The sequence below is a fragment of the Bipolaris zeicola genome, assembly GCF_000523435.1.
Source record: "Bipolaris zeicola 26-R-13 unplaced genomic scaffold scaffold_173, whole genome shotgun sequence".
In the NCBI taxonomy this organism is placed as follows: Eukaryota; Fungi; Ascomycota; class Dothideomycetes; order Pleosporales; family Pleosporaceae; genus Bipolaris; species Bipolaris zeicola.
The window spans coordinates 1-56280 of record NW_006912222.1 but is presented as its reverse complement, the minus strand read 5'-3'; the positions used below and the strand labels follow the sequence as shown (position 1 = coordinate 56280).

Sequence of the window (56280 nt, the reverse complement as noted above, 5' to 3'; positions counted from 1 at the left end):
AATTGGACACAACTCTCGCACTTGTCAAGTAGAATTACAAAGATGAGGTATAAGGATTTCGTGGGGCGCACACTGGGGTGGGGCGCACACTGGTGAAACACGTTAACTAACTATAATACTTCTTTTTTTCTTACAAATAGGTAATGCCCTGAGGTTCAAGGAGGCACCAAGTATCATAGTTGAGTTGAAATGTTATAGTAAAGAAGAGTAGGGTATATTCGGATTTTCGTCTATGAACAAAAAGGCGTGGCCAGCAAAAAAAAGCAACTCATTATCTACCGTTCAGGCATTTCATCTCATTCTCCCATCATTTTTTTCTCTTTCATACTCATTCGCCGCCTACACATGCACCGCTCGTACTTTCTCCACCATCAAAACGTATCATTACTGTTGCGTTGTGACGTAGAAAAAGGAGCTGCTGTGAGCGAGTCATTACCACATATCAAGGGCCAGAAAAACAATCAAAAAAAGACACAAACTCAGCAGTCTGAGAGTGGACCTCCTCCCACGCACAAGACACACACAGCTAGCCGCTTGGCTAGGGTTGCCAGTGCAGCAAAAGGGTATAATGCAAACCAACCAACCAACCTAATACTATCCCGAATTCATTCCATCATTTGATTCCGTCGCGTTTCATTCTGATTAAAGGGTATCAAGACATCTATTTCTTGCCCTTCTTCTTGTTCTTCTTCTTCTTAGAGCCGCCGGGTGTCTGTTCGCCAGTCGCCTCACCATCGTCGTCCTTGTCATCTGGGTTAGGTGTCGAGGGAGTTTCAGGCTCCTTGGGGGAACCGGGTTCTGAGGGTGCTTCAACTTCAGTCTCCTTGATGTCATCGGTAGCAGGGACATCGGCGGCAGCGGGTGCCTCCTCCTTGACGGGCTCAGCTTCCTTGGCCTCAGCCTTCTCGACAACCTCAGCACTGGCCGTCTTGAGCTCCTCCTGAGCAGCCTTTGCCTTCTCGAGTTGCTCCTTGACAGATGCTAGCTCAGCCTTGACTTCGTCACGCTCCTTCTTCAGGGTTTCCGAGTCGGATTGCAGGGCAGTGGTCTTTTCCTCGCTCTCCTTCAGGGTGGCCTGAACAGACTCGAGGGACTTCTTGGCATCAGCAGCTTCAGCCTGAGCGGCTTCGAGGTCCTTGGTAGCAGTCTCAGAGGCCTTGGTGGAATCGTCGAGCTTAGCCTGGAGGGCAGTGAGTTCAGACTCCTTGGCCTTGGCAGCCTCGACGGCAGATTCGAGTTCAGCAATCTTGGAGTCGTTGGCCTTGATCTTCTCTTCCAGCTCGTTCTTCTCGGTAGTCGACTTCTCGGCAGATGCCTTGAGGTCGGCGATCTCCGTCTCAAGAGCCTCTGCCTTGGAAGAACCCTCGGAAGCCTTTGCAGCGCTCTCCTTGGCCTCGGCCTCAGCCTGCTTGGATACCTTGAGCTCCTCCTCCACAGCCTCCTTTGCCTTCTCTGCTGCAGCAAGATCCTTCTCGAGAGAAGTGACCTTTTCGTTGCCAGATGACTGAGCAGCCTCGAGAGCCTCAGAGTGCTCCGACTCCTTAGCAGCAAGCTTAGCCTCGAGGTCAGCAACCTTGCTGGCTTCAGCCCTGGCCTCAGCGAGTTCCTTCTCAAGTGCGGCAATCTTGTCGTTGCTGGAGGATTCGGCGGCCTTGACGGATTCCGAGTGCTCAGCCTCCTTAGCCTCAAGCTGGCTAATCTTCTCCTTTAGGGATGCCTCTAGCTCGCTAATGGTAGTGCGAAGGCTCTCAGTCTCCTGCTTGGATGATTCGGTAGCCTTGGTGGCCTCGTCCTTTGCAGCCACGGCAGCCTCGAGGTCAGCCTTGGCTGAAGCAAGTTCCTCATCCTTCTTGGTGGCAGCAGTCTCGAGATCAGCTTTTGCGATGGTAGCAGCCTCAAGTTCAGCCTTTGCGGAAGTGATAGCCTCCTCCTTTGCGGCAGTGGCCGCTTCGAGGTCGGCCTTTACGGAAGCGATCTCCTTGTCCTTTGCAGCGGTGGCAGCCTCAATGTCAGCCTTTGCGGAAGTGATCGACTCTTCCTTTGCGGCGGTAGCAGCTTCGAGGTCAGCCTTCGCGGAAGCAAGCTCCTTCTCCAACCCAGCAACCTTGCCAGCATCAGCGGACTTGGAGTCCAACTCGGCTTTTTGAGCGGTGAGGCTCTCTTGGGCCTCCTTCAGGCTGGCCTCCAACTCAGCAATCTTTGCGCTCGAAGACTCGGTAGCCTTGGTAGTCTCGCCCTTGGCGGCTTCGAGTTCAGATTCCTTAGCAGCCAAGCTATCCTTGGCCTCCTTGAGCGAGGCCTCGAGGTCAGAGATGGTCTTTTGAAGACCTTCAGCATCGCCCTTGGATGACTCAACGGCTTTGCTTGCCTCTTCCTTCGCTGCGGTCAGCTCAGACTCCTTGGCGGCAAGGCTGTCCTGGGCTTCCTTCAACGAACCCTCAAGCTCGGTGACCTTGGTGGCAGAAGCCTCGGAAGCCTTGCTAGTCTCTTCCTTTGCGGCCTTCAACTCAGCCTCGAGCTTCTCAACCTTCTCGCGAAGCTCCTCAGCTTCCTTCTTGGCGGCAGCCGTCTGCTCATCGGAAGAACCCTTGGCGCTCTCGATCTCAGCCTCGAGCTTGCTGACGGTGCTCTGAAGTCCAGCAACCTCCTCCTTGGCAGAGCCGATGGCCTTGGATGCATCGCCCTTGGCGGTCTCAAGCTCAGAGTCCTTTGCGGAAAGGCTTTCCTGAGCTTCCTTGAGAGAAGCCTCGAGTTCGGCAATCTTAGAAGTGAGGGAATCGACGTTGCTCTTGGCCTCCTCGGCGGCCTTGACGGCAGCCTCCTTCTCGGAAGCAAGAGAAGATGATGATGCCTCAAGTTCGGATGTCTTAGCGGCCAGGCTATCTTGTGCTTCCTTCAACGACTTCTCGAGAGCAGAAACCTTCTCAGCAAGCTCCTCAGAGTCACCCTTGGACAAGTCGGCGGACTTGAGCTTCTCCTGCAAATCACTAATCTCAGTCTTCAAGCTGTCGACTTCGGTCTTGGAAGACTCAGTAAGAGATGCAACCTGCTCGGTGGCAGCAGCATGCTCCTTGGTCTTAGCCTCGAGATCGGAGGCCTTTTGGTCAAGAGTGTCCTTGGCTTCCTTGAGAGAAGCCTGTAGCTCGGCAATGGTGCTGCGAAGACCTTCAGCCTCGGCCTTGGAAGCCTTCTCTGCATCAGCGTCCTGGGTACCACGGGTAGCAAGCTCGTCGGAGAGCTTGCTGTGTGCGGCTTCGAGTTCAGCGTGCTTCGACTTGAGCTCTTCCAGTCCAGAGAGCTCTGACCTCAAGACGGCGACCTCGGCGGCAAGCTCCTCGACCTTTGTCTTCTGAGCGTCACGGTCGGAAGCAAGAGCATCAAGCTCAGACTTGGCGACAGTGTCGGCATTCTTGCTCTTGAGCTCCTCAATGGTGGCGAGAGCCTCAGCAAGTTCCTTCTCAGAGCTGCTCTTTGCGGCGGTCGCCTCCTCCAACTGTGCCTTGACAGTAGCAAGCTCAGCCTCCTTGGCCTCAAGCTCTGCTGAGTTGTCGACAGGCTCGGCAGCGGCGGCGGCTGGCTGTTGGCTATCAATCTGGGCCTTGAGCTTCTCAATCTCTGCTTTGTATGACTCAATGGATTTTTCAAGGTCGGAAACGGTGGCGCGGAGGGTCTCAACCTCCTGGTTCACGTCGGCAATCTTAGCCTGAAACTCAGTCTCGCATTCCTCGCGAACAGTGTTCCTTTCCTTGGCCTTGGCTTCGCGTACTTGCTGTACAACGACACTGACCATGTGCTCCTCGAGTTCCTTCTTGTCTTGTTGCAATGTCTGCTCACGCGACTCAAACTCCTTTTCGCGCTCCTTGTGATCCTCCTCTAGGCTTCGCACATGCTCGTCTTGTGTGGCGGCAACGCGCTGTGCCTCGTCGAGGTCACTTTCGGCGCGGGCAAGCTTCTTCTTCAGCTTCGAGATTTGCGTCTCAAGGCTGTCAGAATCATCTGGTGAAGGAGGTGATGGAGAGTCTGCTGATGGGGGAGAGCCGTAGGTCAGTATGTTGATCGGAGGTAGTGTGTTTAGTGGAGATCCTCTTGCATGGAGGGAGATTGGATAGCGGGGAATCGCTGGAGAATGTGTTATTGGGCAGGTGGGGTGGGGGAGGGGGAACATGTGCAAATTACGTACCGGCCTCGTCTTCACTTAGCCGCCTGGGCGCCTCGCGGGGTGTCTCAGGCGGGGTATCTACGCCATTGTCGTAGGCCCTTACGTCTTCTTTGCTTGGTGGTGTAGCCTCAGTGGTGGTGACTGGGGGAGCAACAGGAGCGGGCACTGGAGCGCCCGCGCCAAAGAAGTAATTGTATGCCCTTTTCATACTGCTGGTTCGCTTGGGGATGCCGGGTCGGGTTGAGCTTATCGACTTGCGTCCGCGGCGGTCCTCTTGCTGGCTTCCTTCGGCAGTGACCGTGACGGGTACCAGAGGCTCAGCGTTCCTGTCCCTCCTAGTGCTCAATGTTCGGGCTGGGAGGAGCCGTCTGCTAAACTTCTGAGAGCCGGATTGGATATCGGCGAGGATCTGCTTCTGCTCTTTCGAAGAGACCCTGTGAGGTAGTGTTAGTGTGTTGGTCTGGTATAAGAGAGGTAGGCAACAAGTAACAGGCCAGTTGACATGTGACAGTGGTGCAGGTCAACAATGGGAGTGGGGGTGGGGCAGGTGTTGAAGGGAGCCGAAAAAAAAATAGGTGACAGGTTGAGGGTGCAACAAAGAGGATCTCAAAGGGTGTGGATAGAGCTTCTTACCGAAAGCGGCTCAGATAGAGGAAAAGGAAAACAAGTAGTTGATGGTGCAGCCCACTGACTTGGGGGGGCAGGTGGGTGGTGGTGAGGGGAAGGAGGGGTGTGTGAGAGGGATGGAGGGGAGGAGGAGGAAGAGGGAAGGGCGTTGACGGGGCAGCGACTCACTCATAGCTTTCTTTCCTGCCCCAGCTCGGCATGATTCACGCGCTTCTTGTGCTATCAGTCGGTCGGGTTTGGTCGGGGTGGGCTTTTGATGAAGCGCCACTAGGACGGCAGATTTAGGGCAATCCAATCAAGAGAACGTCCGTCGACAAGAAAATTTTGTTGCCCTTTCTGAATGTGGGCGGGCCGTCAAGTCTCCTCACCGCACGGTACGAAATGGAGCTTTACTTATGTACAAGCACAGCAACACGTTGGATCCTGCATGCAAGCCCTGGTGGGCAGTCGGGCGCTAACAGTCGGCTACGAGGATGATGCAGAGCAGGAGGGAGGGGAGAGCCAGTCATATACGATGCTATCCCTCTTAGCAGCTGTGACACGGCCTTGCCCTTCACACGCTTTAATGCGCGCCCAAAGCCGCCAGACACACAAAAGCCCATGGCATGGCATGACGGGCGGTCACAGTCCGCGCCCACCCACGCGGCTCCACACCCCTGCCCTTTCTTACCGCCTCGACTAACAACCCTGCCACCACCACCACTACCGCCATCACTGCTGCCGCCGCCCCATCTTCAACAACGCCCCATCGACCACTGACCATTGGCCATGACGATGAGGTTGTCGACGGATGCTGCCGTCATCTCTTTTTTTCTTTTGGTTTTGTTTCCTTGATGGTCACCCAAGGAGTCTGCCTGGAGATCAAGACACAACCAGGACATGACTGGCCTTTTGTACTGTATTCGCCCCCCCGCCTCTCTTCCTCACCAGCACACCACGTCTCCACCACTGCTCGCGGGTACCCCCCATACGCCAATCACAGCTCTGCACGTCAGTACCACCACGTCGCGTCCAAGAACGACGTGCTTTTGCACACCTTCGGACCACCATCGACCTTTTCTCTCGCACGCGCGGTAGCCTGCACGACACACCTCACTCGACTCGCTCTCTCTCCCACTTTGCCCCTCCAACCCCTCCAATTGCCCCCCCCCCTCCCTCCCCTCCCCAAACTGTTGACCGAGCGCTCGCATCGCCCGCACAAGGCCCCAGCACGGACACGACGCGTGAAAATGTGACTCGGCATGATGCGAACGCCAATGGCCTGCAGGAACACACGGCCTTTTTTTGTCGTGATTTTTTTTCTGCTGAATCCTGAGAACGAAGCACAGTTTCACTTCTGTTTGCCCGTTATCCTGCAAAGCATGTGAATATGTACTTTCCTCTTTTCTTTTTTTGTCTTCTCTACGTACCTCTGAGGTCCGCGGCAACTAAACAACAAAGCGTGACAGCTGCACCCTGTATCATGCGCACGCGCATCTGCCAGCCAGCCAACTAAACATACAAAAAAACAGGGCTACGGGGCTTACTTCCCTCTTTTTTCCCTCTTCCCTCGTTCAAATGACAGGAAGAGAAAAACTAAGCGGTCGATGCGTTGATGCGTTGTTCGGGCGATCCGCACCATCAGCATCATTTTTCCACTCGCCCAAAGCGCCCTAGCCTCGTCCTGTTGCACGCCTCGCCTCGCCCCCATGTCACTATCACGCTCGTGATCGCCTTAGTAGTCAAGGACGACCTTTACCTCGCCCAAGTGCTCCAAAGCCCTAAAGCTTAATTCCCTCCAACTAACCAACCACCCTCATGCATAAAGAAAAGTGAATAAAACACTCCAACCCAAATAGAAACTACACAATCAACAAAAAAATCCCAACATCAAGACATGCAAAGAAAAAAATCTTTCATTCGTATCCCTCACCGCATCAAACGCGTATCACCACACCATCTCAAACCCCCCTTCCAAACACCCACGCCAGTCGGCCTTTTTTTCCCCTTTCCTCGTCCCTTTCTTTCCCTTTCGAAAAGTATACCCTGCATATCCGCACCCGCCGCCTCGCCCGTTGAGCAAGCACAAGCGCCGCCCATCCCCCTCCCCCGCGCCAACCAAACATTCAACCCCAGCCACTCACTTCACACTATCTTTCCCCCCCCCCTTCCTCCACCGCCTCTTCCCAATCACAAAAGATCATCACACTGCACTACTCTAAATTAAAACCATTTCCCGCCCGCCTCATCCGAATAAAAAAAAACGGATAAAACCCGCAAGAGCAAGAAACAGAAATTGAAACCCCCCCCCCCGCCGTTGAAGTCCAACTTACCTAGTCCAAATCGACGTACATACATAGAATAGTGTAAGCTATGCTCCTTCGACGCACCGCTGAGTTTGCAAAAAAAAAAAGACCGAGCAGAGAGGTGGGTGGGGATAAGCCGCGGAAAAAAAATAGCAATAATATAGTGGTGATAGTACCCGGCAAGTTTGTTTTTTAGTATGCACCAACTAGGAGAGCTTGCTGCGAATATGGGGGTTATTCAGTCAATTTACGTGGGGGGAGAAGAGGGCGGGGGAAGCTTGAAAGGTAAAAAAAAGGTAAGCCCCCCTCGTTATTTGTGTGCCGTGGTGTGGGTAAGCACCTACCCTGTTCAACGTTCATTCCGTTCTGTGTAAGTTGGTGTACGTATGAAAAAAAAACGTACATATTATGAACCACCCACAATCAAGCAAAACAATTTACAATAGTTCACTAGTGAAAAAGTGATGGAAACTCAATTTAAGCTTCAAAACGCCCTAGACTATGCTTACTACCTAAACCTTGCTTGGCCATCCGTCGAGGAGGGAGGAATGGAAAGGGAGGGGGAAATAAACACACATACACTCATGTAAACCAAGGAAACCCGCTAAAACACATCTTCACACGCCGGGGGGAAAGAGGAATCAAGGCAAACAAAGAAACGCCAAATAGCACCCATCAAGAAAGGCCCACCCGCTAAACCACTGTAATGGACGGCCAATGCACACCCCCTCGACTCATGTCGACCGTTGACGCCTTGTGCGAGCTGATGCTGATGCTGCTGCAAGACCCGATCGCCAGCTCCGCCTGACCGCCCTCGACTCAGCACCAGGCTGCGCACCGTCGTCTTCAGACGAGCAAACAGGCGGTGGAGCACCTCCACTTGCACACGTGGGAGCGCCACTGGGCGATCGCCCCGTCTGCACTTGTGCCCCCTCCGACTGCGAACGGCGGTGCAAGACGTGCAGCAAAGCCATTTGCTGGCCATGTCCAGGGTGGGCGATAGCCCTGGTCCTCGACATGATTTCTCGACTGAGTTGACTCTCGCCCCATGCATATCCGCCAGTATCGCTCCGCCGGTTTCTTCTCGCCTCACGGAAAACTTCTCTGCTCCTCCTCAAATGATTCCGTCCTGTGCATGAAACAAAAAAGAGTGTCAGCTAATATTGACAAAACACAAACTGCTCATTCGAACTAATGTGGAGATCCAAACAGACCCCTTCGTATCCGGTCGCTGATGCCACCATTGCCTGAGCCTGCATCTACGTTATTAGACGAGTTGCCCTCGGTGGAGGATTGTGGACCTGGGGATGCTGCAGGCTCATCGTGGGGGTCAGTCGACGTGCCTGAACCCGCAGTAAACGCACCAGGCATCTGGGATGTGGGATCATCGTGACCGCCCGATGGGGCAGGGTTGCCAGACTGGTCCTGACCACCCTTGGTGATGCCCTTTCGGCAATGCGGGCAGGTATCGTGCTCTAGCAGCCATGCGGATATGCACGGGTGATGGAACCAATGCTTGCACGGCAGCATTGTCACCTGTTCACCGATATTGACCTCGTCCATGCATATGCTGCATTCAGCCTTGTGCTCTTCGCCTAGCATCTCCTCGGTAACTTCTTTCCGGGGTAGGGCGTCGATATCAGCCTGAGTGGCGGGGCCGGGTGCATTGCTGGTCGCCGTCTGTTCCATGAGCTGAGAGACGATGCGGTCGAGGCCTTCTTGTGAATATACAAAGTCTCCCATGTTGCCAGCCCCAGGAACCATCATGCCCATTGCAGAGAACAAGTTGAGAATGGGGTTGCCCATGACCCGTTCTCCAGGGCCATGAGTGTGCTCTCCACTAAAAGAGCCCTGGGCTCCGCCTTGAGGAAAGGCATGGGCGTGAACGTGGCCAGGAGGTGCACCGAAAGCGGCAAAGAGCCCCGTCATAACGCTATCCACCTTATTAGCAATTGCATCGTCATGGATCAGTATGCTTTGCTTACTTTGTTAGCTCGTCCACAGGCTCGGCCCGCCCAGCGCCGTTTCCGCCGGGAGGAAAGAGACGAACTCCACCGTGGTATGTGAATCTTCCTCCCCGGATCTGAGGGCCTCCTTCTGTACCTTCGTTCTGTGATTCGTGGAAAGCAGAATGATTCTGATTGGTCCCTGGGCCAGAAAAGAGACCTTCACCCTGGCCTTGCCCCGGAGTCTGTTGCTGGCCCTGCGGCCGTAGGCCAGCGCCAGTCAAGCCGTTCAGCATGGCCATAAAGCCGCCTATGGATCCTGGTGGCATGCCTCCGTGGGGGGACACGGACCTGGTGACAGTAGCTTGTAGGTTGTAGCGTCCGGGGGCGGTCTGTACGAATCGAATATTGCTAATGTCGTCCTCCTCTGGATCGTCATTATGCGACGAATTATGGTGCGGATTGCGAGGTTGGCCTTGTCCAAAACCAGGTATGGAGTCAGAGTCGTCGCCGTCATGTCCAAACATGTTACTGTCTCGGGGGTCATTGTTCTCTTCAATCTGGTCCGGATTAGCAAAAGTCGACTCATGTCCGCTTCATCTCGTGTGGTGAGCTGGAAGCTGGGTCTGACGGCCTCAACTCACGATCTCTGTGAAGTCTGAGCCGCATTCTGGGCAGGATAGACCATGTTCGTCCCGGTACCATTCATCGGCGCATTCGTGACAAAACATCATGTCGCGGTGGCCGGGCCGCTGGGTTTGTGATTGCGCATTCTCACCACTTGACCGGTCCATGATAGCGTACGTATCGCGTAGGATAATATGTAGGGTGATAGGGCGTAGTCGAGAGTTTGGTGCAAGTGATCCAGTCAGGAAGCAACGCTCTAGTAGTGGAGAGGCACAAACGTCGATCGGAAGCTACCGCCCAAGTCAATCAATTCGGAGCCCTGTCATGCGCCGTCGGCAGTTACGCTGTCCAAGTGGGGACGCCCTGCAGATGCAGACAGGTACAGAGTATGACTGTGAAGTCCAGAAGCGCTGAATAGATCGTGGATTGGCAGAGAAGAAATGTCAAGAAGAAGCGTGCGGCGAGATTTGGCGATTTGGTGCGGACGATGTCAGATGGAAATGACGTTGCTATCGGGGCAGGGATCCAACGAATGTCCCGCCGCGGGCGTCTTAGACGATCGGAACTCGTCTAACGGGCGCTTGAGGAAAACCGGATTTGAATGGGCGTAGTCGAGAAGTAAGAGGATGCTCGGGTCGGCTGGCGTGATTTTGTTCACGATGCGATTGATTGTCCGGTCGTGACTCTGCGGCACGTTTGTTCCATTGACTGTCCCTCGGTTTCTTTCATGTTCCATTGGCTTCCAGCTTTGTCCACCCGTTGAAGCAGTCACATTCAGACGACGCAGCAGACGCAGACATCTGCTGGTATTCGTCCGTGGTCACAAATGCGAATTACAGGGTTTTGTATTTACAAAGTATTCAAATGTCGTCTTGTTTGACCATCTTGGCCAGAGGTATAGAGCCCACCAACGCCTTTCCAAGTGTTTGTATCATCAACGCGCACGAATGCCCAACTTTTTACCGTTCCTCCGTCTTGATCTTGACTGAGAAACGCCGTTGGTCATACTTCACGATCTGCGCGGGCCACCCCTTAGTAGCAAGCTCCCCACCACGCCCGCAGCAACAACAATTCCTCCCACAATCGCGGCGCCTACAAGCCCTTCCTTTGCAACCTTCTCGTCGATGAGACTCTTCAAGCTCCCAGCCTGCAAGTTTGCAGGCTCCAGCTCCAGCAAGAGCTCGTTGTATCGTCGGGCCTCAGCGTAATTGCCGAGCTTGTAGTTGCCCAGAGCGAGGTAGTAGAGGCATTCGCGCCGACGCTCGCGCGAGTTGCGAAAGATCTCAGAGAGCAAGCGCACGCCCTCTTGTTGGTCGGGACGAGAGGTTGACTTGATCAAGCCCTAAAGTATCATGAGCCTGGTTGTCGCATATGGCGTTGCGCACATGTGGAGGTACAGCCGTTAGAGCGGGGAAGTCGTACCCATGCGTAGTTGAACTTTGTCTGCAACCCAACATATTCGCCCTCTTTCTCGTACTGTGCGCGAAGGACTTGCAGCTCTTCAGGCTTAAGAGGCGACTCTACATCGGCAGCATCTAAGGGGAATGAGCGTTCGTCGGCCCAGAAGTCGTTATCCCACTCACACGGTAATGACGGCGGCATGGCGACGGCTGGTGTTGTGGGAAAACCAAGTCAAAATGCGTCTTCCAAAAGGCCTTTGTAGGTGGGTATCGTAGGGTTACTTGGTAGAGGTTTTCGGCGTCAGGAGCGGGCGGTCTCGTGAAAGCTTCAGGTGCCTAAGCCGAGCAGGCGATCTTTTACCGTGACGTACGCCTCGGATCTTGCAAACGCCACAAATGCGCCACACCTGCGTCTCACGCCACAATCACAGACTCCGTTGCCATGCACGCGCTGCTAGCACGGGCCATCCAAACAAGAACATCAACACCACGCCTCCCTCGCCATACACATGATCACCAGTCTGCCACACCACACCCAAGCACACGTTGTATCAAACTCAGATACCCACACATTCGTCACGCGATCCAAGTAAACTATTCACAATGCTTCTTGACGAAGATCCCGCTGCCGTAAGGAACATCCTGTCCATGCGATTGGCGCACAACGACTAACACACCAGCAGCTCATTGCGCAATGCACCTCGCACTTCAAAATTGGTAATGACAAAACTTCGCTTCACCGCATCAACGAATCTCTCAGTACCCTGAGCGAATTCCGCACACAGCACTTGCGCTCCATCCAGTCCTCTCTAAGCGCGCTGAACCGCACTCACCAAACACTCTCCGCAAACCACAACCACACACTATCACAGCACAACCCTACCAACCACGCGGCTGAGATTTTACGACTCGACACCGAGAAGTTCAAGATTGCGAAACAAGCCAGCGATTTGGAAATCGAGGGCGAGAGACTGCAAAGTGACCTGGCAAGACTAGGAAATGTAGCCAGCGAGCTAGAAGAGGAGGGTGTCGAAGGGGGTGTCGATCCCAAGGCAGGCGAAGATGCTACTGTGTAAGTTGAAACCCCCGTGAGTAACAAGTGAAAGGCTAACAGGTATTGCAGATTGAAACTCAAACTCTACCGTACCCTCGGCATCGACGTCGAGGCTGACCCGACCACCGGCGAGTACAACAAGGCTGTCATTCGCAATGCTGCAAAGGGAGACGTACATGTTGTCAATATTGACCCCAAGTTTTCGCGACACTTTTACACAAATTACTTCTGGCGGACACTTTGAGTTGGCACGGGAGTATTCGTATTCGCACTGGGCGCCAATCGTGGTTTAGATGATGGCGTCGGGGTCTAGGGCATGGCGTTTATTCACGACTTGATTATGAGATACCTATTTGTTTATGGCGTTGGACTTCTCTTGGATCAATAGTACAATTGACATGTTGTGTCTCATAAACGGATACAGTGCCGGAGTAAATAATCTTGTGGTACACAATTCTACATTATACAAGATAGCAGCACGATTGATAGGGTTGAGCACAAGTATTATCTACAGCGAGCACTTGTGAGGTAATAATCATTTTGGCGAATATAGAAGCCTACTCAAGAAATCAAATTGTGGTAACGATACCAAACTGAAAAAGAAACACCCTTAATCATTCCTATTTCCATGCTACAATTTCTGGGGTAATATGGTACTTGTCCAGGCCCAACAGTCGCAAACGCCATCTTCGAAGTGACACCTTTAAGCCTGTTTTCGCAAAACATGTCAAGGCTAAGAACTTGTGCTTGTCCTGTTACTATCCGGCTCCAACTGATCGTAATCACCGGTAGTACTTGATTGCTCTGCGTCCCCCTTTCCCCCTTACATCCCTTCGTAAAAAGAAAATCTAGTGTTGAAAATAAATCCATCTACCCGTCTTCGTTCCATCCCTTTGCGTCCCATATCCACTCTATACTTTGAAGCTTCTCATTCTTGTTGTTGTTGTCGTCTACGGGATATAGGTCGAACTCAGTTGTTTTGGCGTTTGACCTTGGTGATGTCGGGAGGACCATCCCAGGAGCCCGTCACTGAAATTAAGCTCGAAAGCGCTTCCCTTTACATTCGCCCGAAGGACATGGATGGACATTGGTCGACCTGCGCTGGGCTAGGGCAGCTACGCCGTTCATGTTTATTGGTGCAGCCAAAGCGATACTGGCTACTGCCGCAACTGCAATCGCAGCTTTTGTGAAAAGCATTTTGAGGATATGTTGATTTTTTGATTGAGAAAGAATAGTTGTAAAGGTTTTTGAAGTCGGATACTTGGATGTGGAAGTTGCAGTGATGATTCTAAAATGATCGATTCTATTCATCCTTTATATATTGCAGCCGTAAGGGTTGATAATGAGGAAGTCGGATATGATTGATCTGCGTGGATTTGTTGTCTACCGCTACTTCGGTTGTTCTAAGCACTAAAACTTCACAGATACAAACGACAGCGTCAATATACAAGGATTATTTACGAACTAAGAAAAGTTACAGATAGCTCTCCGAGGTTCAGTCATCTACACGTGCAAGGCTTAAAGGGCTAAATCTCTGCGTTAGGTCTTTACAGATAGAGCGTAACGGCTTGCGAAGTAGCTCCGAAACTCTATTCTACCATCATCAACTATCTTTTCGAGACGAAAACCGATTACAAAACAAAACAAGGCATGGATAAAACCTAGAAGTTTCAACAGCCAAGAACGTTCAATTCCATGCAACGCGGAAAAAAGCTAGGATGCGCATCCAATGATACGTTTGGGCCTGTTCGGTTCAAAGGTTTCCATATCAGTTCTGTTGCCCTTGTAGTTTGGGGCGCTTCGATAAGGAAGTGGCAACCTATTCTCGTAGCCAAGAACTTTCCGGAATCTGAATGTAGAATACAGAGAGGAAGTTATTTTGGTTCAGAACTCTATTTCATCATGATGACTTGATAAGCTAGCGCCCACTATCAATCACACAGGATCTAGTCGAATTGCACGTTCACAAACCGCCAGTTGTAAGGAGCGTTTTTCTCCAATGGGTAACCCAGTAGGTATCGTTAGTTCCGTAGTCCAAAACTCAAAAGAACGCAAAAACCGAACAGAGGCTCCCCCCTTTCGGAACGTAATAACCTTATTTCTACGTCCATTTCTTTTGTCTTACACGGAAATGTAGATTAGGTATAGCATACGGGAAAAAACGGATTCCAAATCGAAAACAGGGTACCTTTAGCGGAGAACTTTATTTTAACCCACCCGAGCAACACGCCAAAAAGAAATACCTTCCAGAACGAGATTTCTCTCCCCGGTTGGAATGACAGCAGCTGACGTCAGATTCAATCGGGAGAAACTTTACTTGAGAGAGCGGAGGAGTTTCAATAGGATCAATTCAAAACTTTCCTCTTTAGTATGAACCGCGATACTTTCTAAAATTTTCGTAGTTTAAACTTTTGCAATGCGAGGAAGGAAGAGAAGGTGTTATTTGCAGCGGGCCGAAAGGGAAAAGACATTGCATTTGCTTCCGACAAAAGGACCGGATCCGTTGCCCGGAATTCCTCTGCCCCTCGCTTTTGCTCGCTCTCAATCTTTTAATACTAGACACACTTTCTCATCATCGCTTTTGGGAATATATATCATTTTCTTTGCTGAAGGCAAAACCCCGATTGAATCAACATCTGCACGAGGGAAGTGTTAAATAAATCGAATAGCTTTTCCATTTTCTGCTTCTATACATAACTTTCATTCTTCTGGTGAAGACAATTACTGTCAAAACCAAAAAAAGAAGATCGACTAAAACCAATTCTACATTTACAAACGCCAAACCTATGCTACCGTTTCCCAAACTCAACCCGTAGTAACGCCTTGCTCAACGCACAAAAAAAATATGATGTATACACACCTCTCCTTCTTTCATGCTCCCTCCTCCTTCCCACATCAATCCATCTCAAAAGGAACATCTAACTACTCCCCAAAATCCTCTCATACGCCTCCTCAACCTCCCTCGCCACCTCAAGCAACGTCACAATAACAATCTGATGCGTGACATTCGGCAAACGATCCCTGTGCAACCCGATCCACTCCAGCGGAGGCGTCGCCTCACCCATATCTCTCAACTGCGGTGTTTCGATCAATGGCGGCTCAAGAGGCGTGTACTCGTATTTCGACTGCGGGACATTAACGACCGCCGTGATCTTTTCTTGATTGTCAGAGGATGTGGAGGGGGCGCGCGGACGGCCCGAGGGCATGGCTGTTTTATCCGTCGTCGAGGCGCTGGAGTCGGGGTTATCGGAAGCATCCTGAAGGGTTTGTGATGTGCTGATTTTAATGTTTGATTCTGGGAGGGGCTTGCCGAGGCGCGAGGCGAGGGTTCGAGAATGGTTAGACCACATGGTGCGGATGTAGGAGATGCGCGAGTAGTTCCAGCCGACGTCGACTTTGCCCTCGAGGGAGCTGCGGAAGAGGTAGTCGATGTGCGTGCTTTTGGGAACTTGCCAGGTGTGCATTGTTGCGATGACTTTGGGGACCCGGAGGATGGTGCCGCCGCGGGCGGAACTGACGCTTGTGGAGACGTCTTCGACATCGAGTTCGGTGACGGGCTTGCTCTTCTTGGGTGTTGGTACGGAGGAGAGGGCTACTGAGAGCTGGCCTAGCGTCATTCCTAGACTGGAATGTATCTTGTTTTTCTTTTCGAGCGCAACGGCGAAACGGGCTTGCATGTCGCCGGCTTCAAGCATCAGGACCTGGTTGTCTATAAAGGTTGAGGGGAAGACACCAAAGCGTATTGAGCGAAGTGTCAGCACCACGTCCGTATGTAGTGAGATTGGTGCCTTGAAGCTGTCTTGGTCGGATTTCGGGAGAATCTGGCTCTGGGATGGCGAACGATCGAACGGTTCAGCTATGGACGATTTGCGACGAAGGAACTTTTCGATGTCCTTGAGAGACTGCTTGTATGCTTGTTGGTTGTCCTGAATCAGTCGCTCAACTGCCTGCCACAGTGCTAGACCTTGCGCAGCACTCGTCGCATGGCAAAACACGTGGACTTTGCCACCATCGAGAATGGCAACCAGTCGGTCTTGTACATCATCACCTTCTGGACGGACGTTGTACATCATGAAGCCAAAATCAGCAATATCTGCCATGAGGAAAGCCTGGAAGTCGAAACCTGTCTTAACACGCAATTGACGGAAAGCCACTGAAGCTTGAATGAGCGGCGTTTGACGAGTGCCTGGATCTTGCAGTGGCCATCCAATCGAAGTGCGCACTTTGATATCATGTAGATCAATGAAACCACTTGTACGACCGGTACTTTCGACACCAATCTTCTCTACACCAACGCAAAGATTCTGCTCCGCTGTAGTAGTCTTCTTAGAAGATGCCCACAGGTTATGGATATGTAGCCATGACTTTCCAATGGATTGACCAAGGTCTAGATCAACCTTGACATCTGCGATAGCTATGTTGGCGTTCCATGGAAAGGCCGTAGCCGCAGCAACTTGCTGGTAGCGTTGTATGAGGTACTCTTGTGGCTCGAAATTGACATTTTCCGGTGTCGGCTTGGATGCCCGCCTGATTTCTGGGGGTACCCAGATTTCTCGAAACAGCAAAAAGTCTTGCAGTTGACGCGCATTGATCTGAAGAGCGGTCGGATTGATCTTAAGAATAGCAGAAATACCACTAGTGCCGCTGAGATGTTTGCTATTCACGAGCGAGAGAACAATAGATTCCATATCGAGGCTGAAGGTGGATTCGCGAGAGTAGACATGTTGAACAGTGGTTTGAAGCTTCTCAAACATGGCGGACGCAGCAAAGAAATGGCCATGCTCTTGAGACTTGACGCTGTTGACGGTAATGTAAATGTCTTCGACCTTGGCAATTGCTGCAACGCGAGCGATGGGCTGGCAACTAAGACTGAACTCTTGCTTGCATATCCTGAGCCCGAGGTTTAGCCTCGTTCTACCCAAAAGCGTGGCAGGATCGGCTGTGATGATGTTCTCGTCCTCTAGAAGTTTCGCAGCTGGCTTAGATTGTCCTTGTGGTTGTTCGGGCTGGTTAGGCGAATCAGATGTTCCTTTGTCATCTTTTTCACGGACTACTGATTTGATGCTATCGGAGATGTCGATAATGATAGGCACCACGGTGGGGAGCAGAGTGTTGGTGGATCCGTCAACACGAAGCTCGGCGTTCAAAGAGGGATCACTGCCATCGTCCATGTACTCAATCCGGACCGCCACGCCAGGCGCACGCAAAGCCATGCTACTTTTTGACTCGTCACCCACAAACTGGCTGTACCTTCCTTTCTGTTGAGCCCTACTCGAGGAGCCTTGGGCTGGCGTCGCATCGCTACCGTGGATATGAACTACAGCTCCAGCAAAGTTGACGTCAGCTGTCAATGAAGCTAGGCGTTTGTTCCCAAAAGGATTCTTTCTTTGTGCGCCAGTCGTCGTAGGGGTCATGCTCCAATTTGCAGAGGCCTCACGGAACTTTTTCCCAGCAAGAGAAATTGATTGCTCGATGATGTTCCCAGGCAAAATGAAATGCGAGTCCAGCTGGAGATCGAGAGACTTTCCAGCAGCAAAGAATGCGAGTTTACGTGTATCCTTTGTAGACGCATATGCGACATTGAAGACCATTTTGGGTAGCAATGCTGAGTTCAGTGAGCGGTTTTTCTTGTTTGCCGATACTGGCACCATCTGGAGCCGCATGTCTTCAATCATCAACCGTGCTGCATCATCTTTTTGCGTTGATAGATCAATTCTTCCAAAGGAGAGCACAAGATCCTCAATCTCGTTCTGTGGAAAAGGAGCGACCGAGTTGCCGACGATCCAGCTGACTTGTAGGTCAAGAAGTTCCAAAGAGTATGTGGATGTAAAAAGGGCCCCAGAAGAGTCGCTCTCAGCGTCTTGTTCTGCATGCTGTTTGAGACTACGGGCACATCGCTGAGAGATTCTACTCTTAGTATGTCGAAGACGCCGCAGATACCTCTTTTCTTTGGAAAGGTCCAAATCCTTGATTCGGTCCTGGAGATGATTCATGACATCTACAACAGCAGATGCGGTATCTGCGAATGCATTCACTTCCAGGCCCGCGCTTCGCACACGGTAAACCCTACGCGTGGGCTCGGATTCCTGATCGGTTGTAGCTTGGAAGACTGCGCTGAAGGTCAAGTTGCCACAGCGACGAACCGAGTCAGGATCCTTCAAACTCAGGTCGACTGTGACCTCGTGAATTCGCACGACTGCCTCAGGATAAAGCATAATGCTTTGATCTGCGTCGATGTTCGTGGCGTTGAGTTGTACAGTCGAAAGTCGGAACGCAAGATTTGCGGTTGGTGAATCTTTGCCTTGGCCTGGAGCGCTTGCAGCTATGTGCATTCCATGGAATGTCATTTTCACAGTGAACAACGTGTCCCGAGAAGACGTTGGGGGTTGTGGAACTGGTGACTTTGCAGAAGCCGGAAACATTTCCCCAATGTGAGTCTTCAAAACCTCGATATCGTCCTGGACTGCCTTGAGCATTTGTGCCATCTCGGGTTTGTTGATAGTAGATATCAGGCTCTGGATCTCGGACGCTTGGACGTGTACCTTTTCGACAATGCCCGACGCAGCAATTCTTGTCTGAGTTTCATTTTGTTTGATAGTCAATCTTCCATTGAGTGGTGGCAGCTCGACTGAACTGATAACGTGAGAACCTTCTTTTGATGCGCTGTATAGCCTGTGAAGACTGGCTTCAAGATCGTAATCAACCTGCAGTGTGATGCGCTTTCCGAGAGCTGGAATAACGGCAATGCGTCCAGATGAACCCGTGATCGACCAGCCACAAGGCTGCAATACAGCGAGCTCAATTTGGTATGAGTCCATGAACAGCGCCAGAGAGATGTTTGGAAGCTGTGATATATCTTCTTTGGGCTTTTCGAGCTTTTGATCTACTTTCGTGATCTCTTGTAGTGCTGCAGATTGACGATGGAAATAAGCTACCTCGTCTTTGAGCACCCTGTCTGCGAGTTCGATAAGGCCAAGCACATCATCTTGTACCTTTACAGTAATTCTGTGGCTTGTCGCGGCCACCTTGATCTCGTTGGGCAACCTCTCCGCGCTGCTCTGTTCTGTCATTGCGAAATCTATACTTGGTCGTTCGAACTGGGTCTTGGCAACTAGACGTGAGCGCGAGATGAGCTCGCTCACAGCTACGTCAACATGCAGATGAGCAGACAAGACTTCGCCCAATTTTGACGCCCTGCTATCCGCATCGAGAAAAGAGAAGCGCATGTTTTGAGCAGTATTGATACTCTTGAGGTTGAAGGTGTCTAGAGTGATTTGAACCTTATCGGTCGCGAATACCACCTGCAAATCTTGATCGGACGTGGGACCTGGTCCCGAGAGTTTGTCGGTAGGTGTCGATTTGGCCTGCTCGATTGCTTTGATATTCTCCTTTTGGAAAAGCTTCAGCAAGGATTCAGCAAGCTCACAGATTTCCCACCGGATATGGAATGCGGTTGTTCTTGAGCTTATCTGAACAATTGTAGTCTTCCTTGGAACGTCCTCGGAGTCGACCAGCATGAGTCCATTGTGTTGCGTGGGAGGCAACAACGCAACGTTGATTGCCAAAAGCTTCAGCGAGACCTCGCTTTGCCGTGGACCAGGATCGACTGTCAGCTTGATCTCAGCAGACTTGATGTCAATATACAAAGGCGCGGATTCTGACGTCGGCAATTTATTTTCCAGGTGTCCAAAGAGGAATTGGATTGCAAAACTCTTCTTCACGTGTGCGAGATCCCATGTACGCCACTGGTCCAACATTGCAATAATTTGTTGTTCGGCATCTTCTGGAGACGTCACATCTGAGCAAGAGCAATCGCTTAGGAGAGCGTCCTTCTCGGCTTGTGGCAGACACTGCCAAGTATAGCGAAACCTGGAAATAATCTTCCATGAGTCATGGCTGCGTAGATGGTCCCTTGTTGCGCGTAAAGCATACGACGCTTTAGTGAGAAATGCTGGATCCGCATATTGGTCTTGTGCACAGCTGAGATGCCAGGCGAGATAGCGCAATCGCTGCTGATATCTTTGATCGACTTCGGCGAACTGATGAATGAGCGTTTCAGCCATGAGTGCTGTACGGTGAATAAGCGCTGCCAAATAGTCCACCTTCTTACTTGCCATTGCGTTTTCAAAGGTCCGAAAAGACACATTTATCGATGTCGTGTTGCCTTGAAACATCCAGAACAGGACATCTCTCATCTCAGCTTGAATCGCAACACTTCTAGTAGCAGTGTCGAGAGCGCGCTCAGCCACAGAAAGACCAAGAGACCCCAGCGTTGAGTGCAGCGCAATGGTGTCTTCCCCAGCTCGCTCTCCCGGGAATTTCTTGAGTCTTGCCGTAAGGCCAAGTCGATTGAGAACAACATCGTACTGATCCTGGCCCGTCTCCTGAACAGAATGGGATTGGAAGCTGTGCTGGAATCTGATGTGGGTGAACGGTATGCGAATATTGAACTCAAGTGAGCTGCCTTTCCCCTCCAGTCTATTTCGGTTTTGAAGAATCTTAGTCATAACACTAAGTTGGAAGTCATCCAACAGATCCTCGGGTCGCCTGGGCTGAAGCAGCTCGATCAATTCTGCAACACAGGTAACGAACTCGGGTGTGCAATACGCCCGTATACCTGGCTGAGCACTAACCAGTATACTGGTGTGCGTGAAACTCTCATCAAAACGCTTAGCTGCCACATCATCAAATACGACGTCACTGATGCTCTTTTGCTGTTGGATAGCAGGTATTGCAGGGAATGGTGGCACCTCAGAAAGATCTGGCGTTAGTTCCTCAAAAGCAAAGCAAGGTGCAGCCAAATTGCTAGAGAATGCAATAGATGAGGGGACCCAACCTTGTTCCTGATTGTCGCTAGTTTCAGGTGGCACATGGGAGTGACGTTTGAAATTTGAGAATCTTGGTGAAGCTTCAAGCCGAGCCCCGCTTTCGTTAGAGCCTATGGCCCTATGACCTGGTTTGCGGCGAAGTGTAGATCGAATGCTGTCGGCAAAGGATGAGGCCGATGAAGATTGCTTGCTCTTTTGACGTAACCTTCGCCCTGTAGTAGACGAACGGACTGAGGAGAGGTTGGAAGATGTGAACGAACCATCTTGGCCACTCGGCGGCCCATAAAGGAATATGGGATGAGGCACGTCGGGATACTGCATAGCAGATGGACGCAGATTATTTCTCATGCCATCCTCTTGACGAAAAGAGCTCTGGTCACCTGAGAGAATGAAGCCAGTACGCTGAGTCCTTTGGTCGTGCATTCTGAGGTGAGCCTGCTGGCGTGCGCGTTCCTCTGAAAAGTCCAGCTTTCGCGTTAACAAGTCAAGCGAGATTGTGGTCTGGAGGTAAGCTTGAGGTACAATATCATCCCCTTCCCTGGACCGCACTCTGTGGTGCGATGCAGCCTCTGATGGAACAGCAATGACGGTCAGGTCAGGCACAACAACATGGAGGCGCTCAGAGAAAGTAGCTCCAGCAAGGTCGTTGAAGTTCAGAGATACGGGTCTTGTCTTCAGCACAAGAGCCTCTTTTGCTATATGTATGCAGATGCCGATATCATGTGTCCTGAGGCGGAGGAAGGTAGTATCGTGGATGATAGGTATTTCTGTAAGAGGTAAAGTATTCTCATCATCGTCAAGCGTGAAGGCAAACGAACGTGCTGCTCCTGCTGCTACCTCGAGGAATTCCGATGTGCAGTCTCCGGTAATCCTACCGACGTCAAAATCCCAGCTGCAAAGGTAGGTTGGCTCAAGTGGTGGCAATCCGAATAGACGGTGTCCATAGATGACCGTGGAGTCGACGAACAGTTCAGTACGGCCACTCGAAAACTCGTTGGGTACATCAGCGTCTGATAGCAAGCCCCCAAGAGAAATACTAATTGGACTGAAATTCACCATCAAGTCCATGTAGTAGTTTGTGAACCTTAGATCAGCAGAAGCATATGGGAGATCCGCTCGGATGCCACGCTCAGCAGAGTACAGATTGGCGGGTAGTAGTACACAAACATCGTCTGCAGAAACACAGAGGATTACATCCAGATCGTTTGAGATGCTGGATGCATCGCCGAATGGCGATGCCCCTTCTGCTGTAATTTTAGCGGCTGGGAGCCCCTGGAACTCCTCCAGTGTCTTGAAGTGCATGTCGTCGCCGAAATAGTTATCCTTGATCTTCATGAAATGGTGTATGAGCCAGCCGTAAAGTTCAAGGTTGAGCTTATGTCCTTGAATGTCCATGTAGAGTCTGTCGGTGTTCATCGGAGACGTTTCAGCCATGAAGGTATGGCTACCACTTAACGTGAGGCTGCCAAGGTGTGCCACATTTGGTGACTGGACGAATGTCTGCAGCGTGTTCTTTGGTGGCATCAAGATTTTGAGATCTAAGTTTTGGCCTTTGACGTCGAATTTGATCTCATTCTGAAGTGGGCGAAACTTGTCGAGCGGTATGAAGACGTCGCCCTGCAGCCTCTTGCCGGACAGGATGACAAAGTTATTGTCTTCTAAATCGGCTGGATTGTTGATGATGTTGGAGTCATTTGTGTTGAGATAAATCTTGAAGTTGGAAAAGTCGACATTGAGTAGATACTGGAAGGGAACAAAAAGGAAATAGTCAGGCGGCGGGCCAGTTCCCCAATCAGCAACGAGATCCATAATGAGAAACATGTGATCTCTGAGCAAGAAAAGTTCCAAGTCTTGACATTTGATGTTGAACAACCACTTTCGAAGGGTGTTCCAGCCTAGAGGGTTAGACAAGTCGCAGTCAACGGCAAGCGCACCAGAGCGCCACAAGAGGCCATGGTTCACGCTCGACGATATCTCGGTGCTTGGGACATCCACGTCTACTTTGCTCTGATATCCGTGTTCGGAGGCGTACATGTCCATAACATAGTTGACAGTAGATTTCTCAGCTATCTTGACGTCGATCCATGCAAAGGGGCGAACATTCTGCGACCCAGCAGCATCTCTACGCTTTCCCCGCCTGATTCGAGACTTTGCTTTACCCTTGTTCTCACCCAGCTTATCATGTGCCGCCAAGGTGTGGGCCTTGCCTTTCCATTTCCAGTCTTTTGAAGATTCACGAATTGGAATACGCAGTACCGTGTCCTCTTCGATGCTGAGATAGAGCTTGAAAACAGACAGCACGCGGAGGTCTCCGGGCTTCAAGGGAGTCGAAGGAACAGCATCTACGCGTGAAGCGGGGAAGAAGATTGACTGGAAGACACCACGATGTCGGTCTGCCCATGGACCATAGTTGATTATGCCACCAAATATCTGTATGTCCATACCATAATCTGGCGGAGCACATCCGTTCATGTCATATGGGCGCGCAGGGTCCACGTACTTACTGTGGTCCATGTCATTCGGCACAGGACCCGGTACGTCCCAGTAGAAGGAGATGTTGACACACGGACAGTCGGCGATCAAAGATGTCTTTGCATACTCGATACCATCCCACTCGCCGTGACCATCGTTGGTGGTATCGTCAAGATAACGCGCCAGTCCTTTCCAACGCTCGCGCCCGGGAAACGTCCACTGTGAGTTCAGAGCAGGGTTGTGGTTCCCGGAACTATTTTTGGTGTGAGTGTGGATTGAATCGTTATCTTTTGAAAAGAAACGAAAGAGGCTTGGGAGCCTCGTCAACCAGCGCCAATGCCTCTGATGACTGGCTTCCTTTTCAATGATGCTACCTTCCGAGGATCCCTCAGCAACTTCTTGCTTGAACTGTACGGCGGAATCAAGCTGTCCAATCTTGTAGTCGGGGTTAGGCTTCATATGGACCACGGGATGGGTGACTTGGAAATTGAACAGCTGCCGATACACATCCAGGGGTCCGCTGGTCGATGCATCGAGAGTGCCGGTTGCTTTTTCAAATTGCGCAGTCATAACAGCTAGCGTGTGCTCGTTCCCGACAACGATGGCGCCTTTGACAATGTCGACATGGACCGGGAGCAGCCTGAGGAAAGCGGGAAGGTCGGCCTTGGTGGGGCCAGGTGCAGTGGAGCGGCTTGTATCCTGGCGTGAGACTTTCTTTTCGGCTTGGGTATGTGACTTTTTCAGCTTATTATGGTGGTGGTGTTCGTTCTTCTCTGGCAGTTCCGATCCGGAAACGGAACCTTCGGGGGTCTTTTGCTGTGCGGCATCGCTCTCGGCCTTCTTTTGTACGGCTTCGATGATACCGTCATAGGCAGGGCTGCGGTTGTACAGGAAAGCCTCGATTCCCGACACTTTGATTGAGAAGCGACATGGCAGCTCCTTCCGCGTCTGCTTGCCTCCTTTTTCTGCCTTGTCCACGTTGCCACTGGCACTGCCGGATCTGGCACGGGAAGTACTCGAAAAGTGACTGGCGCTGTCACTACCAGGTGCAGAGCCGTCATCGGTATAGACGCCAGCATCTTTGACGCGACGCAGCCAGTAGTTCCAGGTAATGTACCCGCCATGTACCAGGATCGTCTCATTGTGACCGTGATATCGTATGTCTTTAAAGAAGAGGCGGCCGCCAAGCAACGAGACTTGGAGGGCGGTAATGTCAATGTAGGCATTGAAGGCGCGCCATGTGTATGCGCGTATGGCGTATGCGACAAGAGTCGCGAACAGGCGGTTGAAGTAGAAGAGGAAGAAAATGGTCAGGATGCCGCATATGAGCAGTTCAACGAGGAAGATCCTGCGAGCGTTAACTTGGGTTTCCGAGCACGCCCGCACGGAGGGCTCACCAGTTGAAGCCGTCGCGGGGATCCAAGGGCTCCGCGACAATTCCCGCCATGATTGCAGCGCGTTTTATGGCAAAGTGTGTGTGTCTTCATGGCGCCATAGGGGAGACGACGGGCAATGGGCAGCTGCAGTCAGTATGCATGGGACGAGTGGGCTGGAGCGGCGCCAGATCAACGGGGCGACATTGGTCTCTACGTGCGCAATCTTTTTCTGTGATATAGGTATGTGTATACGATTATCGCAGCAACGAACAGTGTGTATCAAGTAGCGTTGGGGATGGCGCTACCTCGGGATCCAAAGAATGGAGGCGTCGATGCGCGTCATGGGCGACGTGCAGGGGGGGAAGAACAAGCTTGGGCCTCTCTGCTCCTCCGCAAACCTATTACCACAGCACCGCGGAGGCGAGACGTGCATAAGACCAACAACGCCTGGGCTGCGACCTGTACTGCACGCCATGGTAGTTCTCCGCCGCTAGCATCACCTTTCTTCTTCCTCATCTTTTTCTCTTGAACTTCTCTCGGCCTCTTTTTATTGTCCTCTGTGGTAGCTCTCACGACTACCAACAAACAATCCCCACGCCTCGTTACTATGGACGCAGGCAGCCTCCACCAGGGCCTTGAAGCCGATGGCTTCTCCTCTGGTGGTACTGGGGCTCGCTTTGCACATGCAGTAATCATAGTGGCCGGTGTCTGCGCCCTCGTAGCAAGTCTGGTCACTGTCGTGTAGGTTGCAGTGCAGTTTCTCCATAGTTGACTCCCACTGACGTAGCTATAGTGCTGTCTGGTTACAGACGTGAGTAGGGCCCCTCCAGTTCTGGGAAGCCTATACTAACCCACATGTAGGAAGAACTACAGGAAGCCAGTGCTACAAAGATATGTCGTCCGTATACTGCTTATGTAGGCTTCATTACGCGTCTGCCTTGTCCTTATACTGAACGTCCACAGGGTGCCAATCTACTCGGGCGCATCATGGGCCAGCTTGGTCTCCACTACGGCAGCAGCCTACGTAGAGCCCTTCAGAGACGTTTACGAGGTACCAAGATCACTGTCGCCCTGATTCGCACACACTGACCAGTCCAGGCCTTCACAATCTACACTTTCCTCCAACTGCTTATTAACTTCATTGGCGGCGAGCGCGCCCTCATTATCCTCATGACCGGTCGAGCCCCCGTCTCCCACCTATGGCCACTGAACCTATTCTGCTCCAAGATTGACATCTCCGACCCGCACACGTTCCTTGCTATCAAACGGGGTATCCTTCAATACACATGGGTCAAGCCGCTGCTGTCGGTGGCCACCATCATCATGAAAGCCACGGGCACATACCAGGAAGGTTATATTGGCTTAACTTCGGGCTACTTCTGGAGTGGCATGATCTACAATATCAGCATCACAATCAGTCTGTATGCGCTCGCCATGTTCTGGGTCTGCATGTCCACGGACCTCAAGCCCTTCCGTCCCATGCCCAAATTCCTGTGCATCAAGGGCATCATTTTTGCTTCCTACTGGCAAGGCTTTTTCCTTTCCATCCTCGTGTTCCTTGGTGCTATCCCAGATGACGTCGCCGGTTACACTCCTGACAATCTAGCTGCTGCTATCCAGGATGCCCTCATCTGCTTCGAAATGCCCCTCTTTGCAGTGGCTCACTGGTATGCCTTCTCCTGGCACGATTATGCCGACTCAACCATCTCAGCCGCAAGGTTGCCTGTCAAGTATGCACTGCGTGATGCGTTTGGTCCCCTCGATCTCATACAGGACACCAAGGAGACTTTTGCGGGCAAGCATTACGAGTATCGGTACTTTGACGCGCGTGACAATGTGCTTGCACACGAGGAATCTTCATCAAGAGCTGCACGAATGGCTGAAGGAATGCGCTTCGAAAGAGGAGGCAAGGGCAAGTACTGGATTCCAAAACCTGGACAAGGCTCGGAGCATGAGCCTCTGCTTAGCAAAGTCACGTCGAGTCGCGCCCGAGCAATGAGCCCTGGACCACACAAAGCTCTCAATGGCGAGGGTGCCAAGTACGGGACACCTGACGTTGTAGAAGAACCCGAACTAGACGCTGATGAAGAGCGACTCTATGAAAATGCACGTGAGCTAGAGTTTGGGGACTGGAATGTAAGTAGGCAAAATCACCAGAATTGCACATTTGGCTGACTTGCACACAGTACCCCGTCATCGAAGCGCATCGGCCATCACGCGAAGACCGCTTATACGCAGATCCCAACATACTGACTGCATCCACCAACCGCAATCTACTACAACCAACCAAGGACCACAAACGAAGACGGAAAAGCCAGATCAAGGAGATCCAATCGTCTGTAGACAAGGGCAAGCAGCGTCGGGGGTCGAGCGCAGCAGGGTCGTCACGCTCAAAGTCACCGCATTCCAAATCACACGCCCCCTTTAGCCACCTTCTGCGTCAAAAGTCATCATCATCGAGCTCTGCCAAGTCGGACCGGACGCAGCTTGTGGACTTGGTTGTTGAAGATCGCCAAGCTGAGGAGGTGGAGCGGGTGCGCGCACGGAAGGAAGGAGGCCCAGGATGGAACGAGGTTCCGGCAAAGCATTTTGTGTAAGTCTAGACTTGAGGCAGACATGGTGCAGATGACTGACTTTTGTTGCAGCCACACGTATCCCAAGGAAGGTGAGACGGAAGAGGTGCGAGAGGGCTTCAACCCTGATGAGCCGGAGGCACACAATCCCGAGGCGGAGCACAATCTGAATCGGCCGTTTGCTGTGGACGAGCAAAGCGAGGAGGAGCAGCGGGAGCAAGACATCAAGCCGCACGTGACGAGCGAGGCCAATCATTGGGAAACACGCGACGTCAGTGAGCACAATGAAGATGAGGAGGACCGGCTCAGCCCGTCATATGGTAGTTTCAGAGAGGAGCGGAATGCTTGGAGCCAGAACTAAGGGCGCATGTCACTTGTTCCAAACGCGATGCATATGCCAGTCGATCTTGTTTCATTCCAGGGTGGGTTTGGGCATGAGGATAGGTGTTATCGGCCTTGGAGGGTTTTCTGTTTGCTTTATACCCGATGTTAAGTTCGGTGCGCATCATACATATGGTTTGAGCGGTGGGTTTCTGGCGCGCGGAGTCAATGGCGTTGGTGCAATACATAATTGAATCTATCTTTCGACACGTGGGCTTTCTGGTACGGGTGTGGATAAGTCACCGATGTCACCCAAGTATTGGATTGGGAGATTCCAAATGCAGCACAGACGTTTCCTGATTAAGAGGCAGGCCCAGTTGGCGAGCCGTATCTGGATGCCGAAGTAACCATGTGTTGGAGTGGCTTGCGCCGCCTGGAAGCAGGCCCGCCAAGCCATGGTGTCTGAGATGGTGATTCGGCAGTTGATTGCACCTGTTGAGATGTCCAGTGTTTCAACGTCTGGCCGTCTTCACCAATGGCGGCATTATGTTTCGAGGGCATTTTGGCTGATATGGGCGATGGCAAGGTGGATTGGCCGTGGGCCATGTGTGTATGCATGCAGGACGGGAGCGAGGCTAGCGTCGAGTGGCGCATCTGCATCTTTGCACATGTGGCAGACACACGCGAGGCGGGCCAAAAAACTATGGAGATTGCCGTCGCGACGAAGCTTTTGGGTCGGTCCCCTCCCAACATCACGATGATCACCCGTCATCGCTACAGATCGCACTACGTGCTCAATGCCAAACACTACCGGCCCGTTGCGCCCCGCACGTCTCAGAGGTTTATGAAAATAGACCTTCGGTGTGGGACTTCCGGGCTCTCAAGCTGCGACAAAGCTGCGCGCATACTCTTACAGGCCCGAAATGAAGCAGCAACCTCAAAGGCCACGCCAACCAACGAGGCGCATATCCCATCAGGCCAGCCAGCCCTTGGCTGTGTCTTTTCTCGCGGTTTCGGTCCGCAAGCGCTATTGCTTCTTCACTGGTCCACACAACGCTGCCACTTCTTCCCGCTATGCCTTGAGCGCTTAACCGTTGGTCCCTCTCAACCAATCACACGTCACTCTGCCTTTTTGGTACCTTGATGCCAGCAAGCCTCCATGCGAACTAACATGTGAGATTAATGATCGCCATGCCGGGTATGCACTGCTATTGGGCCCATGTATACACGAGAGAGCAGGGAGCAGGCCTCAATCTATAATATGAAAGCAACTGTCGTCCCGTGGCCTGCGACTGGTTTGCTGTTCTTGAGGGCCCTGGTGGACCTACAAGGCTTTGAAGCAAAGGACCACTCAAGTCCAAGGACAACGCATATTCTGTCAACGGTTCAGCCTCTTTTATGCCCCCTGCCTCTTTTGTTCCATCGTCCTTCCCCGCTACTCTTTCTTTTTTTCCTCCCAACCCTTTTTTTTCTGTCATTTTTTTCGGTCTGGTAGTGACTAGCTCCATTAGAAGCGCGTCATTCTTCCAGCATCTCATCATTATTGTTGTTGTTGCTGTTTTCTGCTCAACGGTTCTCTCATTTAATTCGGACAATGGGTTACTAGCTGCACTGGTTTGCAAGCATAAAAAGAGATATACATCACGGGACACGAAAATATGCACGAGAAAGAGCAGAGCTCGCCATGGCTGGCCATCAAGTTTGGATGCTGTGCATCCAAGGAGGATGTTATTGATGAATCGAGGGATGATATAAGAGGCATTGGTGGGTTTGATCATGCTCAATGTATACAGTACGACACTGACGTTCATCAATCAGAAGAAACCGACATGCGCATCTGCTATGAGCAGCCTCGTGCTGTGCCCCAGCCCTGTGCTGAGCCAATACATGCGCGTCCATCAACAAGTCAGTCGGTCAGCCGACACGTCTCACAATGGGTGTCAAACAGTCGTGATTATGCCACACGTGCCTCGTCTCGCACCAGCATCTCCACCCTCGCACGACCTAGTCGCTCGCGAGCCCGCCCTAGTATCAGCCGTCCCACTAACTTTCGACACTTTGACGGCCTTGATGACTTCCCCTCGATGCTCGACGATGCATCCATGCCCGTCCGTCGTCGTCGGAGCTTTCGTCCTCTCGAGCTCTCCATCTACCTACCCAATGGCTGTGGTCGTCTCTCTCCGTTGCCAGACTTTGGCGATGAAGAGTACTGGTCCAATTTGCCGTCACAGCTCTCCCGTCCTCAGGAAGCCCATGTCCGTGTAAGGGACTCGCGTACGAGTTCTGTGTCCTCGGAGCCTTCTTCGTCTTCCTATCTTGTCCAACGCAAACCTGTTCGTACCAACTCCGGACGCACCAGTGTGCAGAGTCAACACAGCACTGTCACACATGAAAGGAGATTGTCTGGAACTACCATGGGCACCATGGCCACGCCTACACTTGCGTTTCTACCTGAAGATTCACCTCTTCCAGAGAACCAAGTAACCGATAAGCCCTCCATCCGTCGTTCACGCACTTCCGGTACATTATCACCAGCACGCGTCCTCTCACGCCTACCCTCCCCATCTCGTGCTCGTGCCAACACCGCGCCCTCCCGTCCTGGGAGCATCCGGCGCACAAAAACCGACGTCGACGATGCCATCCGCGAACTCAACACCATCGTCGAAGAACGCCGCGCAAGCGCCTACCGCTCCCAAACCCAAACTCCATCCTTGATCAACCGCCCTCCGCCCTCCCCCTCCCACCACGTCCCCTACCTCGCCCCCTCAATGCGCATGCATGTGCGCTCTGAGACGCTGTCTGATATCGGCTCCGCCTTCTCGGCACCTCTGAGTTCCAAGGCTCTCCCCTGCACCCCGGAACCTGCCCGCCGAACCACCTTGGGTCTCAGCCTCGCGGTTCCCCCGCGCCTTCACACTGGCCCTCTGACTTCAAACCCTCCCACCCCGCCTCCAGCCGCAACACCCACAACCCCCATTGCCCGGCTGGGCGCTTGGCTCAAACGCTCCACCTCGTCTCTCGCCTCAAGCGCAACATCCCTACCCACAACACCCAAGACAGTAGCCTCTTTCTACAAGTGCGAACCTTCTAGTCGTCCCGGTCTCCCATCATCTTCTGCTTCCTCCAACCTCTCAGACCGCACCCTCCACACCCGTCAAGAATCCCACGGAAGCACCTCCACCACCACCCGCCCCGAATCCCCCATCTCAAGCATCGCCACCACCTCTCCGCCCCGCAAACTCCGCCGCGTCCCCGCTCCCTTAATCCTCGTCGAAGACAAAGAAATCCAAATCGAAAAAGTTGTCCTTACGCCTGGTACGGCGAGTACGCGGGCTGGCAGAGGTTGGAATCCCACCCCGCCTATGAGTCCGAATAGGGATTTACTTAAAGGAATGGAGATTGTGGCAAAGGATGTTAGTGCGGGCGGGAGGTGGAGTCGGCGCAGCTTTTTGAGGAGGGAGGGGGCTGTTGGTGTGGCTTTTTAGAGCATGTTAGGTGGATGAGGTTGTAGTTAATTCTTCTTTCCTTCTTGTTTTCAACTTTTTTTCTCTTCTATGGGGACGGAGGGGGAAGCGCTGGGGGGTGGTTGTGTAGATGGGCGACTCCCTCCCTCTTCCCCGAAGGATTTTTTTTTCGAGTTTAGTTTTTTTTTGATACCCAGGTAAGACATTGGATTGGGGTGTGGATGGTGGGAAACAGGCTTCCTCTTTCTCTCTTTCTTTTTTTCTTTTTCGGCCATATGTCGAACCACTTTAGATATATACCCCTCTGGTTTCGGTTGTTTCCTCCTTTTCTGTTCTGGGCTCCGCCAAAGATGGTCTGTCTTTTGGAGGGGAATAGAAGGAGATGTGGATGGGGTGGATAGGATAGTTTAATATGACTTTTTTGTCTAGATTTTTGGGGTTATGGTTATGTCATGTGTATTCTCCTTTACTGTGATGTTGGGTTTTGAGGGCGTGGTTGCGTAGAGGCATTTTTGCTGTGTTGTCACGAGTGTGGAGGTTAGATCGGAAGATGAGAGGGACATTGGTATGTGGTAGAGATGGTGGCTACGCGTTACACGCATTCACGTAGAATTCAAAATCTCCCTTTCATGTAGAAATACGACAGATATATGAGAACCATGGAGTTTATAAATCAAAAGTGTCGAAATAGTAACATTATTTAATTTCAAATTTATTGCACATACGAAGGTGAAAAGTTATTGGATTATTTTCTTCGAGTCCAAACACATATACTTAGACTAAAGAAATCTTACATCATACCTCATTACTACATTTAAGTACTAGTCCATCATCTTCACATCTCCAGCCCTTTCTTCAGTGAAAATATCGATTTCATCATCACTTTCGTCTTTACATTTTTCTTCAATATAAAAAATCCCCTTTATACCCAAACAAAACATTGAACGCATACCCACGAGTACACTTTACATTATCGACACTCAGTAAACGTTCCAGTGCCACATCCTCTCTAGACTATGAGAAAGAAAGGACACGTTAGATTCTAAATCAAATCCTAGTATCTCGAAATCTCCAACTTTCCCGTGGTGCAAACCGCTCTGATGTCCAGCCTATCGTACCCACCAAAATCCAATAACGCCACAAAAGCCAGCTGTGACATTCTCAGATACCGCCTGAGTATAGTAGCGGTCTGGGAGGGCTGAAAGAAAAAAACACGCCAGCTATTTCTATCATATAAGGTACGTTTTGGATGTCAGGGCGTCAGAAAGCGCTAGACCCAAATAGGTAGGAGGTAAAGAAGATAGACACAGCTATATGCATTGAGATGAAAGTAAGACCGAAGCCACACTTGAATGCAAGAACAGGGGTGGGCATTCATGCGTTTGAAGCAAACAATGATGAGCACCGTCATACCCACATCTGCATAAGTAAACAAACCGCAAAAGCAAAAGAATCAAGACATCCCAAGATCCTCATCCTACGCCAAAAACAAAAGGTAAAACGCACGTGCGAACCGCGCCATCCCTAGATCCCGCATCTCACCAAACACCTTTCCCTCTCCCGCACCCACGTGCCCTACTTTCCAGCACCGCAATTCGCTACAATCAGATCTCGCATGCTTCGGCCATCGCCGCCAGCATGCTTTACTGCTTTACTTTAAGCTCAGTTCAGCACTTTTGTTCAAATCTCCCACCCCTCAAGCGGACCAATCACTCTTGTCACCTTCCCAAAGCGGAAAAGAGGCGTCGCGGGGGACCGCAAGTAATCGGCGCGGATAGCCAATCAGCACGTCGGGATAGCTACACGTTGCTGGGTAAGACGGGTAGGATTTCTTGTGGTAGTGTGTCCATGGCTGCGGTTTGAGAGGCAAAAAGTACACAGTAGTTTAGTATGATGCGTTTATACTGTTGCTGTTGGAGATGGTTTAGGGTCAGGGGGAGGCAATTGGGGGAGGGTCCCGGGGAGACCGAGTTAGTGGTGGGGGTCAGCAGCGGAGGTAGGTACCATTGTGGTGATAGTAGGCAACGACAAGGCCCGCGGCTAGTAGTCTACCGTGTAGGACCGGGGTTTCTTAGGAGGCGGGTTGCTTGGTGTAGAAATTGAATGATAAAAACGGGTTAGAAGTGACGGGTGTATTTAAGGGACATGGGGGCAAGGCTTGTTCTAGAGAGAGGTTTATAGCTGGGACTTCTCACTTACTCTCTCTGTGTGTCGTTCGTTCCCTCACTCGCTCATTCGCTATCTCAACAGCACACCGGTGCTTGTTGCTTTTGCCCAGTCAACAATGGCGTCTCTGACCCGCTTACTCGCCTTGTCGGCATCTGTCGCTACCTCTACGGCCCTTACCATTGCCGAGATCAATGGCGCGAAATTCATCTCTCCGTATAGAGATCAGACCGTGTCTAATGTCTCTGGTATCATTACCGCAAAGGGTCCCGATGGTCTCTGGCTGCGCTCTACAACGCCTGACCGCGATGAGCGCACATCCGAATCGATATACATTTTCGGACGCACATTCGGTAGCAACCTGACTGTCGGAGATACAGTTGTCGTGGGCGGCAAAGTCACCGAATTCCGATCCAACAAGGACTACATTCCCATGACACAATTGTCTACTCCAGTACTGCAGAAGAAACTGAGTTCGGGAGCCAGTGTGCAGCCTTTGGTCATTGGAAAGGATACGCTCAGCCCGCCGGATAAGCAATACAGCAGCCTGGATGGTGGTGACGTCTTCGCCGTGCCGAACAATGTTAGCCAGATCAGCGTAGCAAATCCTGAACTCCAACCCAAGAAGTTTGGCCTCGATTTCTGGGAAAGCTTGATGGGCGAGTTGGTTACCGTCAAGAAGCCCACTGCTCTGACCAAGCCAAATCAATTTGGCGACACATGGGTTGCAGGCGATTGGAAGGTTTCTGGTCGCAACAGCCGTGGTGGATTGACTATTACGGACAAAGATGCCAACCCAGAGGCCATCATCATCGGTACGCCTCTGGATGGAACCAATAACCCCAAGAACACTAAATTTGGTGATTCGGTCGAGGAGATTACTGGTGTTGTTAGCTATGCATTCGGCTTCTACCGTATTCTACCGAAAACGGCCATCAAGGTGGTCAGCAGCCAGACGCCTGCTCTTCCATCTCCATCCAAACTCAAGTCGAACGGAAAATGCGACGGCATTACTTTTGGCGCGTACAACGTGGAGAATCTCGCGCCAAACTCGACTCACCACCCTGACCTCGCAAAACACATTGTCAATTACATGAACAGCCCCGATATCATCTTTGTCCAGGAGATCCAGGATGACAATGGCCCAACCAATGACGGTGGTAAGTTTTTTTTTCAGCAAAATTGCGCAGTCTATCCTTTGTTCTGATTCGCGTGTTGTGTTGCGTTTCACTGGTTTGCACAGATGTAACGTTGCACCCAGCTTAGACTGAGGGCACCTGCTTTGTTGTGACACTGACCTCGTATAGTTGTGTCCGGAAACCTTACGTTGACGACGCTCAGCGCTGCGATCGCTGCTGCAGGAGGACCAAGCTATTCCTTCACTGAGATAGTGCCGGTAGATGATCAGGATGGTGGTCAGCCAGGAGGTAACATTCGCACCGCGTACTTGTACAAGGCCAATATTCTCCGTCTCTACAAGCCAAATCCGGGCAGTTCTTTGGACGCGACCGAGGTAGTTGCTGGTCCTACACTCAAATACAACCCTGGTCGCATTGAGCCTACGAATGCTGCGTGGCAAAACAGCCGAAAGCCGTTGGTTGCGCAGTGGGAGGTTATCGAAAAGGCGAACACGAAGAAGCCGAATGTATTCTTCACCGTCAACGTGCACTTTGGATCAAAAGGAGGAAGCAGCAGCATTCACGGCGACGCGCGACCCCCAGTAAATGGCGGCGTTGGTAAGATCGTCGAAATAGAAACGAGTGCGACAATCGCTGACACTGCAATTTAGATGATCGCCTTGAGCAATCACGTCTAACCGCCAACTTTGTCAAGGTATGTTTAAGGATGATCTGCGGCTGTATGGTACGACGAAGGGCAAACGAGGGTGGCTGCAGCATGCTTCCCGTCTCTTTGTTCCTCGGTAGTACCAGCAACGCCACCTTTGCACAGAAAGACATGCACTTCCCCTGGACAATCCGTCTATAATGTGAACTTGCAGCGAGACTAACGATGGAATAGGATATCCTTTCGCAAGATAAGAACGCTCGCATCGTTACTGCAGGTGACTATAACGAGTTCGCCTTCGTGCAGCCTCTCAAAGAGTATGCCAGTATTTCAGGCCTCAAGGATCTCGACGCGGTTGTCAGGATTGACCCAGTCGAACGCTACACCTATCTGTTTGATATGAATGCTCAGGAGCTGGACCACATGTTTGTCTCGCCAGCACTAGCCAAGAAGGGTAGAGCTGAATTCGAACATCTCCATGTCAATACATGGCCAGATTTTGATTCGCAGATTAGCGACCATGATCCTTCGGTAGCAAGGTTGGATGTGTGCGCTTAGAGGATGCATGACATAATCTAGTAGGCGGTTAAATGAATACAACAGGCAACGCCGACCCTGAGTCTGGCTGCGTTCCGTGAAACCCAAGCGCAATGAACCCGTGCATTAGAGCCTGTCGTCTATCTTTTTAGATGCATAATCTCCGTCTGTTGAGGTGGACAGTACACTATTAATATCGTGCGTTATTGCGGCGTTGTTTGTCCAGGGAAGTTGCTAATTTCAAGGCTGCGAAGACGCAAAGGCACGTTCCAATTGCTAACACCTCGTGCGGCGTCCCAAAGGGCATTTGGTGCATTACTATTGGTAGACGCCTCTTACATGCATCCAACCACGCCATATCAGTGCATCAACACGACAACGTATCATGTCAGCAAGAATTGTGGAGGGGTGTGGATTGGTGGGGAACAGGCGAGAGACTCAGCGGAGGTTTGCTGATCAGCTTGGAAATCCGTTGACGGCCACGCGACAAGCACATGGCTGATTGTGACGTTTGGACTTGCAGGGCTGCCCAGTGGTCCGCAAACCCAGGTCTTGGTTACATACCATACCGCAAGTTGGCTACGTGCGGTCGGCTCAATACCTGTCGCTTGCTCCGATACCGTGGCCCGGGTTTAGAGTGTGTGTAGTGTACAACATGGATCATGGCGCTCAGCTGCACAGTCGCGAGGAGGAGTAGCTTCCATTCTCCCGCCGACAAGGTGGGTAGCCAACTCCCCTGTCGAATTGCATGGAGGCAGTGTTCCATTTACCCGACGCAGCTATCTGGCTTTCGTCAGCCAGATCCCAGTAACCGCAGGCGGAATGGATTTCAACGACAACAAATGATGGCTTGGGGGCGGGGACGGTCAGGCCAAGTCCACGCTCCTAGTTAGCGCTGCCAAGCTTCCCCACGTCCCCAGATCCGACGTCAATGCCCGCTAGATAAGGGCTTTGCTCGACTACCACACAGTGCCGTGATCAAATGCCGTCTGTCTCAGAACCTCAAGAGACGGCGCGGCTGCTATGGCGGAACGAAAGCTAAAAAAAAGCTTCGCCCTTACCGGCTGAAAAACGTTGTCCTGCAGGCCTTCCCGTATCCGTGGTTCCATGTTGAGGGCGCTGTTGCCAAGGTCTTGGGAGGCACATTCACACGGCCAAATGGACGCATGGATAGTGCCGAGAGACTCCAAGTAGCGCCACCACCTAGGCGTTCTGGAACGCAGACAATGCCTAATTCATCGCCTTGGCCCGAAAGCCGGAGTGAGCTCTAGCGGACAAATTGTTTTTGAAAGGCCCGTATGCCGACAGGTCCGCGCTCCTCGACGAACGCAATAGAAGCCCGAGGCTGAAACTTAATCTGAGGCTGGAGGCTTCGTCGGTGTTTGCCAGACACTAGACACGTTGTAGTCCATCTAGTATTGTGGACTAACGTATCGGCGCCATCCGTTGGTGGGTATCGGTGCGACAGATTTGAGATTTGTTCAGACATGGTGGTGGTACTGCAGCCGCTACGGTGCTCTAGCGCCAAGTCAACGTGCGCCGCGATCATCATTCCTTCGTGGGCGTCCGCCACAATAGGACGCAGGAATTGATGGGGCCAGCTAAACGCGCCGTCTTGACCCGTTCAACCGCCCCATGGGGTTCCGGGGGGCACTAGCCAACCTGGTCATGTCAACCCTAGCAGAGGCCTATCTCGTTTCGAGGCAACACACACACGGTGTGTGCGAGCCCGGGTACATATAGACCCTTGACTGCCTCTTTGGCCTGCGTCCCCCAGTCTCTCGTACTCCCTCCCATCTGCGACAAAAGCAACATGGCAGCTGCTCCAGACCTCAAAGCCCTCGAGGCTAACGAGAAGGGCGAAGACATCTACACCAACGATGTCAACAGCTCTCAGGCTAGCACTCCGGGCGACATCGATGAGTACCCAGATCCAGACATAGGCAAGAGCGATGAAGAGCGTGCCAAACTCGTAAGAATAGCTTCTTAACCTGCCTATGACCATGACTGATCCGTATCCTAGGACAAAGCACTCGTCTGGAAGATGGACAAGTGGCTCATCCCATGGTTGTCACTCCTCTACTTGCTCTCCTTCTTGGACCGCACCAACATTGGAAATGCTCGTGCCGCCAATATCGAGCGGGACCTTAAAATGGGAGGCCGCGACTACAACCTCGCCTTGACAATCTTCTTCATTTCTTACGCCGGTTTCGAGCCGCTCACCAACATCGCCATCAAGAAATGGTCACCTCGCGTCTTCTTTACCGTCATCATCCTCACGTGGGGCGCCATCATGACACTGATGGGTGTTGTTCACAACAGAGCTGGTCTGCTGGCTGCCCGCTTCTTCCTCGGTATCGCAGAAGCCGGACTGTTTCCTGGTGTCAACTACTACCTCTCGTAAGGCGGAGCCTTTGTTCTAGATCAGACAGTGAGCTAATCTCGATATAGGTGCTGGTACAAGCGTCAGGAGCTTGGTTTCCGTGCCGCGCTCTTCTTTTCGGCCGCTGCGCTTGCTGGCTCGTTTGGTGGTCTTCTCGCTGCCGCCATTACTGAAATGGATGGTGTTGCCGGTTATGAGGGATGGCGATGGATTTGTGAGTTACCATTCTCTGCTGAATCGGAACACGGCTAATCTGTATTGCAGTCATCATCGAAGGTCTTATGACTGTATTCGTCGGTGTTTTCTGCTGGTGGATGGTGTTCAACTTCCCAGACACTGCGAGTTTCCTCTCTCCCGACGAGAAGTTGCGAGCTGTTCGTCGACTTAAGCTTGATGGACAAGCCCGGGCCAAGGTCGGAGGTATTGACCGCCGAGACGTCATTGCAGCTCTCAAGGACTGGAAGACATGGGGATACTCCGTCATCTACATGGGATGTCTCTGCCCGCTCTACTGCTTCTCCCTGTTCCTGCCAACGATTCTTCTTGGCATGGGCCACAAGGGTACCAAGGCCCAGCTCTTGTCCGTCCCGCCTTACGCCGTTGCCGCAGCCATGACCGTCGTTATTGGTTATGTTGCAGACAAGACCAAGAAGCGCGGATACTGCAACATGTTTGTATCGGCCATTGGATGCGTCGGTTTCGCCATGCTGCTCGCTACCACAAAGCCAAATGTCCAGTACGCTGCCACTTTCCTCGGCGCCATGGGTATCTACCCAACCGTCTCCAACACACTGACGTGGGCTTCCAACAACGTCGAGGGTTCGCTCAAGCGTGGTGTCATGGTTGGTGTCGTTGTCGGTTGGGGTAACATGAACGGTGTTGTATCTTCCAACATCTATGACCCCAAGGAGAAGCCACACTACCGTACTGGTCACGGTATTGTCCTTGGTTACATGGCCTTGTTCCTTTTCGGCGGAACTGTCTTCATGCACTTTGCATTGAAGCGTGAGAACAGCCTCAGGCTGGCGGGCAAGCGCGACCACTGGGTCGAGGGAAAGTCTGAGCAGGAGATTGCTGACTTGGGCGATATGCGACCGGACTTTATCTACACCACCTAAGTCGTTTTGAATATGTGGTTATAGTTCTTTTAGCGACCTGTCCTGTATGAGCGCCTTTGACATTGTTGAACGTACAACGATACCCGCGATATTGGGTAGTCTACCTGGGATCCAATTCGCTCGAACGAAGAATGATAGCATAGAAAGAGAAAGTGTGTATATAATGGGGTTCATTGTACAGGAATCAAAAGCATTCGTACCTTGAACTATTAGTGAGCAGCTGTGCACATGTTATTGGTGACTGTTACCCGGCCGAGAGCTTGTGAAATGTAGAGCCGGTGGCGTGAATCTCACTCTTGATAGCGTCGGTGGCAAATCCAGAAGTGCTGATGGTATGAGAGGAGATGTGACATGTGAGGTGAGTCACGGCCGCGGATGGATATCAACAAGGCAGTGGCGTCACTCAGGTTGAATGGGAAGGAGCACCTCACAACACATGTCAGCAACAGCATGCATAGTACTACTCTATATATATACAATAGTCCTATGTGGTCCAAGTTTCCCACTTACCCCAGAGTATCCACTTCCCTCGTATGATCTGCACCCTTAGCTTTTACCTGGCCAGACCGCGTCCCGGGACTGCAAACCCACCTTGACAGTGATCGTCGAGACACTTTACCGAGGTTTTCACCGCTTATTGTTAGTAGTAAGCGCGAAGAACAACCTGTCGTATTGCTATGAATTCCTTGAAAATTTAAAATCCCGATTAGGGACAGGGCATATCGTACAGGAGACTAGTATTAAAGTTAATATACACAAGATGGCGTCTTTGGCTGGAATTACTCCAAACGCCAGATGTACATCAATAAAACCCCATACATGGAAACTTTCTGTTCCAGTAAAATGGTCCCCGCTACCCACATCAAGTCCACATGCACACTTCCCAGTCCACCCTAACCCATCAGACCCTCCCCTCCGCCCTGTCCCAGCCTCTGTTTCTGCTCTTCCCTCTGCTGCTGCCATAGTATCCTCCTCTGCCTCATATCTTCCATCAGTGTTCTTATATCATGGATGAGCTTGTCAGCTAGATACGCCCAGTCACATTCCTTGTGTTTCGCGTGCCTGGAAGAAGCGCCTCGGGAGTATTGGTACCTGTTCGTCGAGGGCTGATGCAGCTGGTGGTATGGCGAGGTGGTGAAGTGGTGGGTCGGGAACATAGTCGGTGGTGGATTGAAGGTGTGCTCCACGGGATTTTTGGTCAAACAAGTCATGGATGTGTGAGAAATAAGGTATGTGTGTTACATTGATTCTTTTTGTGGAGACGGAATGATGTGGTACTTGTACTTGTATTGGTGAAGAAATGACAAACGATCCAGACACTTCAATTTCGTTCGCCATGTCCAAGTCGTTTGGTGGATGTTGCATGAGCAATCGCAATAACAGAGCATCTGCACACAGGTACATCCATCTACGTAAAAATAATACCTCCATCGATAACAATCGTCTGGCCTGTCATGTAATCACTGTCCTTGCTACACAAAAAACTCACCGTACTACTAACATCCTCCGGCACACTTGTCCTGCCCAGCGCGATCAAGTCTTGTGTGTACTTTTTGATCGTCTCGCCCTTCTTTGCCCCAGTCAGTTCGCCCAATTTCTCGTCAATCAGTTCCCACATGGCCGTGCCGACAATACCAGGTGCATACGCATTGACAGTAATTTTGTGCTGTGCCATCTCCATGGCGAAAGCCTGAGTGAGTCCACGGACAGCGTATTTGGAAGCGCTGTAATGGGAGAGTAGTGGAAAGGGTCTGAATGCTACAATGGAGGCTGCGCCGAGGATCTTGCCTCCGGTTCCCTGCGAGATCATCTGCTTGGCGGCGGTTGAGTAGCAGTTGTATACGCCGTAGACTGTGACTTGTTAGAATAAAGTCGATCAAAAGCTTTGTCAAGACGTACCATTTACTTCAAACATGCGCTTGAAGTCCTGTTCTGTCAGGTCAAGCAGGCCTTTGACCTGGGCGATTCCAGCATTTGCTACCATTGTGTTGAGCGGTCCCAACTCGGAAACTGATGCTTGTACTAAGGACTGAACCTCGCTCAAGTTTGATACATCTGCAGTGTGTACTACAGACTTGCGGCCTATATCCCGAATCTCTTTGGCGACCTGTTCTGCCTCGGACTTGTTGGCTGCAATGTCATTGATGCAGACATCGTATCCGTCATTTGCTAATCTTAGAGCAATAGCTTTACCGCTGTCGAGGGTGAGCCAGCTTCAATACATTTCACGGAAAAATTGGATAGTCATACATGCCACGCGCAGAACCTGTGACAATGGCCGTTTTTTTGTCGTTAGACGTGACAGAATAGTTCCGTGTCCATTGAGGGGCTTGACTTGCTACCCGCGGAAGAGGCGCAGCTCTTAGCGAGGCACGACATAGTGTTCCTACTGGGAGCCGAATGAACATGATGAGTATCTAATATTGTGGGAAACGTGGATGGATCAGCACTCAAAAAGACGGAACAGGTGCAAGATCAATTGGAGAGTGGGAGAAGTGTTCAGGGCAGTAGATCAAGTTTTATTGAATGTACGTCGTATACTACTCTTCTCCGCACGTACAATACGGAATGGCCATGTGAATTACCCGGATATGCGGAGCCTGGGCACCACACGCATCACCCCTCTTGTAGTGCCCTAACACCTGCGTGAGGGGAAATAGTGTTTCTCATCCGGAATGACGTGTACGCAAACACCGTAGGAAGATCACGGGTTCAGTAGCATGGCTAGATATCTTGGTTAGGGCGCTGAAGCTAGCGGCAAGGCGAGGGGTACGTATGGGTATGGTGTTGAGGGGAGGCAGAGGTGCGGGGAACTTCGGGGGTGCCAAGCCATCAAGCTTCCGCTCATTCTTCTTTGTTGTTGAGAGCGAGTGGTAGCGATAACAACAGCATACGACAGACAAGGCCCAAGACACAACTACATGATGTCGCGTCAAAGCATGGCGCCGCAGCGCAATCTGTCGCTCACAGAAGAATTGGAAAAGTTAGAGCAGTCCATCACCCTGACGCTGCAAGGTAAACAAAGCCTCGTGTACCCCACCAACGCGACTGACGGGAGTAGAAATCGACCAGAACTTCAGTCGCGCACACCGCATCGTCACCACGGGTATTTTGCCTATAGTCGAGCAGTATGGAAAACACTCGGAAGCTGTGTGGGAAGGTTCCAAATTCTGGAAGCAGTTCTTCGAGGCCAGCGCCAACGTCTCGCTTTCTGGATACGAAGCGCCGGACCAGGACGAGTCCGTTGCGCATGACGAGGAGACAGAACAACCCCAAACGTATGAGGAAGAAACTGTTGAGGAGGAGGACGACGAGACCATGACAGGGGCGACAACCACACCACCACGACCGAGATCTGCCCAAGAAGAAGAGCCTGAATCGACTATCGGTTTCGACTCGCCCTCGCTCGGCCACAGCACTCCACGTGCGCCCCAGTCGAATAAGAAAACCATGCAGATGGAAGGAGACATAAGCGATGGCGAGGAAGAGCCGCAATTTGCTGAGATGTCATCGCCCTACGAGGCGCTCAGGGCAGAGTTCCAGCCCAACCTGGGCGACACCAAGACGCCCAAGTTGGAACCAGTCACTCCCGGCAAGGGTCAAACACTGCCAGATATGAGCGGCTTCGACTCTTCACCCTTCATGCAGCCAACAGCCACAAAACAACAATCATACATCAACCAGGACCCGTTGCTGCACCGCGTTCTTGACAAAACATACCGTGTGCAGGCGACGCCCATTATCAGCCCACGAAAATACAAGCCTACTGGCGCATTCACTCCTCGTGCTGCGCAGCGTGGTGCGCCCACGCCTCGGAGTGTTACCTCGAAGCTACCAGCTTGGACCGAAGACTCTTCGCCGCCCTCGTCTCCTGCCCCGCAACTGCGCGCGGACATTTTCTCCCCTATGAAGACACCACGAACACCCGGTGTGAGCGTGCAGACACCTGCAAAGGGCAAACATCCGATGAGCATCCAGCGGACAGGCGGGACAATCTTTGATGATAGCGACGAGGAGGAAGATGAGATTGAAATCTTTAGCCCTCCGAAAACAATTCAGTTCCATATCCCGCATAGCAAGCTTCTGCAAACGCCCGGTAAGTCTCGACACATTATCACCTTTGAGACATGACTGACAAATTTGTAGCCCGAGAGGCCAGTAAGCGCATCGTAGACGACTTGTTGATGACGGCCGGAGGAGACATAACAGAAACCACTGAAGGCATGGATGAGGACAGTCCGAGTGTGGTGCGAAGGCAGGTAGATTTTGACGACAGTTTCTAGAAGAGAAGTAAATGGCAGGCCACCAAATCCAGCCGCATATTGCGCATAGAGAGCATTTATACCCCACAATACTTCCATAGGGGGTCCATCAAACTGCCACTCATGTACTAGAACAAAGTCCCGACCGTGGGCCCCAGGTGTCTTGCATGTGATGATCCACAGTGTAGGGCGAGCTAGGACGAAGTGGGGGTTAGCGGCGGCAACCCCATGCAGTAGCTCCGTCGTCATTCTATCACAATTGCCATGCACCGGCTAAGCACACGAGAACACGACCGACCCTCAGTTCCTTTGCTCACCAAGTCCCCGCAATGCCGAAGTCGAAGCGGCCGCCAACATCGGGCTATGCCCGGATAGCCCAAGCTGAAGAAGAGGAAGACTCTGAGAGCGACTTCGAGGGTGACCACCACCAAAGCTCCCTGTCCAACACGCACTTTGCCCCTATACAGCCACATCGCAGTTCGGGTATGCGCATGAACGGCTCAGGGCCAAGCTCACCAAATTTCAAGAAAACACCCTCTGGACGAAGGCAGCGTGCCAACTCGGGAGTCGACATCAAGGCCATCAACGCCAGATTCGAGCGATGGGCTGACGAAATCGCGCAAAAGTTCAAGATCAAAAAGGGGAGCGACTCGGCAGAAGATGAACCCCTCGAGATACACCACTCCGTTTTTCAGGCCCCAGACTGGGTACGACCAGCAACAGCCGAGTCCCTGACGTTCGACTACGACGTACCATCCGACCGTATGACCAAGCTCGAATTCGATGATATCGTAGAAAGTGTCAGGACGGCAATTGATATGAATATGCATCCAAAGCTCATTACACAGGGCAGTTCAGGCAGCTACTTTGCGCGAAATCCCCAGGGAAAAGTAGTGGGTGTTTTCAAGCCAAAGGACGAGGAGCCCTACGCGTCTCGGAATCCGAAATGGACAAAGTGGATACACCGGAATCTGTTTCCCTTCTTCTTTGGCCGTGCCTGTCTCATTCCCAACCTCAGCTACATTTCCGAAGCTGCCGCATACGTCCTCGATACCCAGCTGCGCACCAATCTTGTGCCCTACACTGATGTCGTTGGTCTCTCTTCCAAGTCTTTTCACTACGATTTTTGGGACAGAAGGGCATACTACAGGAAGCGGAAGCCATTCCCCGAGAAACTTGGCAGTTTCCAGGTGTTTTTAAAGGGGTTCAAGGATGCAAACATCTTCCTCAAAGAGCACCCCTGGCCTGATCAGCACGGCACCGGATATAGCGGAGACAGGGCTGCACGGAAGAAGAAGCGGAGATGGGCGGAGGACTGCCGACCAAGCGGAGTCCAGTCTGACGGCGAGGATGAAGAAGAACAAGCCGGCATGATGGGCGAGCACAATCAACGGAGGGGCTTCTGGACACCTGCATTACAGCAGTCTTTCAGAGAGCAGCTCGAGAAGCTAGTCATACTGGATTACATTATGCGAAATACAGACAGAGGACTGGACAACTGGATGATCAAGATCGACCAGAAGACACAGCAGGCCACGATTGTCGCCGAGCCGCCCAAACTAGATGAAGATGTGGATGTTCAGGATCACCAACCGAGTGACTACACAAGACATTCAATGGAGGCAGCGGATCCATACGGAAGACGAGAGCTCATGAGTGCAGCCAGTCGATCAAATACTCCCAGACAGAGCGGGCCAACGCCTACAGTCACGATTGGTGCCATTGACAACAGTTTATCCTGGCCCTGGAAGCACCCCGACGCAGTAAGTAAATATCTCTGAAGTTTTGACTACGCATGCAGCGAGCTGATAGAATTGCAGTGGCGTAGCTATCCCTTTGGTTGGCTCTTCCTCCCTGTTTCACTCATTGGACAGCCCTTCTCCGAAGCCACCCGCCGTCACTTTCTTCCTCTCCTCACGTCGAAACAATGGTGGAGTGACACGCAGGCGGCTCTCCGAAAATGTTTCTCGCAGGACGCCGACTTCAAGGAGCGCATGTATGCCAAACAAATTGCAGTCATGAAAGGACAAGCGTGGAATGTGGTGGAGACATTGAAGACGCCCGACCTGGGCCCTCTTGAGCTTACAAGGAGAGCTCGCGTATGTGTGTGGGACGACATAGTGGAGATACCGATTGCTGTTCCACTGAGGGCGCCGTCGGCAGAGATGAGAAGACGGCAATCAGGCAGGCCCCCAAGGCTAGAAGAAGAGCATGAAGAAATGGATATTACGGCTGTTTCGACGCCGCCGCAGAAGCCACAGCAGGATCTCGTCATGAATTCACCTCCCCTGGAAACGGCACTCGAGAACCGCTTCAACCTTGCGCGGGGTGCTTCGTTGCTCGACGTACGCCAGGCTGATGGCCGCCCTAAATCGCCAGCGACTATAAACGACGTATATACGGGCTCACGAACCGCCGACAGGCATACAAATGGACGACCAGCGACGCAGTCGCGCATGAGCTACGAGCCGCCTCGTCGGCATGTGCGTGACAATCAGCATCATCATAGGCGACTCTCGCTCACGCATGGAAGAGATGTTGACGAGTATGGGTTCGACGACGACGGTGATCTAGGTTATGCTGCAAACGAAGACATGGAAGGAAACCAGAAAAAGGTGATTGTAGAACGACTGGAGATGGTCAAGGGCAAGAATCCGGTATTCACTTGGTGCTAAGCGGGATTCTGGCCGGACACTGGCACAGGGACATGTGTTGTACGAAAGGAATGATTGTTTTGCATGAAAGGCGTGTGAAGGATTATCATAGCACTAAGCATGGGCATGGGCATATTCCGTGGGGCTGCATGGGTGGCGTTTTGTTGCATGTTCAGGTTAGGTAGCAACATGGCAGTTGTCCCAGAAGGGGTTGCACGGCGTACCTTGACCCCCCACGTCTGGTGGTCATGTGCGTGGTACATGTTACGAGGTCAATCATCAATTATGACTCGGACTAGATATCTTGATCTATTCGAGGCAGTGCTCGCGCAACAAGAATATTTGACGGCCCTTTCTCGGCGCCATCCCCGCACACGTTTGTAGGCCATGTGATGGTGGTGGGCAGAGAAGACCTAGTCCACAAATATGGGATTGTTGAACACGCGTCGGAAATGACCGGCAGCAATTAGTGCACGCTGGTGGATGTCGATGGGTGTCGACTGAAATTGGACGTGTAATCAACTTGCAAGGAGGAGAGAGAGGGAGTTGTGGAGGCCAAGAATCGGCGCCAGCAGTGGCTTTCCAGCAGGCCGCTGGGTATGTAGGTAGGCACTCTACTACGAGATATTCTAGGAAAACATGTTCCTTGGACGCGCCAAGCATGCCGCCGTGGCTTCAAATTTAGATGCGGTAGGTAATAGATGGCGTAAGAGCAGGTCCGCTAGGCAATTCGATGGGCTGCATTGAGGCAGGTCCGATGTCATCGCTATCGCGCTGCGAACGCATGCACGGTCTCGTTTCAGGCTTTGGCGTCGTCGTACACACACACACGCACACGAGCGGAAGAATCGATGGGTCATCTGACATATCCATCCACACTCGCGCTAGGCCTCTTCCAGCCACACCTCAATCCACCCCCAACAGGCGACCATGAAAGGCAACAGCTCTTGACCCTGCGTGCATCGTTCAAAGAAGCAGGTCTTCGTATGACTCCCGGGCACCACACTCGTTGATGCCAGCCGCGACATTACAAGAGCTCAGCCGCCCAAACTACGGCCGCTTGACTTCAGCCATCGCAGAATCACTGCACAGCTCGAGTAGTCAGCATCACGCGACCTGTTGCAGATAGGGGTGCTTTACGCCGGGAATCTGATCAAAGAAGACCAGTGAAGGCGTCTGAGTGTTCAAGAGACGAATAAAGGGTTGACAAGCAACCTTTCCAGCGTGTTGTGGCGAACGTTTACTAGGGCTTGGCATCAGATGCGCTGAACCGTTGAGCATCACGGCGTCGTGGGAAGAGCTGGGAGACTCACAAGTGAAGTCAACAGGTAAAAGATAGAAACAGACGTCGGCATTTGGAAACTAGACACCATGAACCCAGCTCTATTACTTGACCCTACGGGGCGACGGAGAACAGGTACGTCTCGTCAGTTTCCTCAATCTACTTTTCGATACCTCTTCCTTCCACTTGGTATCAGTTTCCACTCAATCGGCTTTGGATATTCAAATATCTTCAAATGTCAAACACAAACTATGACATGGAAGCATCTGGCACAGGCCTGGACATGGTAGACGACGCGCACCCGGGTGCAACGTCATGGGCTTCACTTCTTGCGTCTGAACCTTATGAGCTTCTGTTTGACACACCACAACCAGCTGGTGATGATCTGGACTACTGCAACTCCGAGTTACCGGATTCCCTCACATTCACCGACCCAGAGCTAACAACGCACGTGCCAGGCGAGACCACAACTCACCATAACAACAGTCACGGAGCGCCAGTACCTCAGATAGCTCAGTTTGATCCTCGAGCACTACTCAACCCCAAGTCAGCAAATCCAAAGCGTCCAGCATCCTCTGGTGGAGACACTGATCGCGGCCGCATCGAGCCCAGCAACATCGGCCAGGTCGCACTTGTCGAGCGTTTGCACAACATCCAAGAGCGCACAGCATCGCCTGCAAAGCGGTTCAAAACCGGAGAAGTACAGGCCAACACTCCACATCGAACGAACTTTAGCAGTGGAAGCGCCCTTGATTTTCGGTACCAACAGAACTCTCCCGTAGTATCTTCACCGCAGCAAAAGCCGTCCATTGATTTGACCATGAGTGAGTACAATACTTTATGAACAAGAAAACAGGACTAACATATATCAGGTGACGACGAGGACGAAGTTCAGATAATTCAAGATAACAGTAATGACGAAGTCTGCATTGGCAAGCTCAAGCACACTTATATCCAAGCACATCTCGTTCCTTTCCCGGATCCCAAAAAGTTTGTCGGAAACCACGGCGGTCAGAGCCGAATCAAAGTCGCTTTTCGTAGGGCTGGCAACAAGGGCAATCAAATCATCATGGTCCTTGATGGCATGGGCAAAGAGTTTGGTAGGGTCGACATGAAGACGGCACAGGGACTTACTCCTCTCATTGATAGCGCGCATATAAGCGGTCTCAAGTGGATGGCCTGGACAGAGCCGCGTCGCAAGCTTCCAAACGAAGGACCACCAGGCAGCAGTACTTCAGCTCTGATTACAATGACTCTGCAGCTTTACTGCCCCCGCAAAAATGCAGATAATATCGGCAAATTTCTCAAGGGCAAGAACCTCATCCTCGAGCGTCCCGTTTTCGAGCTCGCGCGTCATGATTACTACAATCCGCAAACAAAAGAAGGATTCCAGAAGAGTCAAGCTTCACAGCCCGGTTTCGAAGCGCCTGCACCATATGCAGCCATGAATAACTACGTGGTCCGTAGCGTCGATGAGATTCGCCAGGAAGTGGACGATGTCTTTGACACGGTCGTCTCCAGCTCTGAAGCGGTACCGATGCGGAACCCGTCACCACTCATCAAGACTGAGTTGTACCCACATCAAAAACAAGCGCTTTACTTCATGATCGATCACGAAAAGGATCATTCTTCCGAAGAATTTGATCAACGTAGGGATCCGATGTGGACGACTAAGACTCGCGATAACGGCCGGATATCATACGTACATATCATCACTGGCGAAGAGAGAGCCCAGAAGCCAGCCCCAAGCCTGGGAGGTATACTAGCCGATGAGATGGGACTTGGAAAAACGCTCAGTATCCTTTCTCTCATCTGCGATGAGGCCTCCATCACTGCCGCTCAAACATTCAGCCAAAAGAAACCGCCTCCCCGCCCCCTTCCCGCCATGATACAGCCTATCATCAACACTCGAGCGACGCTTCTTGTATGCCCCCTCAGTACGATGACTAATTGGAAAGAGCAGATTAAGGAGCATTTCCCCGAGGGCAACGGTGCATTGAAGTGGACGCGATACCATGGAGCCGAGAGATTTTCCATGACCCCTGAGAAGCTAGCAGACTACGACATCGTCCTGACCACGTACCATATCATCGCCAAGGATATCATGGACAAGAAGCGTGCGCTTCCTTATCTCAACTGGTTCCGCATTGTCCTTGATGAAGCTCATACGATTCGTAACCCAACTAACCAGTCAAAGGCCGCTTGTAATATGATGGGCCAGCGGCGATGGGCTGTTACGGGTACACCAGTTCAGAACCGACTTGAGGATCTTGGCGCACTCTTCAACTTCATCAAACTGAGACCATTCGATACCACCGCAGGCTTCAACACGCATATACTGAACCCCTTCAAGAGTGCGGATCCCAATGTGGTAAAGCGACTGCAGCTCCTCGTTAGCACCGTGACCATTCGCCGCACAAAGGAGATCATCAAGGAAGAGGTGCCAAGGAAGCTCGATTATGTCGTCAGGCTGCAGTTTTCTAGGGAAGAGAAGCAGTTGCACGATTGGTTTGAGAAGGATACGCAGCGCAAGGTTCTTGCTGTTACCCAGGGCGACAAGATGGGTGGAAAGTCTTATGCGCGCATTCTCACGGCTATTCTCAACCTTCGCCTCATCTGTGCACATGGACGCGATTTGCTGAGTGAAGAGGCCTTGAAGACTACAGATGGCATGACGTACGATCAGCCCATGGAGATTGAAGATGACGGTCAGGAAACGCCCCAGCTCACGCGCCAACAAGCATACGAGATGCTCAACCTTCTCGAATCTACAAACGCAGCCGACTGCCACTACTGCCCAGGCAAGAAATCGATACTAGACGCTGACCCCGACGACGAAGACGAAGAAGGAAACGTCCAAGATGTCATCGGTTACATGACCACCTGCTACCACCTTGTCTGCCCCCGCCATCTTAAGAAGTTACGGGATCAGTGGAAGAGTCTTGTCCAACCCGACGGCTCTGTCCGCTGCCACATCTGCGACGACGTTAACCGGCCCGCTGCCCTGGAACTCAAACGCGCGGATTTCTACTCCTACCTTGAAGAGCAAGACCGTATCCGCAAAGACCCCAAGTTAGCCAAGAAAATAGGCAGTTACACCGGCCCCCACACAAAGACCCAAGCCCTTCTCAACGACCTGGATGAGTTCCGTCGCTGGAGCGATGAGCATCCCGACGAACGTCCTATCAAGAGGTATATTCCGCCACCATCCCCAAACCCTTCATCTAGATTATGTTCCACTAACACGCTACTCCAGCATCGTCTTCTCCTCCTGGACCACTCATCTTGACCTCATCGAAATCGCCCTCAAAACCGCCGGCCACGCCCTCGTCCGCCTCGACGGCCGCATGACCCGCGACGCCCGCGACAAATCCATGCACCTCCTGCGCACCTCCCCCGACATCCGCGTCATGCTCGTCTCCATCGGCGCCGGTGGCCTCGGCCTCAATCTCACCACTGCCAACAAAGTCTTCATGATGGAACCGCAATTTAACCCCGCCGCCGAAGCGCAAGCCGTCGACCGTGTGCACCGCTTAGGCCAGGACAGGGAGGTCACCATTAAGAGGTTTATTATGCAGGATAGCTTTGAGGAGAAGATGCTTGTGCTGCAGGACAAGAAGAAGGCACTTGCGGATTTGACGATGGCGAGGGAGAGGCGGAGTAAGGAGGAGGCGACCAAGGCGCGGTTGGAGGAGTTGAGGAGTTTGTTTAGGTAGAGCGTGGGAGCTGGGTGAGGTGATGGCAGCGGAATGGAGAGGTGGACGTGATGAGTGGCGGCACGATGACAACGAAATGAATCAACGAGGAAGTTATATGAATGGGAATATCATATACAACATCATGTTATCAGGGGTTTTATTCAGGAAACCAGGACATGAAGGACAAGTGGGTTTTGGAGGGGGGGTTTGGCAATAACAAACATACGACTTCTCCCATTCTAGTCGTAGTTTTTGTTTTCAATTGCTTCATTCTCTTCTCTTTTTCTTTAATTACAATGGTGTTTTGAGGCGTGTACATGGGCAAAGTTTTGAGGCGGTTGGGTGATGAGCGATGAGGTTTGAGATGGCGATATGGGAATCGGGGGGGTTTTGTGTATATGGGGCGGTCGGGTTGGTGGATTTGGTGCGTAAAATAGGCAAGCGGGCAAAGTGGCAACGGAAAAGAAAATCCCCATATATCTCTTTTTTTTTCTTTTCCAGATTTAATTCTAGGCGAGGCTTGCATGGTTCTAGTTATATATCTTACGTCTATAGATTTATTTTTCTCACTTGTGTCTTTTGATTGATGTGTATGAGAGATGTGTATGTGTGGGTTGCGTGCGAGAATAGTGGGTACATTTGGTTTGGCGAGTTATTGAAATGGGCTTTGTGGTGATTGCGGCGGTTGTGAGTATGAAGGGCTGTGGGTGGGATGTTGTAAGAAGCGGGAGAGTTGAATAGTTAGGAGGGTGTGGGGATGGTTGGATTGTGGGAGGCGCTGAGGAAGTTGCGGTTTGGCTGGGTGGTAATGAGATGTTCTTAGCTATTAAGGTGGGGATGGTGCATAGATGACGTAGAATTGTTGGAGAAATGCTAGTTCAACACTGATGCAATATTGTAGCGTGTATATGCACTATGGAGGGATCTGGTGAGGACATGTGACGGGTTTGCCCCGAGATTTACTTTGGAAACGTGGGGAAAATCGGTTGAGCTGCTTCGTTGACAGTATACTAGTTAGAGATCGATTCGGAACCACCCGGTAATGGTCATGCAGATGGCCGTTGGTTGAGAGTAGAGGTGTGTTAGCATAATGAGGGGAACATATTGTGGATCTGGTGCTTTGGGAAGGTTCTCATATTGAATAGAATTTGGTACATAGTGTTTGTCGATCGTTAAAGCAACCAAGATCGATACTACATAGGTCTAGGCGGATGAGGCGGGCTGTAAAACGGTAGATGTAACATTGCCCCAGGTTTGTGTCACAATCACTGCATCAATTTAGCAACTGCTAGCGAAAATGAGTAGATGAATTGGCATTTCGGTCAACGTTGGCAATTGCACCATATGCCAGCGATATCATGACTTATTCTTCTTCCTCGTACATGAACCAATCCCATGAAATATCTCGCGTTCGCCAGTAACCGCGATACAGCTGCTCTGTTTGCTGGCTGTTGTTTTGCAGCAAAGACGTGGCCCAGCTTCTTCATGCATGCAGATTGTTTTCCTGGTGATGCGAGCACATTGATTCTGGTGGCCAAGCCACTTGACACTCCATCGATGTTGGGCCTAGACTTACGGCGAGAGACTGTTCAGTTGCACTGATGATCCAAAAAGCCAGCTCAACTCCCGCTACGTGGACAGCTCCACCTCCGGACTTTTCCTGTCTCACTCTCATCGTCCGCGCCTACATATTCATCGATTGTCTTCCAATCCTGCTCTCAAAAGCTTTTCCTTCTTTTTTTGCTATTCGCCAGCGTCAAATCGGTTTCCGTTCCGCCCAGTTGAACCAACTCGGTCCATCACAAAGGCACTCTGAGTTGAATCAACTGCGAAATACTCCATTGCAATGTATCCTGTGATACCCCAGCGATATCGACGTTACGGAGGCTACCCTTCACTATACGAACCTCCCTCAACATTCGATAGCTCCAGATTTGGCTATTCTAGTGAGATGTCTAGTGGCCTCAGTTTCTTGAACAGCGGTTTGAACATGCCGAACATCGATATAGCGACCAATATCGAGCAAGCTACACGGCGACATGTCGATACGCAAAGGGAGTACGAAAAGACGAAGGGAAAAGTTTGGGGAAGCGAAGACGAAGATGGAAGAGTGTGAGAAGAAGATGAAGGATGCTGAGCGTTTGCTTTATTTTGCCAAGTACCAAGTACCAGGTTGGTGATATGAGTGACGGTATTAGTATGGGGGATGGCATTGAAAGCGAACAAGAGGGATGATATACAATCTGGCGACCTAGGGTCTTTAGGGATATAAGGCTACTCAGTACGATATGTGCGACCTCACATAATGTCTTTGTGCTTCTGGAAATCCATTTCTCACGTTTTAACACAGTGGTAATTATCGATGATGGCCGAAGATCCCTTTCGCGAAGTTCTAGTGATCGGGATTTGGATTTCTGCTTGGTGCCATTGCACTCTAGAGGACCAGATGAACGTTTCAGTGGTTGCAATTTGATCGTTGCGATGTAAGGTACATTGCCATTTAACTCAGAAGATGCGGTATCGTTAGCCCGTACGTCGTGTCCCTGTTCGTTTTGTGTGAGATGATGTTGTCGTGTTCATGTTGGCAATGGTCTAGAGTCATCATCGCATCTACTGGTATCTTTGCCTTGTAAATACCTAAGCAAAGTGCTATTTTATGATAAGCACGGGTTAACAGCGTTGCTTTCCAGAATTCTGATATTCATTTCGTTTATGTATGCTTTATCATTGAATAATCTCCCCAAAATACTTTCGTGACAAGATAACCACTGTAAGAGTAAGATTTCAGAAAAGGTTGGTTGGACATGGAAGGACATGATATCAATATTGCTCGCTATAGAATAAGGTTTCTGTACGACACAGCTTGAAGCGCCAATAAGCCGAGCTTGCGTTTTCAGCTTCGCAATATCGAATTCTAAAATCTCGGCCTAGATGAGCGTGGCTCTGAATGAACTCATCGGATAGGAACCGGACACTGGACGGGACCCTAATGCTATCCCCAAATATATAGCAGTCTCCACTAAGAAGTGTTCAGTTCTCAAATCGGTCTGGCCTCAACAAACAAGGCGCGTAGGTACCAGAGAGTATGCAAACTACGTCCTCTCGCTCCGCGCATGCAGATACAATTACCCCTTCTTTGTTGTCCATAACGCTGATCCTACATTGGTGGAGAGAGTCAAAGAAATGTCCAGCATCCTCATCGCGGATTGACACTAATAGACTTGGCTTTACTCACCATTCGTTAACTGCCTTTTAGATCTGACAAAAGGGTTCCTACTCAAATTCACAGTAGCCCAATACCGACTTAGGTGCAGGTAAAGTTCATTAGCATCTATAGTAGACAGAGCTGACTGATCAGCCAACTAGGTCGGTTATGCCCTAGCGCTATGACTTTTGCACTCATCATCCGTGATTGTTTTTCCAAGCTGATCAGTCACGTCGCAATTGTTTGCTATGCCATGCTCACCCGCAGTTCTTCCAGAATCACCAAGAATAGATAACAGTGTCTTGATCTGGTTCTTTGTGTCTTTTGTATCTGAGAACATGAAGACCTTGCAATTTACTTGTATACGTGCATACTCACATCCTGTAACACACAGCTCAGGACGTTCACTGCTCCCTTCAGTCAGAATCGGGGGAATCTTATGATTTTGATTGCTTTGAGAACCGAGCTTTGGCGCAGGTCTGGGGAATAACTCTTCTTCCAAAGACTCAGCCAGAAAATAATATCCATTGACTGGGTAATCTTGGGTCAAATCAGAAATCCATGACGACATGTCTCTCTTGTGTGGGTGGCGAATGGCGGTGAGTATTCGAAGTCCAAGAACTGGCAAAAGGAACGTTGCAACATCTATGAGACTTTGCTCGACAATTTTTGTATAATCGATCAAATACTCCATCTCTGACTGCGCAGGACCAATTGAAGATTTGAGCACGAAGATATTGTCTCTGGGATCAGTTGCCAAGCAATTTCGACTTCTGAATAAGCGATTCCATAGACTGAACTCGGGTGTTGTTTAGTTTTTTTAATGGTCGATAGATAAGTTCCAGAGGCAAAGGCCAAACGCGATCGGCCACACTACAACCTGAGCGATAACCAAAGTTCAGGTTTACGAGAGCATCAAAGGACATGCTAGAAGATTGTGACAGAGTCTTTCAATCATACTTCTTGTAGAACCCAGACTCTTTTGAACCACGGTCTTTGGTACAACGTCTGAAGTCCTTGAACAAGTTCTTCACTTGGCAACGCTCGATGGCAGCATCCTGTCTCCCGAACAAATCATTTGCCGTCGTCAGCTCCTCGAATAAGACACAGCTTCCTGGTGTATGTTCGCCAAGATACACCAGAATATTGGATGCGCGCCTGTAAACCTCATCCCTAATGCGAACTTGACAAGCTCTCTCTGCCATATCTAGCTGATTGATGCAAATAGCATCGATACAAACCAGCCGGTCCTCGTGTCTTAGCCGCAGGTACCGAAGAGCCTCGTGGCAATTCCTACGAGTTGCCATTCCCTGCCGCCATTCAATTCAATCTTCTTTGTTAGAGTGCTATTGCCCCAGGTGTAAGAAAGTGCCTTGTATTCGAGAGACGCGTCGGATAGTGATGCATGTTGGATTGTGCATGCAATAGGGCCGAATCGTTCAAGCTGGGATGCAAAGTGAGAATTCGAAGAGAGTCGTTGCTTTGCAGTGGCCGATATCGATGACAGCGCATGCTGATTGAAATTTATGGATGATTAGTTGAAAAGAGAAGTAACAGATTGGAAATTGGTGTATGTTAGCGATGTTTAGGCATCAGCTCTACTATGCAACTAAGCCCTTGGCTGCAGCTAGCAGGTGGGGTCATTTTAGCCTAGGCGTTACATACTTCACTGACTATACTTTTTAAATTGAGTAAGTGGGGCTACAACACTGCCACACTGTGGCATAAAACAAAACTGCAGCTGTGTGTCTGCTTTCACTGTTGCATTGAGGCTTCTTGAGCCTCTTTAGCTGCTTTCTCCCTGGCACAATCTTCTCAAACCACCCTCCCGTTCCCATCCTTGTCGACTTCCTAATGAATGTCAGACTTTTTCTTGTGACGAGTCGGGTGGCATTAACCAGCTTCAAAACGAGTATTTTGTGGAGGGGGCTTTGCTTCGCTTATTACTGTTACCATCACAAGAACTAACGTATTCTATCACCGAGCGTGCCACATCACCGAGTGTGCCACTTTTTCTTGGCATCGCGAACTTCACGTACGAAAGGCAATGCCTCAACA

General features: G+C 51.3%; 15 protein-coding genes across 15 annotated transcripts; 9 read left to right on the top strand and 6 right to left on the bottom strand.

The window, feature by feature from the left end:
- Positions 1-661: 661 nt before the first annotated feature.
- Positions 662-4986, bottom strand: COCCADRAFT_104500 (uncharacterized protein; the record flags this gene model as incomplete). The annotated part of the gene is made up of 4 exons (XM_007717305.1): positions 662-2002; positions 2105-4119; positions 4181-4593; positions 4955-4986. 4 exons carry the CDS (start codon positions 4984-4986, stop codon positions 662-664), a joined length of 3801 nt encoding a protein of 1266 aa, XP_007715495.1.
- A 3276-nt stretch (positions 4987-8262) lies between these two features.
- On the bottom strand, positions 8263-11246 carry COCCADRAFT_104469 (uncharacterized protein; the record flags this gene model as incomplete). Its single annotated transcript, XM_007717304.1, has 7 exons — positions 8263-8372; positions 8421-9004; positions 9057-9577; positions 9662-9934; positions 10741-10986; positions 11067-11179; positions 11228-11246. 7 exons carry the CDS (start codon positions 11244-11246, stop codon positions 8263-8265), a joined length of 1866 nt encoding a protein of 621 aa, XP_007715494.1.
- Positions 11247-11647: 401 nt separating this feature from the next.
- Positions 11648-12342, top strand: COCCADRAFT_28849 (uncharacterized protein; the record flags this gene model as incomplete). The annotated part of the gene is made up of 3 exons (XM_007717293.1): positions 11648-11674; positions 11728-12116; positions 12168-12342. The coding sequence occupies 3 exons, from the start codon at positions 11648-11650 to the stop codon at positions 12340-12342; spliced, it is 591 nt and encodes a 196-aa protein (XP_007715483.1).
- Positions 12343-15016: 2674 nt separating this feature from the next.
- On the bottom strand, positions 15017-24845 carry COCCADRAFT_104476 (uncharacterized protein; the record flags this gene model as incomplete). The annotated part of the gene is made up of 3 exons (XM_007717303.1): positions 15017-20504; positions 20550-24746; positions 24796-24845. The coding sequence occupies 3 exons, from the start codon at positions 24843-24845 to the stop codon at positions 15017-15019; spliced, it is 9735 nt and encodes a 3244-aa protein (XP_007715493.1).
- A 536-nt stretch (positions 24846-25381) lies between these two features.
- On the top strand, positions 25382-27708 carry COCCADRAFT_28847 (uncharacterized protein; the record flags this gene model as incomplete). Its single annotated transcript, XM_007717292.1, has 7 exons — positions 25382-25515; positions 25568-25585; positions 25636-25689; positions 25738-25825; positions 25873-26910; positions 26961-27367; positions 27420-27708. 7 exons carry the CDS (start codon positions 25382-25384, stop codon positions 27706-27708), a joined length of 2028 nt encoding a protein of 675 aa, XP_007715482.1.
- A 472-nt stretch (positions 27709-28180) lies between these two features.
- COCCADRAFT_39527 (uncharacterized protein) lies at positions 28181-28642 on the bottom strand (the record flags this gene model as incomplete). Its single annotated transcript, XM_007717302.1, has 3 exons — positions 28181-28234; positions 28294-28475; positions 28525-28642. The coding sequence occupies 3 exons, from the start codon at positions 28640-28642 to the stop codon at positions 28181-28183; spliced, it is 354 nt and encodes a 117-aa protein (XP_007715492.1).
- A 684-nt stretch (positions 28643-29326) lies between these two features.
- On the top strand, positions 29327-31153 carry COCCADRAFT_39526 (uncharacterized protein; the record flags this gene model as incomplete). Its single annotated transcript, XM_007717301.1, has 2 exons — positions 29327-29432; positions 29487-31153. 2 exons carry the CDS (start codon positions 29327-29329, stop codon positions 31151-31153), a joined length of 1773 nt encoding a protein of 590 aa, XP_007715491.1.
- A 2263-nt stretch (positions 31154-33416) lies between these two features.
- COCCADRAFT_39525 (uncharacterized protein) lies at positions 33417-35641 on the top strand (the record flags this gene model as incomplete). The annotated part of the gene is made up of 4 exons (XM_007717300.1): positions 33417-34458; positions 34606-35034; positions 35088-35131; positions 35318-35641. The coding sequence occupies 4 exons, from the start codon at positions 33417-33419 to the stop codon at positions 35639-35641; spliced, it is 1839 nt and encodes a 612-aa protein (XP_007715490.1).
- Positions 35642-36003: 362 nt separating this feature from the next.
- On the bottom strand, positions 36004-36213 carry COCCADRAFT_104488 (uncharacterized protein; the record flags this gene model as incomplete). Its single annotated transcript, XM_007717299.1, has 1 exon — positions 36004-36213. A coding segment is annotated over one exon (210 nt), but the record flags the coding sequence as incomplete, so codon positions are not given.
- Positions 36214-37433: 1220 nt separating this feature from the next.
- Positions 37434-39121, top strand: COCCADRAFT_104504 (uncharacterized protein; the record flags this gene model as incomplete). Its single annotated transcript, XM_007717298.1, has 4 exons — positions 37434-37592; positions 37644-38020; positions 38072-38217; positions 38268-39121. The coding sequence occupies 4 exons, from the start codon at positions 37434-37436 to the stop codon at positions 39119-39121; spliced, it is 1536 nt and encodes a 511-aa protein (XP_007715488.1).
- A 1408-nt stretch (positions 39122-40529) lies between these two features.
- On the bottom strand, positions 40530-41529 carry COCCADRAFT_104471 (uncharacterized protein; the record flags this gene model as incomplete). The annotated part of the gene is made up of 3 exons (XM_007717297.1): positions 40530-40972; positions 41021-41316; positions 41372-41529. 3 exons carry the CDS (start codon positions 41527-41529, stop codon positions 40530-40532), a joined length of 897 nt encoding a protein of 298 aa, XP_007715487.1.
- A 516-nt stretch (positions 41530-42045) lies between these two features.
- Positions 42046-43404, top strand: COCCADRAFT_39522 (uncharacterized protein; the record flags this gene model as incomplete). Its single annotated transcript, XM_007717296.1, has 3 exons — positions 42046-42136; positions 42183-43217; positions 43268-43404. The coding sequence occupies 3 exons, from the start codon at positions 42046-42048 to the stop codon at positions 43402-43404; spliced, it is 1263 nt and encodes a 420-aa protein (XP_007715486.1).
- Positions 43405-43712: 308 nt separating this feature from the next.
- COCCADRAFT_28841 (uncharacterized protein) lies at positions 43713-46058 on the top strand (the record flags this gene model as incomplete). The annotated part of the gene is made up of 2 exons (XM_007717291.1): positions 43713-45146; positions 45204-46058. The coding sequence occupies 2 exons, from the start codon at positions 43713-43715 to the stop codon at positions 46056-46058; spliced, it is 2289 nt and encodes a 762-aa protein (XP_007715481.1).
- Positions 46059-47408: 1350 nt separating this feature from the next.
- Positions 47409-51035, top strand: COCCADRAFT_104472 (uncharacterized protein; the record flags this gene model as incomplete). The annotated part of the gene is made up of 4 exons (XM_007717295.1): positions 47409-47454; positions 47778-48143; positions 48192-50511; positions 50576-51035. 4 exons carry the CDS (start codon positions 47409-47411, stop codon positions 51033-51035), a joined length of 3192 nt encoding a protein of 1063 aa, XP_007715485.1.
- A 1828-nt stretch (positions 51036-52863) lies between these two features.
- Positions 52864-53197, top strand: COCCADRAFT_39519 (uncharacterized protein; the record flags this gene model as incomplete). The annotated part of the gene is made up of 2 exons (XM_007717294.1): positions 52864-53058; positions 53099-53197. The coding sequence occupies 2 exons, from the start codon at positions 52864-52866 to the stop codon at positions 53195-53197; spliced, it is 294 nt and encodes a 97-aa protein (XP_007715484.1).
- Positions 53198-56280: the final 3083 nt, after the last annotated feature.